The 71301-nt window shown below is 47.7% G+C and overlaps 1 protein-coding gene and 1 long non-coding RNA gene across 7 annotated transcripts; one reads left to right on the top strand and one right to left on the bottom strand.

Annotated features, from left to right (window-relative positions):
* The first annotated feature begins 30430 nt into the window (after positions 1-30430).
* RAB7B (RAB7B, member RAS oncogene family) lies at positions 30431-57136 on the top strand. Of its 6 annotated transcripts, none has more exons than XM_055581760.1 (6): positions 30431-30704; positions 39365-39433; positions 39932-40058; positions 40786-41001; positions 48591-48716; positions 51162-52172. In XM_055581760.1, exons 2-6 carry the CDS (start codon positions 39381-39383, stop codon positions 51282-51284), a joined length of 645 nt encoding a protein of 214 aa, XP_055437735.1. In that variant the 5' UTR covers positions 30431-30704; positions 39365-39380; the 3' UTR covers positions 51285-52172. The 6 variants fall into 6 exon arrangements, with proteins under 6 accessions (XP_055437735.1, XP_055437734.1, XP_055437736.1 ...); XM_055581759.1 differs by having other exon boundaries at positions 51159-52172; XM_055581761.1 differs by lacking the exon at positions 51162-52172 and adding an exon at positions 55160-57136 and having other exon boundaries at positions 30442-30704.
* LOC129652789 (uncharacterized) lies at positions 50242-53064 on the bottom strand. The gene is made up of 3 exons (XR_008714739.1): positions 52930-53064; positions 50569-50649; positions 50242-50359 (listed from the first exon to the last, which is right to left on the bottom strand). It is a non-coding gene; the product is annotated as an uncharacterized LOC129652789 (long non-coding RNA).
* Positions 57137-71301: the final 14165 nt, after the last annotated feature.

Raw genomic sequence — 71301 nt, 5'->3', positions numbered from 1 at the left:
TCGGGAAGGTCTCCTTGACCTCGAGAATGAGAAATACACGGCCTCTGCCTTTTATCTGTGCAGGGCTCAGCTCCTCTCTCACTCCTGCTGTTTGGGTGGATCTGTCCACAGGGGACAAACTCTGGCAGCTCAACCTGGGTCCCATCCATCTTCTGCGTCACCACCAACTTTCTGGTATATCCTTCCAGAGGTATTTTATGCATATATAAACAAATGGGACTATATGTACCTTCCCCTTTTTACTATATACCAATGGTAGTATACTGTTGGAGAAGGCGATGGCACCCCACTCCAGTACTCTTGCCTGGAAAATCCCATGGACGGAGGAGCCTGGTAGGCTGCAGTCCATGGGGTCACTAAGAGTCAGACACGAATGAGCGACTTCACTTTCACTTTTCACTTTCATGCATTGGAGAAGGAAATGGCAACCCACTCCAGTGTTCTTGCCTGGAGAATCCCAGGGACGGGGGAGCCTGATGGGCTGCCGTCTAGGGGGTCGCACAGAGTCGGACACGACTGAAGTGACTTAGCAGCAGTATACTGTGAGTACTGCTAAGGCATTTTTTTTTAACCCAAAAATATATACTAGAGATTTTCCGTTGGCGCTTTTTCATTGTTATTCTGGTTCCTCAGCATTCCATTGCATAGATATACCATAATTATTCACTCTCTTTTTGATGCCTGCTCCCAAGCCTTCCAATCACAAACAATACTCTATGGAAAAAAAATAAAAAACAAAAACCTTGAGCTAGCAGCACTGTGCCCAGAACTGAGTACCTCTCCGCTACACATTCCAGGCGCCCTCCTAGACGCTCCCTTTCCTCCGTCCCGTCGAGCTCAGTGTTGCAGCCTAGGAGTGCTGTCTCCACTCCTTCCCTAGCGCTCCAGCTCCCTCTGCCCCACCGTCATCTGGGCCAGCACAGTGGGAGTTAGGCACGGAAGACCCTCCACTCCTCGGCTTGCGCCTTGCCCTCTAGGGGAAGAGCTCTCTGAGGGCCCTGATTTCTTATCTCTGAAAGCAGGTCAGTAGGACTGGGTGTCCTGATTTTTGTGTGGATAAATCAACAGTGTTTGCCAAGACTTTCGTGATGGGGCTCCACTTGGAGGCTCTCAGATAAAAGAAGCTTGTTACACCTGAAAGGAAGATTAGACAAGCATCTTTTTTTATATATAAATTTATTTATTTTTGGCTGTGTTGGATTTTCGTTGCTGGGTGCAGGCTTTTCTCTAGTGGCAGTAAATGGGGGCTATTCTCTACTTGCAATGTTCGGGCTTCTCATTGAAGTGGCTTCTGTTTATTTTTATTTTTTCTTAATATGTATATTTTATTGAAGTACAGTTGACTTACAGCATTTCAGGTGCACAGCAAGGAGATTCAGTTATACGTATACACATATATTATTTTTGAAATTATTTTCCATTATAGGTTATTATGGGACTTCCCTATAGCTCAGACGGTAAAGAATCTGCCTGCAGTATAGGAGACCCAGGTTCAATCCCTGGGTCACGAAGATCCCCTGGAGAAGGAAATGGCAATCCTCTTCAGTATTATTGCCTGGAGAATCCCACGGACAGAAGAACCTGGCAGGCTCCAGTCTATGGGGTCACAAAGAGCCGGACACGACTAAGTGACTAACACACATAAGTTATTACAAGGTATTGACTGTAGTTCCCTGTGCTATACAGTAAAACTTGGTTTCTTGTTGCATATCTATTTTTTTAACTAGAAATCTAGCATTCTATTTAAAATAAGTAAAAAAAGTGGAATCAAAATGTCATAAATATTTTAGCTAGGCAAAAACTCTTTAAGTTTTCTAAAATATATACATTAAACACACTATTATACAAAAACTTTTCTGCTGTGCTTGATAAAGACTTGAGAAAGGACATTTAAAAAAGGGAAAGAAATTGGAAAACATAAACTAAATGAAATGGGGATACTAAATGTGAAATAAAATAAGTGAACCAAACTATATAAAAAAAGATCATCATATAATCCAGTTGTTTTTAGACATGGCTGCTCATTAGAAACACATTTGGAGATGTGGTGAAAAAAAGCAATACCTGGGTATTTGTATTTTTCAAAAAAGTCCAAGATAATTTTGATATGCATCTGAATTTTGAAAAGTGATTACAGGTTTTTCTATTAAATGTTAGCTTTAGTGACATAGAATTCTATCATTTTCTGTTGACCAATCACGATACAATGGTATTAACTGAATAAAAGTTACATAATCACGATAGTAAAAGATGTTTATCAGTTGATGGGGGATACGTGTACATCCATGGCTGATTCATGTCAATGTATGGCATAAACCACTACAATATTGTAAGGTAATCAGACTCCAATTAAAATAAATTAATTAATTTTTTAAAAAGAAAGAAAGATAATTATAATTGTAGGCCATTATGGAAAGATGATTAACCTAACAATATAAAATAATTACATACAACTTGGGGGGTGAAGTATAGTGGTGTGGTAAGTGGCAGTGCATACACACACATGTTTTCATCTACCCAGCCACTCTGTGTCTTTTGGCTGGTGCATTTAATCCACTTGCTGCTGCTGCTGCTGCTAAGTCGCTTCAGTCGTGTCCGATTCTCTGCGACCCCATAGAAGGCAGCCCATCAGGTTCCCCCGTCTCTGGGATTCTCCAGGCAAGAACACTGGAGTGGGTTGCCATTTCCTTCTCCAATGCATGAAAGTGAAAAGTGAAAGTGAAGTTGCTCAGTCGTATCCGACTCCCAGCAACCCCATGGACTGCAGCCCACCAGGCTCCTCCGTCCATGGCATTTTCCAGGCAAGAGTACTGGAGTAGGGTGCCATTGCCTTCTCCGCTAATCCACTTACATTTAGATAATTATTGATATATATGGAGAAGGCAATGGCAACCCACTCCAGTACTCTTGCCTGGAAAATCCCATGGATGGAGAAGCCCAGCGACTTCACTTTCACTTTTCACTTTCATGCATTGGAGAAGGAAATGGCAACCCTCTCCAGTGTTCTTGCCTGAAGAATCCCAGGGAAGGGAGAGCCTGGTGGGCTGCCATCTGTGGGGTCTCACAGAGTCGCACACGACTGAAGCGACTTAGCAGCATGATCCTATTACCATTTTCTTAATTGTTCTGAGTTTATTTTGTGTAGGTCTTTTCCTTCCCTTGTATTTCCTGTCTAGAGAAGTTCCTTTAGCATTTGTAAAGTTGGCCTGGTGGTGCTGAATCCTCTCAACTTTTGCTTGTCTGGAAAGCTTTTGATTCCTCCATCAAATCTGAAATAGAGTCTTTCTGGGTAGAATATTCTTGGTTGTAGGTTCTTCCCTTTCATCACTTTAAATGTATGATGCCTTTCCTTTCTGGCTTGAAGAGTCTCTGTTGAAAAATCAGCTGATAGCCCGATGGGAGTTCCCTTGTATGTTATTTGTCATTTTACCCTTGTTGCTTTTAATATTTTATCTTCGCCTTTCATTTTCATCAGTTTGATTACTATATGATTCAGTGTGTTCCTCCTTGGGTTTATCCTGCCTGGGACTCTCTGCTTCCCAGACTTAGTTGACCATTTTCTTTCCCATGTTTGGGAAGTTTTCAGCTATTATCCCTTCAAATATTTCCTCAGGTCCTTTCCCTCTCCTCTCCTTCTGAGACCCCTATAATGCAAATGTTGCTGCATTTGATGCTGTCCCAGAGGTCTCTTAGGCTGTTTTCATTTTTTTTTTCATTCTTTTTTCTATATTCTGTGCTATGGCAGTGATTTCCACCATTCCACCCTTCAGGTCACTTATCCTTTCTTCTACTTCAGTTATTCAGTTATTGATTCCTTCTAGTGTATTTTTCATCTCTGGCTGTTGGTCCTTTAGTTCTTGTAATTGTAATTGTAATTCTTTAGTTCTTGTAGTTCTTGTAATTCTTGTAAAATGTTCTTGGCAAGCGTTTCTTGCATCTTCTCCATTGTTTTCCCAAGCTCCTGGATCATTTTACTATAAATACTCTGAATTCTTTTTCTAGAAGATTGCCTGTCTCCACTTCATTTAGTTTTTTCTGGGGGTTCATCTTGTCGCTGCATCTGGGACATAACTCTCTGCTTTTTCATCCTCATTGAATTTCTGTAACGTGGTTTTTGGTTTGGCCACTGTGGGGTTGTGGTTCGTCTTGCTTCTTCTGTCTGTCCTCTGTTGGATGAAGCTAAGAGGCTTGTGTAAGCTTCCTAATGAGAGGGACTGGTTGGGGAAAACTGGGTCTTGCTCCAGTGGGCAGGACCTTGCTCAGTAGAGCTTTAATCTAACCATCTGCTGATGGGTGGGGTTGGGCTCCCTCCCTGTTAGTTGTTTGGCCTGAGGCGACCCAGCCCTGGGTCTTTAGGGCACTGTGGTAGGGTTAATGGCAACCTCTGAAAGGACTTAGGCCAAGAGGCACCTTCCAGACTGGTGCTGCCAGTTCCTCTGTCTCTGTGGTGAGCCCCTGCCAACCCTCACCTCCACGGGAAACCCTCTAACACTAGCGGGTAGGTCTGATTCAGTCTCCTGTGGGGCCACTGTTTCTTTTCCCTGGATCTTGGTATGTGCAAGGTTTGCTTGTGCCCGCCAAGACTGGAGTCTCTGTTTCCCCCAGCCCTGTGGAAGTCCTGTAATCAAATCCCACTGGCCTTCAAGGTCAGATCCCCAGGCTTGGAGGCATATTGTGAGGCTCAGAACCTTCACAACAATGGGAGAACTTCTTCAGTAATTTGTTCTCCAGCTTTTGGGTTGCCCACCCAGAGGGTATGGGATTTGATTTTATTATGATTGCAACCCTTCTACCATCTCATTGTGACTTCTACTCTGTCTTTGGACAAGAAAGTGAAAGTAAAAATTGCTCAGTTGTGTCCAACTCTTTGTGACCCCAGGGACTATACAGTCTGTGGAATTCTCCAGGCCAGAATACTGGAGTGGGAAGCCTTTCCCTTCTCCAGGGGATCTTCCCAACCCAGGGATTGAACCCAGGTCTCCTGCGCTGAAGGTGGACTCTTTACCAGCTGAGTCACGATCATGTATGTCTTTGGACACGGGCTATCCCTTTTTGGTGGACTCCAGTGTCCTCCTGTCGATGCTTGTTCAATAGCTAGTTTAGATTTTGGTGCTTTCGCAGGAGGAGAACAGTGCATGTTCTTCTACTCCATCTTCTTGAACCAGAAACCAAATTCTGCCTTTATTCTATTTAGCTACAGCCTAAGCCCTAGGCTGTTGAGAAAGGACAGTTGAGAAAATTGCAGGATGGGAACTGGTTCACAGGCTCTAGCAGTCCTGATAGAAAAAAATGAAAGCATTCAAGTAAGGAGTAGTGCTGAGGTGAGGGCCCTGTCACTAGGAAGATGAACATGAAGACCCAGGAAGATAACAAAGGAGGGCACAGATTTCATTGTTTACTGTGTGTTTTCACATTTTCACAAATGCTTTTATTTAATCTTCCTAACAACCCCATTTTCCCATTGTACAGATAAGGAAACTAAGGGTCAGGGAGCATTTTCATTTTCTAAACTTTAAATGGGCTTCCCAGTTGGCATTAGAGGTAAAGACCTGCCTGCCAGCGCAGGAGACATGAGAGACACATTTTCGATCCTTGCATCAGGAAGATGCCCTGGAGGAGGAAATGGCAAGCCACTCCAGTAGTCTTGCTTGGAGAATCCCATGAACAGAGGAGCCTGGAGGTCTACAGTCCATCGGGTCACAAAGAGTTGGATACAACTGAAGCAACTTAGCACAGCACAGACTGTAAATGGTTGATCCCCTGATCACATAGTAAAAACTAAGAACACGCAGAAACCTTGATAACACCCTTGAACAATTAAAATTGTGTGTGATCCCCACAATGAATTTGAGTCCATTAATATGTATAGCATTATGGTACATATATGCTCCAGACAGCAGCCTAGTGTTGTGGAAGATCACAGGCTCTATAGTGAGACTTCCCAGGTTCAAGCCTGGTTCCATCATTATCAGCTGTTTGGCCTTGGACAAATGCCTTTACTTCTTTGAGACTGGGGTTTTCCTGGTGGCTTAGAGGGTAAAGCATCTGCCTGCAAAGTGGGAGACCCGGGTTTGATCCAAGGCCCGGGTTGGGAAGATCCCCTGGAGAAGGAAATGGCAACCCACTCCAGTATTCTTGCCTGAAAAAATCCCATGGACCAAGGAGCCTGGCAGGCTACAGTCCATGGGGTAGAAAAGAGTTGGACACGACTGAGTGACTTCCCTCTTCACTTTCACTTTTTTTGAGACTATTTACCTCGTGGGGTTGTTGAAGGATTACATTAGTAAAGTCATTGAGAGAATAGCATTGAAACATGTATATTACCACATGTAAAGTGGATCACCAATCCAGGTTCGATGCATGAGACAGGGTGCTCAGGGCTGGTGCACTGGGATGACCCTGAGGGATGGGATGGGGAGGGAGGTGGGAGGAGGGGTTCAGGATGGGGAACACATGTACACCCATGGCTGAGTCATGTCAATGTATGGCAAAAACCACTGCAATATTGTAAAGTAATTAGCCTCCAATTAAAACAAAAAAATTTTTTCAATAAATAAAAAAATGAAGCACTTAGAGCAGTATGTGGCATTAAATGGGCACTCAGTCAGTGCTGGGTGCCTGTCCTGATTCATGTGGTTTAGCCAGAGTATCAGTACTGAGTGCTTACTCAGGGTCAAGCACTGGACTGAACGACACATAGACAGTCCTCATCCTGAGGATGGTCTCCTGGAATCCTCATATCATCCAAGGAATTCTTCCCTTTCTGTTTCAGAGGAAACTGAAACTCCAAAACAGCTCCACTGTCATGCAGTGTCACACAAATGGCAGCGCTGGAAGCCAAACGCTGTTTTATCTGCTTTAGAAATCTGGGCTCGGTGACAAGCACAGAAGCTGGTGGTGTTGACGTGTGTCCTGTTCTCTGGAAAATCTGAGACATGATCTGCTCTTCCTGCTTCAGGCACAGGGACCTGTGCACGTGCATCCGCACCCGCCTGCACACGCCTGCACATGCAGTATTCCAGTGAGAAGCTTCCCCAGCGCCTGTGCCCTTGGCTGACTCTTCACCCAACAATTTCTGGTCAGAAGGGCATTTTCCCAGAATAGAGTTGATAGTGATTTTTGAAATGACTTCAACTAATTGAATTCTTGACATGGTGAGATGTTAGTGACTTTGGATCCTTCTTATTTCCAGTTGTGCAAAAGCAGGAGGCTTTGCCAAATCAAAGCAGATCAAGCCATGGGGGAGAGTACCCATTCAGTGCCAGATGCTCTTCATAGCAGTAAACCAGTGGTCTGAATGCCTTAAAATTTTGGTTTTCATAATTCTGTGTCTGGGTTGGGGCAGGGGGCAGGTAAAAAGCAGAGGAATGCATGGGGGGATTTTTTGCACCTGTCAGAAATACAATAATGATTCTTCCTGAGAGGCCCCTTGAAGCAAAACAGAAAATATTTGCAAAAAGTAAACAGTGACAAGATTTCTCATCATATAGCTCCTTACCACCATACTCCACCTTGCACACACCCTTCACTCTTCTTACAATTAGAAGGCCTCAAAATTTCCACCATGTAGGAAATTAGTCTCTCTCCCTCTCTCTTTATCTCTTCCTCCTTCCCATCCTCTCTCTGTTTTTCTCTTCCAGGAAGAAATTCTTGAATGCAAAACCCTAGGGAGTATCTAATACAGACTGTCAACTTTAAAATCAGGAAAATCTGGATTTGAAACCTGGGTTTAAATGGCACATTATGCGTGACTTAAACCCTCTCTGCCTCAGTGATCTCATTTGTAAAATGGGCTTTAAAATAATACCTAATAAGCCTGTGAGTATTGAATGAGCTAAGGCTTGTAAAGTCCTTAGGGCAAAGCCGGACACATAACCTAAATGTTAACACCAAAATGTTCCTTGTTATTATCACCCAATCCATGAGCTTCATTTTATAAACAAGGAAACTGGATTTAGAGGAAAGTGATCTATCCAAAGTCATGTGTAGAGAGAGTGGCAGAGCCCAGTCTTGATCCAGGCACCCCATCCGGGCCCTCTTCCTGCTATACCACAGCAGTGCAGTAGGTTCACCTTCAGTCATCAACTTCAGGAACATGAGGTAGGGATGTCTTCCAGCTGGTCATGTCCGTGCTGAGCTGATGAACTAGGGCCAAAAGCATCCTGGGTTGCTCCTCGCGTGGTGGTCAGGAGCCAACTGAGCGGGAAGGGGAGGGTAGCTTATATCTTACAATGGCGCACAGTCTCTGGGGTTATCAAGCCCTGGTAAAGCCAATTTCCTCAGAGCCCTGAGCAACTGTCCTCCTATTATTAATTTACCGTCTGGAAGCTGAAGCTCCAGAAAGAAGTTGATTGGATAGAGTCACCACCACTCTCAGCTTTCAAATATTTTATTAACAGACAAAACCCCTGCCTCCAATCCCCATCCCCGAGGCCTGAGGGTTTTGCTCTCTGCCCTCTCCCAGTGCTGAGACCGCTGAGGTTGGATCACTGCCTATACTACAGCCTGGTTTTGCCCACATGGTACCATTTCACCCCAGTGCTCTGCCCTCTCCCTTTTTGTAAAGAGCACACACACAGATACATACACGCACTGCACGCACCTCACCCACATGCCCAAGGGCTTTTGTTCCCTAGGGAAAGTGTTCAGATCTTCCACAACAGTATTTGGTTCCAGCCTAGGAGGATCGGAAACCTGCAGCAGGGGCAGGAGTGTTTCCAGAGATAACAGAATCCCAGGTTCTGACAAACAGTCCCACGCTCCTACCTCTAATCTCTGCCACACCTTCCAAATCCACCAGAGCCTGGAGCTCCTCGCACACCACCCAGGATGAGTTTGATCTGGTCAGTGGCCAGATGGCCCATGGCTTCACAGACCAACAAATTTCTTCTCACATCTGAGCCTACCAAACCTGCCACTCGCAACAGAGTTAAGGGGACTTGGGAACTAATTGGCCTGGAAGATGGGAGGGGAGGAAGGGATCATGGTGATCATGATGACAATTCTGCAGCAGAAAGATCAGGCTTGGCTTCTAATCCTGGCCACCAAGTGAAGTGCGTGCCCTTAGGTCAGTCACTTGACCTCTCTGTGCCTTGGTGTTCTCACCTGCTACAGAAGTGGGCTTGCCTGGGGCGTCTGGAGGGAGCGTTTCAGGGCTAGGTATCTATAGTGACTGTCTTTAGTCCTGATGGCACGTATGGGTGATTAGGGGCAAACCACAGCAGATTCAGTGCTAAAACAAATTTTCCACATCCAGCCACTTCCAGCTCATGCTTTTTCCCTAATGTCAAAGGGAAGGACTCCTGGGAAGTTGGTAAAGGCCAAAGAGGCTTTGATCCCTTGAGGACAGGGGTCAAGGGTCCAGGCTGGTCCCCAAATCCCTTTCATGTCCTTTTTTTAAACATTTTTGGAGCCCAAGGCAGGGCCCAACTTGTCTCCAGGCTCCAAGTCCATCTGCCTCTCGGGCTTCAGAGATGGAAAGCAGAGCTCATAGCAGCACTGAAGAGACTTTCTAGATTTCTGGCTGATCAGGGCAGAGCTGACCTCGTTCCAGGCCCCCTGCTCCTACTCCAGAGCTAGGAAGTGCTGGCATGTGAGCCAGCGGCGGCTGCTGCGACCGACGGCGTGCCTTGAGCTGAGGGCCCCTCATTGTTGACTTAGAGGCAGTGAGAGAACGGGGTAGGTTCCTGTTCTCCTTCAACCTGGAGGACTGAACTCTCCCTTCTTTTCCCACTTGACCTCTGTCTTCCATTGCTGGCTGCCCAAACTGTAGACCTGAGGCTGTAGCACCAGGGCAGAAGCAACATCCCAGAGTCCTCTGTTAGTCAACACCTACAGCTGCATAGAGTCAAAAATCTGGAATGTAATCCATTCTACATACAGCTCCTAATGACTCTGTTCCCTTATAAAACCTTGACTGATACAGATAATGAAGGTATGACAAAAATATGTCAAAATTTGTGGATGCGCCTAATGCAGTCCTTCAAGAAACAACTATAGCCTGAAATGTGTGTATTAGAAAAGCTGAAAATCAATGATCTCAGCATCTATTTCAAGCAACAAATAATTAAGAAAACAAGAGAACAGATAAAGAAGAGCAAATCAAACCCAAAGAAAGTAGAAGGAAGAAAATAATAATAGGAAGAGTGGAGCATTCATAAAATAGAAAAGTCACACAATAGAGAAAAATCAGCAAAGCCAAGAATGAACTCTTTACAAAGATTAATCAAACTGGTAGTCAAAGTCAAAGTATTAGTTGCTCTGTCGTATCCAACTCTTTGTGACCCCACGGACTGTAGCCCACCAAACTCTTCTGTCCATGGGATTTCCCAGGCAAGAATATTGGAGTGGGTTGCCATTTCCTTCTACCGGGTATCTTCCCAACCCAGGGGTCAGCAAAACTGTTCAAGAAAGAAAAAAGAAAAGAAAACACACTACACAATATTAGACATAAAAAGTAATACATTACTAAAGACCCTACAAACATTAAAATGATAATAAGAAGATATCAAGAATAATTTTATTTCTACAAATTTGACAATTTTAAAAATTGGCAAATGCCTTGAAAAATAGAGCCTATCAAAACTGACACAAGAAAAAAATTAGAAAATATGAATACTGCAATAGCTATTTAAACATTGAATGAACACTGCAATATCTACCTAAACGTTGAGTCTACTATTTAAAATATTTCCACAAAGAAAACTCCAGGTCCAGGTAGCCTCACTGGTAAATTCCTTCAAACATTTAAGGAAGAAATAGCACCAGTCTTACACAAACTCTTCCAGACAATTGATAAATAAAGAACATTTCAAGCTCATTTTATGAGGCCAGCAAAGGACATCATAAGAAATGATAATTACAGATCAGTCTCTTTCTCACAAATATAGATGAAAAGTTTTAAACAAAATATTAGCAAACAGAAACTGTATTTGTTTGTCAAAAATTGCTGAACTGTACACTTAAAAGGGTGAATTTTAATGTGTATGCATCATTTCTCAATAAATCTGACTTCTAAGAAAGGAAAAAATGAATCAACTCACCTATTATCAAACTTTCAATAGATTGTAGATATATATAAATGTGAAAGTAAAACAATAAAGATTTCAGAAAAAAACAGGACAATGTTTTGATGACCCTAAGGTAGGCAAAAATTTCTGTAACAAGTTTTAAAAACTTCTAATTATTAATATAAGGGGGGAAATTGATAAATTTGACTACATTGAAATTCATATATTCTGTTCATGAAAAAAAAAAAAAACATTAAGAGAGTGAAAATACCAGCCACAGTCTGGGAGAAGATGTTTATAATCCATATATCCAACAAAGCACTTGATTCAGAATAAAGACCTCCTACTAATCAATAAGATTCTTGGAGATAACCCACTTCACAAGAGAGAATATCCAAATGTCTAATTTATTAGTTATCTGGAAACACAAACTACAACCTCAATGCCTCCCACTGCATTTCACTAAAAGACTGAAGGGGGAAAGACAGGCAATGTCCAGTATTGGTGAGGATATGGATCAACTGAACCTTTCAAAACATTGCAATTGGAAACATCAACTGATACAATCACTATGGAAAACTCTGTCATATTCACTCAAGCAAAACACTTGCAAACCCTATCATCTAGCAGTTTTACTTCTAGCCATATATCTAACAGTAATATGTACACAGGCATGCGTGCTCGGCTGCTCAGCCATGTCCCACTCTTTGCGACTCTGTAGCCTGCCAGACTCCTCTGTCCATGGGATTTTCCCAGCAAGAATACTGGAGTGGGTTGTCATTTCCTCCTCTAGGGGAATCTTCCAGACCCAGGGATCAAACTGGCATCTTCTGCACTGGCAGGCAGTTTCTTTACCACTAAGTCACCTGGGAAGCATGTTCACCAAAAGACAAGCAGCACTGTTAGCCCTAGTCAAATACAGGAAACACCTCCAATATCCGTTGATGGTAGAATGGATAAATAATGACAATACATTCATACCATGGAATACTAAAGACAACGAAAATTCAACAGCATGCAATAACACCATGTTGAGTAACAAAAGCTAGATACAAAAGAATTCATACCGTATGATTCCATTCATATGAAATTCAAAAATAGGCAAAGACAAGTATAAGCTGTTAGAAGCCAGGGGTTGATGGCTTCTAACAGCCAGTAATAACTGGTTGCTCTTAAGGAAAATCACAATTGAAGGGATGCGTGATGGGCCTTCTGGGGAGGGAGTTGTAATGTCTTATTTCTCAATTTAGGAGCTTGATTATGTGTGTGTATAGTTAATGAAAGTGTATATTTGTGATTTCTGTATTATACGTCAATAAAAAATGTTTACATAGAAAAGTGAATGGAAACACGGAGAAAACATTTAATCAAGGGAAGTTGAGTAGGGGAAGAATTCGCTTTAGCCACAGAGGGAGACTGCACTATTTACAAGAGATCCCCTGTATGATTCTCCTTCAGGCTTCACTATTACATAGGACTGGCTGCAGTCGGCCAGCAGTTTGAGAGAGTGTCATAGAGTAACCACGCATGCAGAGTCCGATGGGATTTGGGGCCTGGGATACCCCTGCTTGGCCACAGAAGGGGGGACCCTGGTGTTCAACATGGCAGCTGAGGAGCTGGTGAATCTATCCGTGTTCACTGTGTGCGTGAACAGGGAAGGCCTGTGAGGCTCACCAGATTAAGGTTACAACCACAGGGAAAACAGCATGTCTAGACTCAGCAGTCACAGCTCCTGGGTTAGAGCTCTGGCTTGGGCTAGTACCAGCTGTGTGATTTGGGGTGAAACATAGTCTCTCTGAGTATTGAGAAAATGGGGTTTGCCTCATAAAGTTGTTGAGGAAAAGACTTTGTAACCAGTACCACACTAGACTAATTGAAGAAATCCCTGGGATTAGACATTTATTTATGCAGTGAATAAATATTTATCAAGCCCCAGTTGTGTGCTGACCATGTTGCTAGGCACTGGGAACACAGTGAAACAAGAAAGACAGTCCCTGACCTCAAAAAGCTTAATTCCAATGGGAGAAGGTGGGGAAAAAATTCAAAAGCTAGCTGACAATAAAATAATGCACATTAATGGATGGAATAACAAAGAGTAATATACATACAATAGAATATTGGGCTTCCCTAGTGGCTCAGTGCTAAGGAATCCGCCTGCAATGCAAGGGACAAGGGAGTCGAGGGTTTGATTCCTGGGTCAGGAAGATCCCCTGGGAAAGGAAATGACAACCCACTCCAGTATTCTTGCCTGGAGCATCCCATGGCCAGGGGAGCCTGGTGGGCTACAGTCCATGGGGTTGCAAAGAGTCAAACATGAGTAAAGCAACTTAGCACACACAATAGAATATTATTCAACCCAAAAGAGGAAGAAAATTCTAACAGTATGAAACAAACTTCTCACCGAAAAAAAAAACAAAAAAACAAGGACTGTAGCGTTTCACTTATCACACCCCAAGTAGTGAAAGTAGAAATAGAAAGTAGAATGGTGGCCCCCAGAGACCAGGGAAGGGACAAGCGGGAAGTTATTGAATGGGTGTAGAGTTTCAGTTTTACAGGATGAAAAGCTTCTGGGGATTGGTTGCACAACCATGTGGTATGCTTAACACTATTGAACTATACTCTTAAAAATGGCTTGATTTTATATGTGCTTTGCCAATTTATACAATTTTTATTTTTTTATTTATTTTTTAATATTTTTATACAATTTTTAAATTGCATGTTGTAGCTGGAAAAGGTCATGAGACTCACCTGTCTCTGGGCACTCTTACCTGGGGTCCCAGGAAGGTCAGGGAGAGATTTCTTACCTCTGACTGCTTCCCACGGAGACTTGTCCTGAGCTTATCCTATTTCAGCAGAAACCCAGTTTCCCCCTCACCTCTCCCATTTGGAGAGCCTTGAAACTCCTTGCTGCTACTGCTAAGTCACTTCAGTTGTGTCTGACTCTGTGCGACCACACAGACGGGAGCCCACCAGGCTCCCCCGTCCCTGGGATTCTCCAGGCAAGAACACTGGAGTGGGTTGCCATTCCCTTCTCCAATGCATGAAAGTGAAAAGTGAAAGTGAAGTCGCTCAGTCGTGTCTGACCCTCAGTGACCCCATGAACTGCAGCCTTCCAGGCTCCTCCGTCCATGGGATTTTCCAAGCAAGAGTATTGGAGTGGGGTGCCATTGCCTTCTCCGTAAAACTCCTTACTCATTCCAATAAAACTCCTTACTCATTCCAATAATCACTGGAAGGACTGATGCTGAAGCTGAAATTCCAATACTTTGGCCACCTGATGCAAAGAGCTGACACATTGGAAAAGACCCTGATGCTGGGAAAGATTGAAGGCGGGAGGAGAAGGGGATGACAGAGGATGAGATGGTTGGATGGCATCACCGACTCAATGGACATGAGTTTGAGTAAACTCCGGGAGTTGGTGATGGACAGGGAGGCCTGGCGTGCTGCAGTCCATGGGGTTGCAAAGAATTGGACACGACTTAAGTGACTGAACTGAATTGAAAACTCCTTAAAACAGCTTCCTCTCCAGCCTGGCTGCAGTGGGGACCATTCCTGAGCAGAACTGGGAGTAAGAGGGCAAGTTGTCTGGACACCTCCACTTTCTCCTTTCAGAGCTTTCTGCTCCCTTTCAGCCTAGAATGAAGTAAACTGTGATGGAAAATAAAGACTTTGCAATCAGACTGACCTGGACTCAAAGCCCCCAGCTTACATTACTTCATCTCCCTGAGCCTCATTTTCCTCAAATGGATACTAGGTTGACATGAGAATTAATAAGATCAGGCAGAGAACATTCCTAGCATGGCGCCTTGCGTAAAGGCCATCAACAAATGTCAGTTCGTCCACTCTCGCACCTCTAAAACCACTTTCCTTAGTTTTCCACAAATGCCCATTTCCCCTGCCCCTTTACTGCTCTGCATATAGGGCCCCAAGTTTTGTATTTCACTGATCCTTTTCCTCCTGAAAACAAATCAGTTTTAGGTCCTATTTCCCCAGGATCCTGCTAGGTGGTAGAACATATTCTAAAAAATAAACACAATATTAATAAATATTCAAGCTCCAGTGAGTCATGTTGATTTCAAATAGCATTTTTGCCTAACACAGAGGAGTGGATAATGTGGAAATCCCAGGCACCACTACAAGAGTGGGGAAGATATTTGGAGCAAAGGGATATTGGGGGCACGCCACATGTCACATGGCGAATGTACATCCCAGGATGGTGCTGGCCTTGGTCCTACATGAGTTTGGCATGACCAGACCTGTGGTTTCCATTTTTCACCTCCCTACCCATCCATCGGAGAAGCAGGAGGATATTCACGAATCATTGAGCAGAGCTGTTTCTTTTTCTTTCCTTTTTTTTTTTCCTGTCAAAGGTTCAGGCTGATCAGCTTACAGCTGTCACTTGTAACTTGTCAACTTACAGCTGTCAGAAGCCCTCATCTCAGAGGGTAGGCTGACATTTCTGCCTGTCTCGGTACTTGCTGTGAGTGACCAAACCAAGAAGCAGAGGCCTGGCTGAGGCTCAGCTCTCAGGTTTTCCAGCGGCCCTTCCTTGACAATCTGCCCTTCTTTCCATGTGGTGACACGGAGGTGGTGCAGGGAGTGAGCTGATTTTCAGAGGCTATGACCATTCCTGTCTCTCTGGGGACCTAAGTTGGGTTCTAGTCACCAAGCAAGGGCTTCCTAGGTGGTTCAGTGGTAAAGAATCCACCTGCCAATGCAGGAGACTTGGGTTCGATCCCTGGGTCAGGAAGATACCCTGGAGAAGGAAATGGCAACCCACTCAAGTATTCTTGCCTGGGAAATCCCATGGACAGAGTTGCCTGGTGGGCTATAGCACATGGGGTTGCAAAGAGTCAGACACGACTTAGTGACTAAACGACAACACGACCAAGCAAGCCTCCTGGCAGATTGCAGTGGACACATAAGGATCCTCCACAGAGTGGTTACTAGGAGGGGAGAACACAGAGCAGGCAGAACTCAAATCTGATGAACGGAGTTGACTTGAATGAAACTACTGGTCACTGGGGAAGATTCCAGAAGCTGGTTGTGTGAGGCTAGAGGTAAGATGTGAGCAGAGGTGCAGGGCAGGACGGCAGGCACACGGCACCAACTCTCAGCTCCTTTCCTACACGTGAGGTACATCTTCAATTCAGCAGACAGTAAATACTAACACTCAGCCAACCACTCATTCAAAACAAATGAACATGTAGGACAGGGGCTAAGTGGCGTGGGGTGCAGAAATAAGCTGGACTCGGATTTTGTCTTCGTAAAGCACTGCAGAAGAGGAAACGTGTACAAACTACTACTGTGTAGAATGGAAGGTGGTCAGTGCTCCATAAGATGGGCCAGCAAAGCGACCCAAAGGAAAGGGCAAGTCTACTTCTCTCCGAAGAACTCCTCAAGGGCTTCATGGAGGCGGCAGCATTGACTGAACCTTCACACACACACACACACACTCAGAGGCATGGAACAATCGAGAGAAGTGGGGATAGAGTCCTGCCACACACCTGGCACTGTTCCAGACAATGCAGGAATTCAAAGAAACATAATTTAAGCTTCAATTCAGCTGGGGGTAAATTCCTGCAAGAGAACAGGCATGTGCTTGGCAGAGACACAAAAACCAAAAAGGCGCCAATGTTTACTGTCTACTGAGGGCTTTTCAAACCGAAAGGATTTATCCATCGTGGGTCATGACACCATTTTAGGGGGTCATGACCTACATTTTTTAATGAAACAGGTACCTTCATTGAAGTGAAGATATCAGAGTGAACCTCACATACTAAGCATGTTTCATGAAATTTTTGATGTGTGTGCATGTGTGTGTGTGTGTACTGGGTTGAGAAGTAAATGTATTTCCAGAATGCCATAGATCTTACCACCCACACAAAAAAGAAAAATTGAGAAACCCTCATGTAGTGAGAGAGACCAAAATGGAAATTATTTCTGTGCTTCAGTGGATTAGAGAACCAGCAGGGAGTGAGAGTTGCTGGGGGCCAGGCAAAGGCACCCCACTCCAGTACTCTTGCCTGGCAAATCCCATGGATGGAGGAGCCTGGTAGGCTGCGGTCCATGGGGTCTCTAAGAGTCGGACACGACTGAGCGACTTCACTTTCACTTTTCACTTTCATGCATTGGAAAAGGAAATGGCAACCCACTCCAGTGTTCTTGCCTGGAGAATCCCAGGGACGGGGGAGCCTAGTGGGCTGCTGTCTATGGGGTCGCACAGAGTCAAAAATGACTGAAGCAACTTAGCAGCAGCAGCAGGGAAGCTTAGGAGGAGACAAGAGAAGGGAGGGGAGGGAGTGGCTGATGATGCTTCCTTTGCCCTCAGAATCCAGGCGGAAGGTACCAAGATGTTTGGCTCCGTGGGCCACCAGGTCACTGTGGACCCAGGGACCTCTATCATCACAGGCCCCTCGGACAGCAGCAAGCAGCCGCACAGGCCACTGGGGCAGCGCCCAGCATGGAGAAGCGAGTGCCCGCCTGTGGCGGGGAGGGGCCGGCAGTAGGCGAGTCAGGATGGAGGCGCACCGGGGCGGGTCCTCAGTGCTGTGTTGTCGTAACACTGTAGAGTACGTCAACATCCGTGCCTTACCGGAAGTGCCTTACCGGAAGTCACCTTTACCATCCCCGGAGTCCCCTACACCCTCCAACCAACTGTCTACACCCTGCTGGTGAGACAGCTTCCTTATTCTACAAGTCACAGGCCGTCCTCACCCGCCTGCCACTTCCCCTTTTCAAACAGTCGCCTGCCCTCAGGATGCCCCCTCCCGTCAGACCCAGTTTCAGGCATTCCGTCTGCCAGGGGCCCAGCTGCCTGGGGTGGGAAGGCCGCGGGGCTGCCTCTAATTTGCTGTTCTGCTGTGAAGCGGCAGGCAACCTTGCACAAGACATTTAATGAGGTTTCCTGACACTGTCAGCGGGGAGTGTGGGGGCACTTTTCAACTGACAAAGTTTAATCCCTCAACCACCAAGACAGACCACGATCCTTTCATCCCATTTTACAGCTAAGGGAACGGAGACTCGGAGAGTGAAGTGATTCAAGATATGAGCTGCTGGGGTGGGGGTGGGGATGCAGAATAAGGTTATATCTCTTCTAACATTCAAGCTAACATTCTCTTCAAACAAGAAAATGCTTGTTCCAGGGGACTGGTAGATTTGGAGAGTGAGGTAGAAAGGGAACTGCCAGGCGTTTTGGAAATCGGTGATCCCGAGTTTTCAACACGGCATTTCTTTGGGGACACACTCTAATACACTGGCTTTGCCCAGGAGTTTCACGTGGCATCGGGGTGGCTGCACCAGGTTGGAAGCAGTAAGGCGTGAATGGAGGGCTTTGCCTACCCCCACACCTTGACCTCCATTAACCTCTTCTCAAAGCCACCAAGTACAAATAGGCAAAGCAAATGAAAATGAACGTTTTGCTTTAAAACACAGCTCCATGTCAAGCCCGCTAAACTCCTCCAACAAAGGAATTCTGCAGCTGTCACTGTGAACACCATGCTGAGGGCAAATTAGACATTTCACCGCACTCAGCTCATGGGCCGACCCTCCCCCTCCAGTGCCCCACACTCTCTCGTGGCCACCCCGTATGAGTCCCCGCTCATCCACACACCTTCCCTAGACCCTGATGGTGCCGTTGTCCTTTTATGCCAGCAGTTTCCAATCACAGCCACCTCAACCCGTCAAGGATGCCGTCATAAATCTGCATCTTTATCTCCTTCCTCTCACGAAGACTCTTGAAGCCCTCAGTGAATTTTCCCAAACCCTCACTGGCAACTTCAAATTTCAAATGGTTGTTGAAACGACAACTCCTACTTGTTAGACCTCAAGTTTTCACCAAGTCGAAAAAGCAGGTTCGGGGAGGTCATACTCTTCTCATGGAAAAATGGATGCCTACTTGCCTTAAAGCAAGAAGAAGCCACTCAAATGATTCTTCCCAGAAAATCAACAAGAGAATAGCAGTGGTGAGTGACTTACAGAGCAGTGCCTCTACTTTAACGAATTAAGTTGAGCTGTGCTGGAAACTAAAGAAACCAGAATTTAAGCCAAGATCTTCCAACGCAAACCTTTTGCTGTTCCAGCCATGCAACAAGGTTTGCGTTTTCCCAGTTGTAAAATGGGGGTGTACAACAGATGAACGATTATCAAAACTGTAGAACTTAGAAGCCGAGACCTACATATACGAAACTGTACAAACACGTCATTGAGTGAACATGGATAGGTATATGAAAAGGGGAGAAAAACTGATCTCGGGTTGCCCCAGCCTGCAGCAGAGGAAGTGAGGTTTTAGTTCCCAGCCGGAGCCTGTGGTCAGGCCAAGGCTGTGAGAGCACCGAGTCCTGGCCACTGATCACCAGGGACCAGTCGCCAGTGGCTCGGCCCTGGCTCATCAGCTGTGTAGGAGCGAATTTCCACATAGAGATGGGAAGCAGTGAAGCGAGTAAAATGTTTATTAGGAGGAAAAAAGGTATGTGCGGATAGACACATGCACGGGCTCAGAGAGAGTCAAACTCTCATGGCAGTTCGAATCACTTTTATGGGACATTTCTTCTGGGTTTCCTTTGGCCAATCATCCTGCTCTGCCTGGTTCTGAGTCCGTATTCAGTGTAGTTCAGGGTCCTCCCATGTGTGCACACATATCTCTTGGCCAAGATGGATTCTAGTAAAGAGCTCCATGGGTGGCTGATATCACTTACTGTGGGGTGGTGCCTCCTCCCTTTCTGACCTCCAGAGAGCTTTTCTGCCTGTATGTAGTCTGGGAGGTCTCCTTAACTTCAAGAATAAGGAATCTGGAGTCTTTTATCTCTTGTCTGGGCAGGGCCCAGCCTGTTTCTCCCTCTAGTTTGCAGTATCTGAGCACCAGGCAGAACCTGCTCAGCTTGGGGCTTATCCATCTCCCGCCTCAGAGCCCACCAGCCACAGCTGTGAAGCAGCTTTCCAGCACCATTCAGCGCAGCTGCCCACCACACAGCAGAGCCTCTAGTCAGCCCTACTTCCTCCTTTCCCTGGATTTGCATTCTTCCTGCCAACTCCAGAAGATCACGGCTGGAATGAAGTTTTGAGCCAGTGGCTTTTGAGATTCTGACATCCAGCCTCCAGCGGGGTCCTTCTGGACACTAGGCAATACCTTCATTAGCTGCTTTTCCTCTGTCTTTGGCCAAGGGAATACCCGTGTGGTGCTGGCCCCAGCAGCCCCCTAGCAGGGGCCGTGTGTCTGTGCCTACCCCCTTGGAAATTCAGCCGGGTATTCTCCACAGCTGTCAAAAAGTTATTCTTGATAGAATGCAGTTGTTCCAGAGCTGCAACCAAATTAGAGTGAAACAGCATGAGAGCATACACACAAACACACTTCGCACACACCCACATGCACACCAACTCCACCTCCATGATGGAAGAACTAACTGTATGCCCATACTTTTTATTGTTTTTTTGCTAATGGTGGACGTCTGGCCTGGGAAGCCTTCTTACCGGAGCTGCTGGATAGTAGAGTAACTCTGAGGTCCTAGGGGATGTGGGAACCACAACCACAATCCTAAGGGATATGGGAAACTTTTATGGCTTTACTGCTTTCTGTCTTACGATGGAAATCTCCAAACATGTGCCCAAGCAGAGATCACAATGCAGTAAATCCCTGTGCACCCCAGCTCAATTTTTACAACACAGCCACACACGGCCAGGCCTGTTTTACCTTGCACCACCAGCCACTCCCCTCTCCAGCCCCACATACCTGGATTATTTTGAAGCAAATTCTTAGCATTATATTGTAAATCATCATATCAAAAATTTATCCATAAACCTTTCTAATACAGGTATCCCCTGCTTTTCAAACGTTCACTTTATACCACTTAGATTTTATGAAAGACATACATTAGTATCTGGGCTTCCCAGGTGGTGCTAATGGTAAAGAACCTGCCTGCCAATGCAAGAGATGTAAGAGACGAGGGTTCAGTCCTTGGGTCAAGTAGATCCCCTGGAGCAGGGCATGGCAACCCACTCCAGTACTCTTGCCTGGAGAATCCCATCAACAGAGGAGCCTGGCAGACTACAGTCCATACAGTTGTAGAGTCGGACATGACCGAAGTAACTTAGCATGTAGGTACGCACACACCAAAAAAGTTCATGACTATACATATATGCACACACTTTTTTGGTTTTGTTCTTAGTCTTCTTTGCCTTTATATATATAATATATGTATAGTCTTTTTGCCTAGATATATATATATATACATATATTTAAAGAAATTATTGCTTTCAGAGTGAATTGAGAATAATCTGATCCAAATAAACCAAGAGCAGCGTAAGAAATTTCTTGCCTGGGAAATCCTGTGGACGGAGGAGCCTGGCGGGCTACAGTCCACGGGGTCACAAAGAGTCTGACACGACTGAGCGACTTCACTATAGGCTTCCCTGATAGCTCAGTTGGTAAAGAATCTGCCTGCAATGCAGGAGACCCAGTTCATTTCCTGGGTCAGGAAGATCTGCTGGATAAGGGATAGGCTACCCACTCCAGTATTCTTGAACTTCTCTTGTGGCTCAGCTGGTAAAGAATCCGCCTTCAATGTGGGAGATCTGGGTTCAATCCCTGGGTTGGGAAGATCCCCTGGAGAAGTGAAAGGTTACCCACTCCAGTATTCTGGCCTAGAGAATTCCATGGACTCTATAGTCCATGGGTTGCAAAGAGTGGGACACGACTGAGTGCCATTCACTTCACTTCACTGAGCGTAATAAAGGGGTTAACAACACAAGCTCTGTGGAGGTGGGGCCAACGTTTAGAAAACACCCCCACAGTGTTTCTCCTCGAGGATGATTTCTACGTGCAGCCGCCTGGTACCTGTGGTTACAGGAGCCTGAGTGGTAGAGCTGAGTGTGAAGGTGATGCTTCAGTCACGTCTTAGGAAGTGAAAGCGCACTCAGTCTCCAGGCTGCCCTCACCCGGTTCTGTTCTGAACACTCTGGGCCCTCAAAGCAGAAGTAACGCTTTCCATCAGTGTGGACTCGACTCCTGCTGCCTGTATAAACCTGCTTAGCCCGAATAGCTGCTTTGGGTTTTCCACAACTGACTTTGGTTCTTTGTGACCTTCATCTCTGAAATCCAGGACCCTGTTCCATGCCTGACACTAGGTCACCACCTCTCAGGGATGGGCCGAGAGCTCTGGCCAAGCTTCACCGTGCCCTGGGAAGGATGCTGCACTCATTTCCTAGGGCTGCCACAGCCAGGCACCACAGAGTGAGTGGCCTAAGTCACAGGTATCTATTGCCTCACAGTTCTGGAGGCTAGAAACCAAGACGGATGGTGTCAGCAAGGCCACACTCCTCCTTGGAATCACGGGGAAGAATCCTTGCTCACCTGAGCCAGCCTCTGGTGGCAGCTGGAGTCCTCGCCGTCCTGGGCTTGCAGCTGTGCCGTTCTGGGCTCTGCCTCCCTCATCCCCTGATGCTGTCCCCATGTGTGTCTGTGTCTCTTGCTTCTTATAAGGACACCGGCCATATCAGATGAAGGGCTCACCCCACTCTAGAATGACCTCACCTCAATTTTAATTGTACTTTTAATGACCCTATTTCCAAATAGGGTCATTCTGAGGCATAGGGCTTCAGACTCCAACCTATCTTTCAGGAGAACAAAATTCAAGCCAAAGCAAATGCTCTGATAACTAATTGCTCTTAGAAGGACCCCTAAAGTCCTTTCAGGGGTTTTGGTGTTTTGTTCTTCTTTTCTTTTCTTTTTCTTCTTTCCCTCACAAAAAAATCTATAAATCAGGCAGAGGAGGTTTTCTTACCTTGCTTTGTTAACGGGGAAATTGGAGTATAAAACAATGACACGATTTGTCAAAAATAGAGATAAAAATAGGATGCATGTCTCACAGCTCCTCACCCACGGCTTCTGATTCATATTCCTCCCCCGCTCAGGTAACTGGCAGTTCAGGGTATGTCAAAGGTAAAGATGAAAGGTTGATTCCAGCCAGTCTCCCTAACAATGTTTTCTTGTTAAAATAAAAATGTATAAGCTGCTGAAAGATTAGTGGTTGCTGACCCCCCCAAAGAATCCAAACACCTTCCTCCTGCCTGCTCCTACATGGAGATAAGATCCTGCCAAGAGGATTCCAGGGAACCCGCTATTGTTTGTAGGGGTACAGGAGGCATCACTTCCTTGAGGCATCGTCCTCCTGTTCTAAGTCCTATAGCCTCTCCTGGGGGGCCTGGGGTTCCCATCATCACCACCGACATGACAGGAAGAATACAGGCCTCAAGTCACCCCTGTCTGAGGCTCTCGCCTGGGAATGGGAATCTTGAGTGGACCCCACAGGGTGGAGGGGTGCCTAGCACTGAGTCGTGCGTGGCAGGCACACAGAGGCAGCTCCAGAGGCCTCAGCGATGAGGTCGTCAGGGCTTCTCTGCTTCTGTCCTTCCTGCTGTGTCTACTGTTCTCAGCTAAAGAGCTCTGGCATGTGCATATCACCGCAGAAGGGAGGCTGGGATGACTGCCCCGTGTGGACATCAGTGGCCTCAGAAGCACAGCTCTGTGACTTTGGCTAGGGAGCTCTTAAAAGAACTTGTGCTTATGAGACGAGGTGTGCAAGAACTCACCCAACGTCCACACAAACCTGGGGTGTGTGGAAGACATCAGGGTTTAGAGCCACAAGGCCAGGCCTCAGGGCCATAGTGTGTTCCAGTCCTCAGCTTCAGCATCTGCCCTCGTCTCTTCCACACTTGCTAGGTTATGACATAACACTAGCTTCTTTAACAGAGAACCCCACCTCCCGGCCAAATCGAGTGGCTTAACACAATCGAAGTGTATTCGTCATTCATGGAGAGGCCAGTTGAAAAGACAATGCTTCCAAACCCTGGACTCCATGTGGCTGTGGTTCCCTCACCCCCTTGGACCTCAGAGTCATTCTACTATCCTGTGGACAGGGAGAGTGCAGCAGCTCTGCTAGGAAGTCTTCCCAGGCCAGATCTGAAAGAGGTCCAGGTACCAGCGGGACACTTCTCTGGATTTATTTGACTTGAGGTCTACAGGAGCAGGCGCTCTGTCTTGTTCATCATTCTGTCCATCAGCTAAAATGTGGTCCACGGTCACACCTGTCTACAGGGGCTGGGAACGGGTGGCAAGTTGTGGCCTGGCGGTGTACGGGGGCTTGAATGAACACTGGTCGTCTCTGCCTTACCAGGCCTCTTGTGAGGGTCCCTTCTCTTTTCCTGCTTCTTAAATGTGAGTGTGTCTAGCGTCTGCCTCAGCCTCTTCTCTCTATCCCCTTCCCACCACTGTGGGATGGGGCGTCTCCGCTGGGTATGGCCTATGGAGACAGTTCCCGAGTTGACAGACAATCTCTAAACCTGTGACTTTTTCAAATTAGCTCCTGTATCTTTGTTTCTCATCCTGCACCAGTCTGGTCATACAAGTCTTTCATTTGCCCAGCAAATATTTATGGAGCCCTGCCTTAGTCCTGTTTCCCTAAGGGGAAATTTTTTCGAAATGCCTGAGTCAGAAGCTTATATTTAACTTTTTATTGGGAAGTTCAAGTCCAAGGAAGCAAGAAAGTGGAAAAGGGAAGTGAGAAAGACAGAGAAGGGGAATAGATACAAAGAGGTGAACTCAGAATGGACCATTGGCAGGATGATGTGAGGGCCATGAGTGAGTTAGAACTCCTATCTGCGGGCATCTTTCTTCTCCTGGATCTGTTGCTCAGAGCCTTTCTTGGGGGATTTGGCCCCGCATATCTGACTTGTAATCGCGGCCTCTCCAGGAAACTCCTGGGAGCCAGGGTTCCTGCCATCCCCCAGCTTGGGAGGAGGCCCAGCACCCTGTCCTTGGTCAGCACCCTGCCCGCAGGCCCCTTGACCCAGGTGGTCGTGTTCACAGGTCTGAGACCAGGGAACGGCAGGAGCCCTCCCCAGTACTGCTCTGGCCAGAAACAAGATGGGGAGCGGGGAGGAGGCAGGCTTAGCCCAGAGCGAGTGCTGGGCACTGTCCCTGCGGCCTAGGCACAGAAGCATGCACCAGACAGGTAGAGTCTGCCCTCACAGAGCCTAACTGGGGTCGGGAAGACGTCCCACTGACAGGAGCCCCGTACCCCCTGCCAATTGCGTTGTCTCCCCCCAGGGTGAGTGGCATCACACTCTGACCCCCCAGGCTGTGGCCTCGTCTACAGAGCCGGCCGCTCCCCCACCCCTCACATCCCCTCCAACCCCCGAGGTTCAGTCAGCAATCGTAAGCACCCTCCAAGTGCCCAAAGTGAGGGCAGGCAGCGTCCAGTTCCCCACCGAGTACGGGGCTTGCAGCCACACCCGGCCGATAGGGCTGCCACGACATCTGCCCACAAGATCGCTTCCGCCACTTGTTCCCTTCAGCCCTGGTCACTGCCTTTCATCAGGACTATTTCCGGAGCATCCCAACCATCTGACCGGGTCTCTCCTCCTCCCAGACACATTTCGGAAGCCCGGCTCTAACCACATTTGCCCCTGCTCCAGCTTCCCAGCAGCTCCTCACGGCTCACCTCAAAGCCAGGCTCTGGGCTCTCGGGCTCTGGAGGGCCTGGCCTCCGTCTCACCTCCTCCCTCCACTCCCGTGTCTTCTACCCTGGGCCAAACAGGGTCACCTCCATTTCCTCAGCTTCATAGTTTTATCCCCAAGATTCTTTCTTTGCTGTTCACCAGAGGTGCACAGTCCCCAGAAGGACTCCTTTTCAACAGGTGTTGACATTGTAGCCATGAGATATTAGACCCAGTGCCACAAAAATCCAGGTTGGTGTCTCAGTGCTGTGGGGTGCGCCTGTGAAACGCTCAGCCCTGACAGGTGCCTTTTTTGTGCCATCTCTCTTCTGCCAAGCAGATCAGCCTCTCCTCTTGAAACCAAGGGGGGCCCTGTGGGGCTCCCAGCACAGAGGCCCTTTCCCCCTCATTTCTTGTAGGCAAGACTCCAGCCTCCGTGACCTTTCCTGAGGTCCAAAGGGCAGATGTGAACAGTTGCTAATTAAGAGAGGAGCCACCAGGAACCACCTGAGGCAAAGATTAAAGGGCCCAGAGGATTAGGAGACTCTGCACACACCCTCTTCTCATCAGCAAGCCTACTCTTGGGAAGTATTGTTACAAAGCTTCTTATCGAGTCCTCTGGGGGGACACTTAGTTTTTCAAGGCAGGAGTCTACTGTGTCACCCTTTGCCTGGCAAGGGAATAAAGCTGTCCTTTGCTATTTCACCCGAAACTCTGACTCTGAGACTCCATTCAGCACCAGTGTGCAGAGAAGCTGAGCCTGCATCACTCTCCCTGCCACCCAGGGCCCACGCCGTCCCCCACCAAGACCACTTCTCATAGTGAACCTCACTCCCTGGCCACATACCACGCATCTGCACATGTTCCCAAGGCATGCATCTTCCCATGAAAATCCTTCCTCTCCACAAAGCTTTCCTGTTTGAGATCCTTTAAATCACAACCCTTTAGCTGTGTTTCTTATACCATTATTTGCACCATGTCTTATTCCCACTGATAAAATGCCAAGTATCCATTTTGTGTCCCCACAAAGGGTCTGACTGTTGAATGAATGCGTGCAAGAGAAAGAAAGGAAGGAAATTCAATGAACACATAGTCAGGGCGTCCCCCACAGAGCAGAGGCCGGATGCCATTTTCCAGTGGAGCCTGCGTCAGAGGGAGAGAGGGGAAGCTGCTGACTTTTGATCCATGTGGACAGAGGAAGCAGAGACTAGAGCCCAGAGGTGCTTGGTGACTTGGCTTCCCAAGGCGTTAAGGGCAGTTCTGCAATCATCTCCTGAAAATTTAAGTTTCAGTCTCACGTTCAAAATCAGCTGAGGACAGCCCACTTCCCCTGCTCACAAGTGCCCACAGCAGCTAGGGACCCGTGATCACTTCTACATGCTCTCTAAAGAGGCTCAAATGTACTTCTATAACTTGACAGATACCTGCCTGTCCCCTCCCCCAGCACACACATGTCATTTAAAACCGGGTCTCAGAAAAGGAGAAGAATGGGGGGCGGGGGATTCCAAAGGGCACCCATTTAAAAGCAAATCGGCTGTCAGAAACCAGTGGTTGTCCTGAGGGTGAACTGATACACCCTTTCAGTTCAAGTAGACCAAGAGGAATTTGCGCTGGAATTTTTCCAACTTTAATGTATGCTGTCCAATTATCACACTTCATGGAGATCACTGCACCCTCCCTCCAGGCATGTTTGCCAGTGAAACGAAGAAACGAGTTTCAACTAGAGCTTTTGTTCCATCAAACACTCCTTTCCAGGCCCTGTATCTGTCACTACATGTGGCCAGGTGTGGGTTCGAGGATATTAAGTCCATCCTTAAGAAATGTGTAGTCTAGTTGACCAAACAGACCTAGACAGTAAGCAGCGATGAAGCGGTATTGGAGACTCAGACTGGACAAAGGAAGAACTTTCTAACAATGAGGACTGTTAAACAAAGGATGGACTCATGAGGAGCGAAAAATCCCAGCTCAGGAGGAATGTGGGGATGGGGGGCAGGCACATCCCCAGTGTATAAACATATTATAAGTCTTAGAGGGGTTCCTTGGGATCTGGACTCACCTCATTTGCAAGTGGATCACAATAAACTGTGGAAAATTCTGAAAGAGATAGGAATACCAGACCACCTGATCTGCCTCTTCAGAAATTTGTATGCAGGTCAGGAAGCAACAGTTAGAACTGGACATGGAACAACAGACTGGTTCCAAATAGGAAAAGGAGTATGCCAAGGCTGTATATTGTCACCCTGCTTATTTAACTTATATGCAGAGTACATCATGAGAAACGCTGGACTGGAAGAAGCACAAGCTGGAATCAAGATTGCCGGGAGAAATATCAATAACCTCAGATATGCAGATGACACCACCCTTTTGGCAGAAAGTGAAGAAGAACTAAAGAGCCTCTTGATGAAAGTGAAACAGGAGAGTGAAAAAGTTGGCTTAAAACTGAACATTCAGAAAAAGAAGATCGTGGCATCTGGTCCCATCACTTCATGGCAAATAGATGGGGAAACAGTGGAAACAGTGTCAGACTTTATTTTTCTGTGCTCCAAAATCACTGCAGATGGTGACTGCAGCCATGAAATTAAAAGACGCTTACTCTTTGGAAGAAAAGTTATGACTAACCTAGATAGCATATTCAAAAGCAGAGACATTGCTTTGCCAACAAGGGCCGTCTAGTCAAGGCTATGGTTTTTCCTGTGGTCGTGTATGGATGTGAGAGTTCGACTGTGAAGAAAGCTGAGCGCCGAAGAATTGATGCCTTTGAACTGTGGTGTTGGAGAAGACTCTTGAGAGTCCCTTGGACTGCAAGGAGATCCAATCAGTCCTTTCTGAAGGACATCAGCCCTGGGATTTCTTTGGAAGGAATGATGCTAAAGCTGAAACTCCAGTACTTTGGCCACCTGATGCAAAGAGTTGACTCATTGGAAGACTCTGATGCTGGGAGGGATTGGGGGCAGGAGGAGAAGGGGATGACAGAGGATGAGATGGCTGGATGGCATCACTGACTCGATGGACGTGAGTCTGAGTGAACTCCGGGAGTTGGTGATGGACAGGAAGGCCTGGCGTGCTGCAATTCATGGGGTCGCAAACAGTCGGACACGACTGAGTGACTGAACTGAACTGAACTGAACTGAAACTCGCTTTATTCCCCTTTAATCTGCCAACCATAGTTACCCAAGGCATAGTTACAGGCAGCTCGAGTGAACCTCACACTAATGGTAGTGAGCAGGACCCTGTGGGACTCTAGGGTGATAGGGAATAAACAGACAAAGTAGGTGACTGAATAGTTAACCCCACTAGGGAGCTGTCAAAAAAAATATGGGAGACCCCTATTCGTTAATGATTACTCAAGACAGTAGGTTTGCTTAACCACAAAACCAAGCAGGCTTGCTTAGCAACAAAACCATGCAACAGAAGCACATGACACCCCACCAAACAATGAAACAATGGTGGCAAGAGACCATGCAGTGCCCAGTGAGCTCAGTGCGTTAATGATCCCTAGGACATGCTCTCTGCACACATGGAAAAACAGTAACTGTGGACCTCGCTTGACCCCATAGGGATGAGAAAACTCCCCTGCTCACCCTGGAGGAGGAGCTGGTGATGGAAACATGATGTCTACTCAGGAAAGACAAAGCAGTTCTTCTCCCGCTCCTACTTTTCCTTTGATTATAAAACTGTAGCCCACCAAGTTCTCGGGTGCGGCATTTCTCAGCTGCCACCTGTAAGCCTCAGCAGCATCCTATTCTAACAAACCACTTCTCTGCTGTCACTGAACTCTTCTCTGCACTGGGACATAAGGATTATGGCACAGGCTCCTCGGAGGCCCTGGAAATGACACCTAATGGCTTCAAGGGCACAGAATCTTTCTGTGTCCTTCATTTCTTTGATTATAGGAAAAGCCTTCATTCAGCCTCTGTGACCTACCCTGAGCGCCAGTGGGCAGTTTCAAGGAGTTGTTAGTTAGGGAAGGGAGGGGATGCAGGACAAGGGAGAAGCAATGCAGACCAGCCTTGGGGCAAAGTCCTGTTTCCCCATCAACAGATACACACAGCACTATCTTTAAGCTATTTTGCAGGTACTGAAACCCCCTCCAGGTGAGAGAAGTTAAGGATTATCAATGGTATGCCGCCCACAGGCATGCAGACCCCAGACCCGTTGGACCTGAAGGATGAGGGTACTGACTTCTACTTACCTCATCCAAGAATGTCCATGAGCTGATCACACCTTCTTTGAACAATTACTATAAAACCTCTCACCATCTTCTTAGGTTGGGACACCCAATTTTGAGGACATTAGCCCGCTGTGTCCCCCTTTACCTGGCCAAGTATTAAAGCTATCCTTTTCTGCTTCACCCCAAAGTCTGTCTCTGGGATTTGATTTGGCACTAGTGTACAGAGAAGTTGAGCTTCAGGGAACACTAACATTTTAACTCACTGTAGGTTCCTAAGAACTTCAGGTTGGGTCACACGCTCTTACCTGAGAAGCCTGGGGAGATGTCAGGACTTGCCTCCCATCTCACGAGTCTGGTTCTGTGTGTGTGTGTGTGTGTGTGTCGGGGGTGGGGGGTTGGTGGGGAGGGAGGTATTGATATGGTGTGCGTGTGCAGCGTAAGAGTGAGGGCAAGGTGTGAGGACCAGAACCTCTCCCTAGCAGGCTGACGGCAGGACACACATGAGTCTGATAATTCAACCAACAGAAGGGCAGCTTTACTGGCTGGCTTCCAGCAGCATTTGCAGAAGTTCCTAAAAACAGCCAGAGGTTTTTTATGGTAACAGACCCTCTGAGCCACAGACTCAGACCCTCACGCCTCTCCTGCCTCATCCCTGCTATCCGCCCCGCCCGCCCTGCCCTGCCCCAGGGCCCAGAGTCTCTGTAAACTCAGTTCTCAGCGGGCCCCAGATCCAGTCTGCTAGGAAGCCCAGCTTTCCATCCTCCCCACCCACTCCACCCACACAGCTGAGGTCACACCGGCCCAGCCTCTTTTGCAACTTTCCCAAGTTTGTGCATAAAGAGAGAGGAGGAAAACTCAGAAGGAAGAGACTTGGCCTCAACAAGTTTGCTCCCAAAGCCTTTTTCCTTTGATCTAGCTGAGACTGCTGTTCTAAGGGGAGCCCTCCAGACTCAGAGAGAACCCCCCACCTGCCATTGGAGGCTGAAGACTGTGGAAGCTTTTCCTGGTTTTTGTCTGTTCCAGCAACCCCAGAGGTATTTGGGTTTGTGGGTGTGGGGAGGAGTGGAGGAAAGGGAGGCTTCAAATCTGGCAGCTGTGGAGCGTAGATCCAGCCCAGAGACCCTTCCACACCTGAGCAGCTCCCAGGGGTGGCAGCAAGCCAAGGCAGAAAGGACTGCTTGCCCAGCCCAGGGAGCCTGCCTGGTCAGGGCTCTGCATGGCTGCAGGCAGGGGGCAGGGCGGTGCGGCTGGCCACACAGTCAGAGGAGGGCAGAGAGGGAGCCGGCGGGGTTGGGTCCTTCAGCACCCCATCACACTAACAGGGCACCTTCCACGATGGAACCCGGTCGACCCAAGGGTCTCATGGGGAAACAGGAAATTCCTGGAGTAGGAAAGCGTCCCTCTTGTTCTAAATCGTGAATATTCCTCGGCGTAGCTCTGCAGGCTCAGGGAGTCAACGAACAGAGTTGAATAGACTCAGAGCTTAGTCTCGGCTCACCTCAAGCTAGTTGTTCCCAACTCTGGAGCCCGCTGGGCTATGATGGCGTTTTGTTAACTGCAAAGTGTCGTATAATTGCCAGGCATCATTGTATATTAACAAAAATAATTGCTTTGGAGTGGCTGATCCATTCCCCATCACACAAGTGCCTCGGAGATAGTGATTGATCTATATCTTCGACCTCCATAGTACTGATGTGTGGTAGGCATGCAGTACATATCCTGATGGATGGATGGATAGATGACTATTTATTGAAGACTCAATATTCCTGGCATGGGTCAGCCTCTTTAGAGGGATTGAAGGGTATGAGGCATTGTCCTGCCCTCTAGGCACTGACAGTCTACTTGGGGAGATAAGACTAATACCCCCAAAGAACTTAAAGAACGGGAGTGCTGAGCCTCCTGAAACCAAGACTTCGGTACACTTCTCCAAGGGAGCAGGTCTAAACCTGCTAGGTTTGGGGTGGGTGAGGTGGACTTGCAAGCCTTCCTGAGAGGCAATGAAGACTTGTGCTCTCTTGATAGCCTCTTTTCAAAGACAAACTTGCTCCCAAGATTGTAAACCCCATTTATGTGTTAGGGTGGATACCTCTGTGATTTGCCAAGGTGTGGGAGCAGAGACGGGAGGCACTGCCATGGGGTGGGAGGAGGGGGCAGGCTTCGTTGGCTGCCGTATGCTCGTCTGCCCCTGCTCACTGCCTCTCATCCCTCCTCCCTGTCCGCAGCAGTGACCCCTCACCCAACACCAAGGAGGCAGAAGCTTGTGTCTGGGTCCTGGTTGGGGCCAGAAGGGCAGAGAGAGGAGGAAAGTGGGCAGGTGAAAGCAGAGCAGGTCCAAGAGTCCTTAGGAGACTGGCTTGAAAACACTTGCGTGGAGGGGGTGGGGTGCGTGGGGAGGTACCAGCACTGTCTTTCTTACTCTCCGGGCAATGAGTTATGCTGTAGCTTGAGCAGATGGGCAAGGTTAAGTCCTGCCAGGCAGGAGAATAGTTCCCGGCAGACTCTGTTCTGTGGGCCTGGGCTGGCTGAACAGGGGCCCTGCTTTCCAAATCTGCTTTTCTCTGTTATTTAACAGTGGAGGGTGATGACTCAGTCTGGCCTCCAGGAGGATGCACTGGTTTAAAGCATCTGAGTCAGCTGGGTTGGGAGGGAGGAATCTTAAAAGGACAGCCACTGCCAAAGCCCAGCCAAGGGTAGAACCCAGAGAATATGGGAAGAGCCTTTAGCACACGCTTCCCTGGTGAGCCCAGCCAGTGTCTACCCACAAGCCACCTTCTGTCACCACGGATGCAGTCTGGTCACACTCCTACTGCTAGTTATCCTGGGGCCAAGGACCAGGCTGTCTTATTTTTCAAGTAGAAGGACACACATTTACTATTAAACCACCCTACCAATGCATAAGCACAGAAACAAAGAGAAAAAACATTTTTTCCCCAGTAGAATGTGCCCAGCTGTCCAGATTAGCAGTGATTTATCCTATGTATACAATAAATGGCAGTGACCTTTATACTGGATCAACATGGGACCCTCTCACGTGGGATTCCTTACAGACCCAGCTGGGTTCTTCTCCAAGGTCTCTTCTTGGAGTTGTACCTGATCTTATTACCAGCTGTCATGTGAATCCATTGGGAGAATGGGGTATTTCTTCTGCTTTTGTTTCTTGGCCAGGAATTGCTTGATCCTGAAAGTCTTGTGAGAAGGCACGGTGAGGAACAGAGTCAACCACACACAGCGAGGGGTGGAGCAGGGGAGGGGGCGACACGCTGTTGTAAACAGCCCCCGCAGCAAATCCTTGCCGTTCAGGGGGGCGGGGGGTGGAGCTGCCTGGCAGCACACTTGGAGGGCACTTTAGGGGAAGGACCAGGTGGTGGTAGGCGAGGGAGCCCAGTAGAAGCTGAGGTGAGCTAGAATCTGGAGAAGAAAAGACTCAAGTAAAACTGCCACCCTATGAATCTCAGGAGGGCTGGCGTGGAGCAGAGGAGCTGGGCCTTCTTTCTGCGGCTTCTGGGGGAAATCCTCCTCTTGTGGAAGGAAGCTCTTTGGGGACACATCTGGCTCCATCTCTCCATGAATATGGGGAGGTGTGGGAGGTTGCACCAGGTGGACTCCGGGGTCCTTCTTCAGCGTACTGGAGCAGGATCCACACCGGTCGCTTGAAATCAGCCATGGTGGGAGTCTGCACCACAGAAAGCAGCGGGCACTGCGGATCCGGCCTGTGTCCCCCGCCACGCTTAGCCGTTTAACTGGGTCCTTTCAGTTTGCTGTAAGAACGTGACACACGGGCTACCCTGCAGAATCAGCCTCAGCCATGAAGGGTGTCCATTTTACCCACAAGGGAACAGACTCATCAAGATTAGGAAACTCTCCCGAGGCCACAAGCATACCGAGGTGGGATGAAAATCCTGACTCTGAAACTCATGATCATGCCATGGTCCCCAGAGGCCTCCCTCCTGCCCCAGACACAAATGTGACTATCCTGTCAGATGACTTTGGGCTGCCATCCATCCATCCACCTGCTCTTTTTAAAGGAATATTATCTTTATCGGATATTTTAGATTACAATAACTTAGACTAGTGTAACAAATTTTAACAGGATGTATATAAAATAAAACAATAGCTCCTAGCCTTTAATCTATCTTTCCCAACCTCCTGTTAATCATTCAGTATGTATCTATTCATAGCTTTCTGTGTGTTGCAAAGAAAGAAAGAGAGTGAAATAGCTCAGTTGTGTTCGACTCTTTGCATCCCCATGGACTGTAGCCTACCAGGCTTCTCTGTCCATGGAATTTTCCAGGCAAGAATACTGGAGTGGGTTGCCATTTCCTTCTTCAAGGGATCTTCCCGACCCGGGGATCAAACCCAGGTCTCCCACACTGTAGGCAGATGGTTTACCATCTGAAGCCCAAAACTGGACCCTGAGGGAAGTCCCCTCAAATGTCTTAAGAGCATGGTTGAGGGTAACACTGGAGCCATTATAATTCAGCATTTCTATGGAGAATTTCTCCAGACAAGAATACTGGAATGGGTTGCCATTTTCTTCTCCAGGAGATCTTCCCAACACAGGGATTGAACCTAGGTCTCCTGCATTGCACACAGATTCTTTACCGACTGAGCTATGAGGCAAGCCTCTGTGTACTGCAGGACAAGGCAGTTGTTGTTTTTTTTTTAAGGAGTGAATTAATAAAGTGTTTGTGTATTGCAGGACAAGCATAAATATAATATTAAACATATGATCACATACGTAGGGCTGTTGTTCGTTTTTATACAATTGGGATCATACTATACAAAATGTTCAGTGATTTTATTTTACTTGAATCATCATCCTTTTCCACTTCATTAATTGACTTCTTTGAAAACTGCCTAGTATTCCAGAGTATGAATGACCATAATCTATGCCACAGTCTCTTACTGATGGACATTTAGTTTACAGTGTTCTTCAGCAATTACCTTTACAAAAATGTGTATTTGAGCATATGTGTATTTCTGTTGTATTTCTGTTGGATACACTTCTAGAATTAGAATCTAGGGTATGTTCCTATTAAATGTTGTTACTTGTCATATTGTCCTTCAAAAAGATGCTGCCAATTCATAGTCTTTCAGCAATAAATGAGAGTTTTTCCCCACCCATTTGTCAACACTAATTTTTTTTTTTTACTGTTAGTTTTTTTTAATTTGTTTATTTTTTAATTGAAGGATAATTGCTTTACAGAATTTTGTTGTTTTCTGTCAAACCTCAACATGAATCAGACATAGATATACATATATCCCCTCCCTTTGAACCTCCCTCCCATCTCCCTCCCCACCCCACCTCTCTAGGTTGGTTCAGAGCCCCTTTTTGAGTTTCCCGAGCCATACAGAAAATTCCCATTGGCTATCTATTTTACTTATGGTAATGTGAATTTCCATGTTACTCTTCCCATACATCTTACCCTCTGCTCCCCTCTCCCCATGTTATTATCAATCTTTTTTATTATTTACTTAGTTAGCTATTTGGCTGTGCCAGGCGTTAGCTGAGGCACGCAGGATCTTCGCTGTGTGATGCAGGATCCTTCCCTGCAGCATCGGACTCTCCAGTTTTGGTGTGCAGGTTCAGTAGTTGTGGTATACAGGCTTAGCGGTTCCATGGTGTGTGGGATCTTAGTTCCCTGACCAGGAGTCGAACCCACATCCCCTGCATTGCAAGGCAGATTCTTAACCACTGGACCACCAGGGAAGTGCCTATTATCAATCTTCTTAATTTTTGCTGTTCTGGTGGGTGGAAAAAGTAGTATTTTTTAACATTGCATATCCCTAAAAAGTGAGTACCGCTCAAAACTTACTACTCATCATTTGTAAGATCTCTGCTGGTTACTTATTCTTGGCTCACTTTTATGTTCTGTGTTGTCTTTGATTATCATCTGTAGAGTTCTTTACACAGAGTGGACATTGATCTTCTGTTATCCACATACGCCTTCTACCTCCCCTGCCCTCAACCCCAGCTCTGCCGCACCATGTCAATCCCAAGCCATCCAGCCCCCAAGACTCTGACAGAGGCACCAAGAGGGTGTGTGATCCTCACTGCAGATTCACAGAAGGCAGTAGACAGGACTTAGCAGTTAAGAGTGTGTTCTCTGGAGCTAGGCCTGGATTCAAATCCCAGCAACTATTAACGTAGGCTCTGCCACTCACAGACGGCTTCTAGAGGTGAACTACATACCTGGCTTCTCTAAACACCTGCTTCTTCAGTGGTAAAACAGAGATAATAGTAGCATCAATCCCCCAGGCTATTTTTTGGGTATAAATAATAGCCATCAGATAGCTAACATTTCTTGAGCCCTTAATTTGTGTCATAAATGCATTATAATAATGTACTAATGTGTTATTAACCTCATGATGATATGCATATTATTTCCATATTCACATAGTGCTCTGCACAATACCAGGCAAGTAAACCTTAGCCTAGAGTGAGTGCTGACGGCTGTGTGGTGACATGTGTCACTCCTCTGCTTCAGGACGCTCACGGACCCCTGTGGTCAGTCTGCACGCGAGAGCTCCTGTCCAGCGGCCCATTCCCTCAGCTTCTGCTGTGCCTCTTACCATTTTGGCTGCCTTTCTCTCGGTCCCCTACAGCTCTACCAGGACTTGGTTGGGGTTTACCAGACCTGAGTCAAATACCCTAGATTCAGTGCACACGGATTCTACAGATTCGAACTCAGGAGGTCAGGGGGCAACACGCACAGAGCAGCCTCTCTGGCCTCCAGCTCACACATGAGCTCATCCATACACTGCGCGTGTGGCCTGAGATGAGTTATGAGTGACTTGGCTTCTCTGAGCCCCGTTGTACTCATTTTGAAGCTCAGGATTCTCCAAGTCCTACGGAGCAGCCCCTGTGGATGCTCAGCCAGGGCTGGCTCCCTTCCCACTCCCCTACCCCGCTGTTTTCTGACTCCCCAGGGCTCTGTACTGGCTTCTGGGGCAAAGTTAGCAGGTTACACCAAAGCCTTTAGGTAGGAACCCACCCTCTCTCCCTTTCCTGAGTGGTGACTGATGCTTAGAGACACGTGCCCTTAGGAGCTTCTGAGTCACTTATCCTGCAGCTGGCTTCCTGGTGGGCAGTGACCTCGTTACAACATACCAGCCCTGCTTAATAGCCTGACTTCTCTTCCTCTGCCTGTCTGAAGTGTGGGAAACGTATGACAAATGAGTAAGCATTTGACAAGATTCTTGGCCTGATAGTCATGACCCTTAACCTTGATTCCTTCTTAGGCTTTTCTCTCCCCGCACTCTCACCTCACCCTTCCTGAGGCAAACCATCCACGTCCTCCACTCACCTATCCCCCGAGCTTGATTATTTCATTCTCTCCTCTGAAATATTCCCCCAACCTCATGTGTCATTTCTGCAGGGCCCAGGTTTGCCGGCTACCACAAACACACACACACACACACAACCCCTCACAGCACTTTCTCCAGGCTTCGGTCAGTTTCCACGTTCTCTCTGCTGTAATCACTTATTTGCTTTGTCTTTTGCTCCTCCCAGTGTCCAGGGCAAGTCTCTCATGGCCCAGCGACTTACAACTCTAATAGATAAAGCATTTTTCAACTAGAAGGGGCCTTGGGTCACTGGGTCCCAGATGGCTCATTCTGTAGTCAGAAAGCCAAGACTCAAAGACAGGAAGTAACTGGCCCCAGCAGCAAAGTGAGAACTAGAACCAAACCCTCAGGACGTCCAAGGGAGAGCTTTTCCCAGTACCGGGGAAACTCAAGTTGATACCTCAACCAGGCAAAGTCGGAAGACCCAGGAGTTGGGAATAGTATATATGTGTGTGTACATAGGGGTAGAATGAAAGAGCAAATTAAGCACAATTCCCTGAAACAGTTTTGCTTTATCTTCTTAAAAATAATAATTATATATGCATAAATATATAATTTGTATGTATATATGTTTCACTTTTCACTTTCATGGCAACCCACTCCAGTGTTCTTGCCTGGAGAATCTCAGGGACGGGGGAGCCTGGTTGGCTGCCGTCTATGGGGTCGCACAGAGTCAGACACGGCTGAAGTGACTTAGCAGCAGCAGCAGCAGCAGCGTGTATAAACATGAGGCTTCCCAGGTGGCACTAGTGGTCAAGAGCCCATCTGTCAGTGCAGGACATGTAAGAGATGCAGGTTTAACCCCTGGATCTGAAAGATCCCCTCGAGGAGAATATGGCAACCCACTCCAGTTTTCTTGCCTGGAGAAGCCCACGGACAGAAGAGGCTGGCGGGCTACAGTCCATAGAGGCACAAAGAGTTGGACCCAAATGAAGTGGTTTAGCATGCACTCATATATATATATAAACATACATATAAGCATTTTCCTCTTACAGGAACAATACACGTTTGACATGTTTGCTGTAAAAAAAAAAAAAAAAAAAAAAAAAAATGGAACATACTAAAAATAGAGAACAAAATTAAAATCATGTCGTTTTCTACCACCCAGAATTAATCACTTACATTTTTTATATATTTCCTTCTAGAACTTTTTCCATGCAGGTAGGAATTCATTTCAGGCTTCCCTGGTAGCTCAGCTGGTAAAGAATCTGCCTGCAATGCAGGAGACCCCGGTTCGATTCCTGGGTTGGGAAGATCCCTTGGAGAAGGGATAAGCTACCCACTCTAGTATTCTTGGGCTTCCCTAACGACTCAGATGGTAAAGAATCCGCCTGCAATGCGGGTGACATGGGTTTGATCCCGGGGTTAGGAAGACCCCCTGGAGGATAGCATGGCAACCCACTCCAGTATTCTTCCCATGGACAGAGGAGCCTGGTGGGCTACGGTCCATGGGGTTCCAAAGAATCAGACATGACTGAGTGACTAAGCACACCACAGGAATTCATTTCAGTACTGGGGATGGGGATGGGGGTATGGTTTCTACAGTTCAGTGTCTTTTGTTTTTCATTTAGATCCCATGGCATAAGCATTTTCCCGCATTATTATAACACGCTCACAAACTCCATTGTAATGACTGCTTAAGAGTTCACTCTGTGCCATAATTTTTTTTAACCATTTCTTAACTGTTGGATGTTTATAAATGACACTGGGGAAGCACATTCTTGAACAAGATCCTTTGCCCGCATTTCAGATAATTTTTTTAGAACAAATTCCTAGAAGTGGAGGGTAGGGACATTTTTAAGGCTCTCCTTACTTGCTGCCAAGCAGCTTTCCAGAAACATGTACCAGTTACACCCCCACCAGCTGCATGAGAGAAGAGCCCTTTGATTCTGCCAAGGCAGCAGCACCTCGGGCTGGGGGAAGGCACCGCTGCACCAGAGGCCTCTCTGCATCCGAACAATGGGCCCCTTGTCCCGCCTCCATCTCCTCTTCCCGAACTGCCCTCCTTCCTGGCTCTGCGCTTGTCTGTCTGCAAGGCCTCTGTTCAGTCCAGTCCAGCCTTGGTGCTCCAGGCTGCTGCCTCCAAGAGCAGGGAGGGTAGAGCTAAGGGTGAGAGGAGAGCCTGTCCCGTGGGGGCACCATCCTTCCAGCCCCAGGGAGACCCCCAGGAGAAGTGAGGGCAGGGAGTGTGTCAGGGTTGCTCAGTCATCTGCCTCCTTCGCAGAACAAGCCCACCCAAGCTCCTGGTAGTGATCTGCACATGGAAGGGGAGAGGAGAGGCCAGCCCCAGTGACAAAGGCCACAGGGGCCTCTGGCCAGCTTGAGGACAACTTCTGTTTCCCTGCAGATTCTGAAGCCCCTCCATGAATCCTCGGAAGAAGGTGGACCTCAAGCTCATCATCATTGGAGCCCTGGGGTAAGCCAAGTTCAGCTCGGGGTCTGGGGTCTGGGAAGCAGCCCCTTCCAAGGACAGTGAGACATCCAGGATGTGCTGCCCACTTCCACGGGTCCCTTTCTGATTCAAGTGGCACCAGGGAGGGTGTTCCACCCCAAGGAAGGGAGCCAAGGTGGGAGAAACAGGCCGGGAGCCAGACTACCTGGTTTCTGACCCCAGCTCCGCGGCAACGCCACAGTAACTGGGTGTGTGACCTGGGCAAACCATTTAGCATGTCTGCCTTCCTCCATCTCGCCAAACACAGGAAAGACCTGACCATTTTGCTGGGAGGTACTCAGCTCTCTACAAACTTCTCTGCTCACTTTGGTCCCTATTTCTAGAGTCCATTCCCTAGTCCCTTGCTCCTCAAACTGCAAATGTTAGAAATTCAAAATCTCAGAGAGAAACGGTGGTGAGACGGACAAGATGCTGAGAATGGTGTGGGGGTGTGTGTTCACATGTCCTGGTTTTTCCTCTCAGTGTTGGAAAGACCTCCCTCCTCCACCGATATGTGCATAAGACATTTTACGAAGACTATCAGACCACGCTGGGCGCCAGCATCCTCTCCAAGATTATCATACTGGAGGACACAACTTTGAAGCTGCAGGTGAGCAGCCCTCCCATCCCCTCCTCAACATACGTGCCTGAAAGTCACCCCACAGTTCCCGGACAGGCACTCACACAGCAATGTGCGCCCAGAAATAGAATCGTCCAGAGCATAGGTCAGCAAACTTCAACTCACGGGCCAAATCTGGTCTTCCATCTGCTTTTGAAAATGAAGTTTTAACGGAGTACAGTCCTACCCATTTGTGACCTGGTGACCTTATGGCTGCTGTCACACTACATCAGCAGGATTGAGCAGCAGCAACAGACAGTGTCTGCAAAGCCTGTTATTCAGGAGTACTTTCACATCTGACCTGGGAGAAAATGAGGGCTCAGATGTGACAGTACTCTTAAAAGTGTTAGTTGCTCAGTCTTGTCTGACTCTTTGCAACCCCATGGACAGGAGCCCACCAGGCTCCTGTCCATTGGATTCTCCAGGCTGGAATACTAGAGTGGGTAGCCATTCCCTTCTCCAGGGGATCTTCCAGACCCAGGGATCAAACCTGGGTCTCCTGCATTACAGGTAGATTCTTTACTGTCTGAGCCATCAGGGAAGCTAAATATTAGTGCAGAGACTCTGTAGTGTACATGAATGACAGAGTCATGTCTGTGCATGAGAGGACCGCATGCGTCTTTACCCAGAAAGGAAGCTTTGACATGAGGTGGCCTGGTTGAACGTCCCTTCAGCCACTCATCACAGCCCCACGGGGCCACTGCTCTTTCCCTTCCAGATCTGGGACACAGGCGGCCAGGAGCGATTCCGCTCCATGGTGTCTACATTCTACAAAGGCTCTGATGGCTGTGTCCTGGCTTTTGATGTCACTGACCTGGAGTCCTTTGAAGCCCTGGAAACCTGGCGGGGTGATGTTCTGGCCAAAACGATTCCAATGGAGCAGTCCTACCCCATGGTGGTGCTGGGGAACAAGATCGATCTGGAAGACCGGCAGGTACCATCGGCTCATTCATCCATTTGCCAAACGTGTGAGGACCAGTTACATGCCAGGCGCTGAGCTAAGTCCCACACATACAGAGCTGAAGCAGGCATAGTCCTTCCCTTAAGAGTTTCAGAGTCTAGTAATGAATGCATTTTAAAGGTAATTATGATGCAATATGGTAAATCGTGAGCAATCATAGAGAACACCTTGGGGACCACAGGGAAAAGGCAACCATCTACTCAAATCCAGCGTATACAAAGGGCTTCCTAGAGGAAGTGGGTTCCAGGCTGAAGAAACAACATGAGCAAACATAAGAAATAGCATCAGCAAAGGTAAGAAATAGCATCATGATATGAGCTGAGAACCAAAGGCAATTCTGTCTAGAGACCGGGAATGGAAGAATGAAGGCCTAAGAAGTAGGCAGGTGGGATTTGAATTAATCTGTAGAATAGTATTTCTTTTTTTGGTAGAATATTAGTTCTACCCAAGGTCAGATATGGAGTCTGTAGTTATGCATCCTTGAATCTTCAAATATTCTGAGAAAGTAGTAATCTGTATTTTTATTAGCTTAAGCATATTCTGCATCATCTGGCTAACCGCTTAACAAATGATCTGCTTGCCCCATGACTGCAGTGACCACATCTATGTAGGTATTTACTTATTGCGGGCATTGAGTCAAGCTCTGTTCATCATTGCCTACTAATAAGAAAAGAGTAAAAGTAAGTTTATTTATAAAAGATGTTCTTGTGCCAAACAAAACCCAAAAGACACCACAAAGAGTGTTTGAACAAGCTGTCATAGTGTTTCAAATAGAGACAATAAATGGGGAACTGAGTCATCATATTTGAACCACATTTTCAAAGGGGTTCAAGTAAAAAGTGATAGGAGAACCGAGGCATCATTTGGAAGGATGAAGGGTGGATGGTGATTGAGGGTGCTTCCAGCTAAGCCATTGTCTCCATAAGGAAGAGCCTCCTGTTTAGAGAGAAAGATGAGTTTGGATTTGACACGCTGAGTTTGAGGAGCTTGTAAAACAACTGATTGGGGATGACCAGTAGGCTTTAGAACACATAAGAATGAAACTTCAAAGGAGAAGCCTGTGCTGGAAATAGAAATACAGAAGTCATCGATTCTCTGGTTACTACAGGTTGCAAATTTAATGTCAATTCTCTAATTACAAATCCTCAATCTCAAATAAGAGTCTAAGTCCTAAGTTCATTCACAGCCAAGCAGTCTCGAATTTCCGCACTGGGGCCAGCAGCAGGTGAGAACACGGTGGCCTAGGAGGCAGGTCCCATTGCCAGCTTTACGCATCCACATGTGCTCCCCTTCTCAGGATGGTTCTGGTTTCAGGCTCTGTTAGGAGTGAAGCGGAAAGAGGAGAAGTGGTCAGAAGGGCAGGGAAATCCTTATTTGACTGGTACTGTCTCGTGCGCTCCAGCAGATATGTCATGCTGTCTCTTGGTGGGTGACTCCTTTGGGTCCTAAGAAGCCTCCAGTGGAACATTTAAATGTACCTCCCATGGCAAAGGTCTTGCATATTCTTCCTCTGTCTCCTCAGCTCCTAATTTAGGAGTTTAAGAGCCATCCTCCATCCCAGTTCAGCTTCTCCGGCAGATGCTCTCCTGACGGGGTTTATAACAGCCACAGGCTGGCGAGCTCCCCTTCCCAGGGCGCACCGGTGCGTGCTGGCCGCACTGATAGCCCAGGGTAATTCATTCTCAGGGCACCGTCCTCTCTCTGCCCTGATGCCTTTCGCCTTAAACCCCACGGGTGCAGTTAGACACCTGTCCACTGTAGCCACCAACTGTCACGTGGCCTCCCTGAAGCCCTCTTTTGGTCAGAGTTGAAGCTTTATACGGTCTTCCTTTTGTGTGAGTGTTCCCCCAACACAGTTCTCTGCAAAAAATATCTTTTCTAAACCCTCCTTTTCAATCTTTTTCTATCCATGCCGGAGGGCTTGGAGTCATTCAGCAGATTCTTGCTCATCAACCTTTGGAAATGTGCACGGTCCCATGGGTGGGCTCTCTCCCAACCAACTTGATATCCAGCATCTATCAGATGGTAGTGTCTCTGCCACAACTTCCATTTTAGCATCTTGCTTCTGTAGGTCGTGGGATGGGAGGTCAGGGGTGTTCAAGACTGAGAGTCTGACTTTCCCTCAGTGAGATAAGAGGCAGCATCTTCTGTTGAGAGGGAGGAGGAAGGGAGGCAAGAAGGAGTCTTGAGAATCATGGTGAGGCTGCGCCAGGCACTCTGGAGAGAAACAGGTGAAGGAGCTGGCCAAGGACGAAGCCCGGGACTGATGGTGCAGCAAGGGCTCCGCTACGGGAGGAGACCAGGAGACCAGCTGAGTGGAGTCCAGGTTGTGGTTTTCTTCAACAGCAGTGCAGGGGGTGAAGGCCAGGGACCTGAGGGAAGGTTTTTCCAGACAAGAGCAGCTGAAGAACAGAGGACCCAAAGGAGTCACCCACCAAGAGACAGCGTGACATATCTGCTGGAGCGCACGAAACAGTACCAGTCAAATAAGGAGGGCGCCGAGACCCATGGAGGGAAGAGGAGAGACCAGGAGAGGCTGAAGAACCAGGGGGCTGTCAGAGGTTGAAGAGCAGGCAAAAGGAGGAAGGGAAAAAGACACCACGTGTAAAGGTTCATGGAGGCCCTGGGCTGGGCCTGGAGGGGCAGGCGGAATGGGGAGGAGGTGGAGATGGTGGGAGGGGAAGGAAGTGCGAGGCTCGGGGCTGCGTGGAAAGGAAGCTTCACCAGATCACAAGCATCCAAGGAATGAGGGTACCCGATGGGAGGTGTAAGTGATGACTCAGAGGGGTAGAGGCATCCAATCCCAGCCGCGGGGGCATGAGCTTTTTTTCTGCAGAGAGAGGAAGAATAAAAGTTTGAAAGAAGCAGTGAAGCCCAAGGCAAGCCCAACTCCATCTCTGGGATCTGTGCTGAACAGGGTGTGGAAAGAGCCCCCCCACTGGAGAAGGCGACAGGATTTGGAGGGGGGCAAGCCAGAGGAAGAGAGATGAGGAAGTGCTCACAGGCATGAAACGAGCACAGGGAAGTGCAGAGGAGGGGCTGGGAGTGGGGCACACAGAGGGACTTTGATCCAGAGTGAGGCTGGGAGGTGGTTGTCCTCCAAGGGCACAGACCGGGCAGAGGATGCTGCCAAGCCTGAGAGGTGAAGCCCGGGCTTGGAGCGCGGGCTGCAGATAGTCCTCACTCACACAGGGCTGAGTGGATAAGGACCCCGAAGGACCACCTTCTCTGAGCTCAGATTCATGTGTGTCTTTGGGCAGTTTCAGCTTCTTTATGAAATGGACACCAGACTCAGATTTCATGAGGTTATTTGAGGGTCATAGGCAATGATGCCTATAAAGCACATGGTAATCTTAATACATGAAAGAGATTGTTACCCACCTTCTTAATATCTCCAGTGTGGGGGCTGGAAATATAGGGAAGTTCTTCCTACTTAACAAAAAGAAAATGAGTATTTAAAACACATATGCTAGATGTGGCATGATGAAGTGTTAGTCGCTCAGTCGTGTCCAGCTCTTCGCGACCCCATGGACTGTATCCTGCCAATCCTCTGTCCATGGGATTCTCCAGGTGAGAATACTGGAGTGAGTTGAAATTCCTTTCTCCAGGGGATCTTCCCCACCCAGGGATTGAACCTGGGTCTCCTGCACTGCAGGCAGATTCTTTACTGACTGAGCTGGGGAAATGAGCATTGATGATGGTTGTACAAAGACGTGAATGTACTGATGCCACTGAACTGGATGCCTCAGTATAGTCCAAATGATACATTTTAGATTTATGTATAAATATACATTTTATATTTATATATACATATGAATATATAATATATAAAATTACATTAAATATATAATTATATAAAATATACTTATATAAAATTTACATTTTATATTTATATATTATATGTATGTTTATATTTTATATTTATGCATATTTTACCTCAATCAATCAATCAATATCTCACCAGGATAATTATAAAGAAATTGCTGACTTAGGTTTTTCTTAAAGTCTCTACCTGTTTTACAGAGGTAAAGGGGAAAAAAAATTGTTAAAAAAAACAGCTCTGCTAGCATCTATGCTATGAGGAATTTATTCACTAGGACGTAAATTCTTTGCTCTCAGGTAGGCAGTTTCTGATTTACTGCTGATCCATAACATTGGGATTATGTTTTCTGAAGATACTCTTTGTTATTTTTTATTGGTTTAAGATGTATCTGACCTATCTCAAGACACACAATGGATCATTTTAGATGCATATGAGATGGAAAAGCATCATAGATAAATGTCTGCAAGACGGACTAATTTTGTCAAACATTTGACTGCTGATGAAAAATAAAATGTTAATAGTATGTGCGCATGCTAAGTCACCTCAGTTATGTTCTACTCTTTGTGACCCTATGGACTGTAGCCCACCGGGCTCCTCTGTTCATGGGATTCTGCAGGCAAGAATACTAGAGTGGGTTACCATGCCCTCTTCAGGATCTTCAGACCCAGGGATCAAACCCACATCTCTCATGTTTCCTGTTTTGGCAGTTGGGTTCTTTACCACTAGCACCACCTGGGAAGCCCGTATATTGTTAAGGCCAGAGGAGCCTGGTGGGCTACAGCCCATAGGGCAGCAAAGAGTCAGACATGACTGAAGCAACTTAGCACACACACACATCAGCCAAAACAAAAATCAACAGAGTAACACTTCCAAAGTTTTTACCCTTCCCACATTTCCATGTACCACAACCTGAGTTTATGTCTACAGTCAGAGCCTAAGTGATATATAACTGTTATTTTATAAATAAAAGACAACAAGATTTTGAAAATCATGAAGCTGGTGCTAGAACTGGAAAGGAAAAGTGAAAAGTGCCATGTGGGTCGTTTTTTCCCGTGGCGACTTTGAGGTTGACTGGAAGACGTGAGGGGATTATAAAAAGAATGTTAATTCACAATACAATCTCAACTGATATTCTGGAGTATGTATTTAACCACTCCGTAAAAACCGGACAGAGAAGGAGCGGGGAGAAATGAGATAAACGTCTGTCACGCCAGGCAGCGGGCAGGGTCGGTCATTGTCCGCGGCAGAGAAGGGGCTGTGCCTGTGTATCACTGTACATGTGGGCTTATCTTCCTAGCTCTGTCTCTGGGTGAACTTGGGCACCAGTCTGGGCTTCTGCTTCTCACGCCATGAGATACGAAGAAGTTCCCTGCCTCCTGGAGAAGCAGAGGCACTTGAGCTCATTTCAGTTCACTTCCATGTTTACTGCAACCCCTAAGGACCAACAGTGTGCCCAGAAAGATGCTCGTCACTTGGTGGGGAGGGGCGGGGAGGGGGAGGGGGTAGGATATAAAAAAGGAGGGAACAACAAGAAGAGGAAGTCCAGTCCTTGACCTAAAGTCTTTTTAAGGACTATAAAAGATACAAAGCCCCTTGCACTCCTAAGATGCCATCAACATATGGCAACATGTTAATTTCTAAGGGTCGATTATGTGTGTGTTACTGGTGAGGACAACGATAATCAGCAACCTGGCCATCCTTGACGCTTCATCCACATAGCTCAGGATTTTGCCCGAACTGTGAGGCGTCTTGGTTGTTCACCTGGTCAGAGATGCTTATGCTCCAGGGGAGGGGGGGCGACCATCCTGGCCAGCTGGGGAGCCACTCGCACCAAGAGGTGGGCGGACCTTAGGACCAGAGGCCAAGACCAGTGCTGGGGCTGCTCCCTGCTCTGCTCCAGCGCAGCAGCTCCCAGGAGGCTGGGGAAGGAAGGGGATGTGGGGATGCCGTCCAGACGCCCCAGAGGGCAGGCCGCTCAGCTGACCCCAGTGCCTGGACCTGCGGCCAGAACAGCAAGGACCAAAGAGACAGGCAACAGTGGAGCTCCTTTAACCCCAGGAAGACAGACTTTCCAGAACCTGCAGGAGACAAAGGATAGTCTCAGATCTCCCCCTGGCTGCCCTGTGTTCAGGAAAAGGAGCTGAGTCATTCTTTGTTATGACAAAAACCTTGGCTCCCTTAAACAAAGTGAAATAATGGTTATAAAGGCACAGCAAATATCAACATATGGTCATTCCCTATTCCCCCAAATAACTGATTAAACTCAGGGGAGCCAATGGTCTTTGGAGGTAACCCACAGAGCTGCCAGAGCCTTCTCCAAGCCAACATCCTCAAACTGTGATTGGCATTTGCATTTGGGTAGAGGTGTATTCATTCAGCCTGTGGAGAGAGGCTTGTGGGGCCAGGCCAAGAGCTACAAAGTCCTGACTCGGAGCTCACGGCTCAGACAGTAAAGAATCTGCCTGCAATGCAGGAGATCTGCGTTCAATCCCTGGGTCAGGAAGATCCCCTGGAGGAGGAAATGGCAACCCACTCCAGTATTCTTGCCTGGAGAATGCCTTGGACAGAGGAGCCTGGCAGGCTACAGTCCATTGGGTTGCAAAGAGCTGGACATGACTGAGCGACTTCACTTTCACTTTCTTTGTTTCTTTCTGAGCTCAAGAAAGCTAGGGTCCAGTGGGAGACAACAGAAGCACAGTTCCTGCGCAGGGCCCGGCAGAGGGCAGTGCAGGTGGCGTGAGAGCGCGGGGCTGGGGCCGCCTCCGAGCTCTGCCTTTCTCAGCTGTGTGATCCGAGGCAAGCTGCTGAAACTCTGAGCCTCAGGGGTCTTACTTATAAGTGAGTGAAAGAAGCTCAGGCGTGTCCGACTCTTTGCAACCCCATGGACTATACAGTCCGTGGAATTCTCCAGGCAAGGATGTTGGAGGATAAGGCCTTTCCCTTCTCCAGGGGATCTTCCCAACCCAGCGATCGAACCCAGGTCTCTCACATTGCAGGCAGATTCTTTACCAGCTGAGCCACAAGGGAAGCCCAAGAATCTTTCCGACCCAGAGATTGAACTGGAGTCTCCTGCATTGCAGGCGGATTCTTTACCAACTGAGCTATCAGGGAAGCCCTCTTACCTATAAAGTGCAGCTAAAAAGACCCACTTCAGAAGGTTGTTAGAGGATTAAATGAGTTAGTATGATCAGACGTCTAATCCAGCATGTGGCCCAGAGTAGAAGCTTATCAGCTGCTCCCAGGACTTTCCCCTGGGAAAGAAAGGTTAGCAGGGACCTGGGTTTCTGCCCAGCAGCACGGGCCTAAAGAGCCAGCTCAGGAGAATGGGGTCCTCCCCCCAGGCCCTGGCTGGTGTCTGTTGCATCCACCTGCCTTTGCAGGCACTGAGGAAGGAGGTGGTGGCAAGAAGCCACTCCCAGTCCAGGCTGGGAAGATGCTGTAGTGAGGAGGGCTTTAGTTCTTCCAAGTCTGTGTTCAAATCCTGCTCTGTCCTACACATGCCAGTTTTCAGTCTTCCTCATGTGTGAAATGGAGCTAACAATAGCCACCTCATTGGCTTGTGTTAAAAAAAAATAGCACAGGTAAGCTTACAGCCACATGGAAGGTTCTCAGTATATGGGCATGGCGGTGGGGACGGTGGGGCTTGGATAGTGGTGGTGATCGTGGTGCGGACGTGATGACTGCAGGGACGATGGCGATGATGATACAGGAATGGTGGTCATTTCTTCCCCTCGTGCAGGTTCCACAAGAGGTAGCCCAAGGCTGGTGTAAAGAGAAGGACATTCCCTATTTTGAAGTCAGTGCCAAGAATGACATCAACGTGGTACAAGCCTTCGAGATGCTGGCCAGTCGGGCTCTGTCAAGGGTGAGTGGCACACTCCAGGGCTGCCCCCTAGGATGGGCGGGCTCAGAAGCATTTAGAAAAGTACACGGTGGGCACAGGGAGGGATGCGGCTGGGACAGGAGTGCTCATTATCTTGGTTAATTAGTTGCTGAATGAGCTCAACAGTACTCTAATTCTGGAACCACAGAATTCCAGAGGCATTAAGCTTCCTTAGCTTTATGGGGAGTTCATCATTGGTGGTCCCTCAATCTGACTGACTATCATTTGTGGAGTTTCCATAAAATACAGTCCTGTACCTCACCCCCGCAGATTTGAATTCAGTAAGAGTCTGAGAAGCAATGAGCTAGTTCAGTCCTCACTGATGGGAGAGCAGCCCCGTGGCGTTAAGTATTGGTCCAGGAGGAATAATCAAGCCTGGAGAATTTGCTGACATCCTCCAATCAAAACAATGGATAGATGTAGACCCCGTGGTGTGGTCTTGCAACAAGCAGGTCTTGAGTGCGTCATTTGCGCCGGGCCCCTCGCAGTGCCCCAGGGTCCCTCTCTCTCGTAAGAAGACAGGCCCACACAGGAGCGGCTGCAACACAGGCTTTGCACGGGGGGCAAGGACGGGTGAGGGGGACCCAGAGGAGGGGCTCACAGCCCGCACTGCAGAAGAGAGACAGGAGAGAGGACAGGAAGCTCAGGGCAGGCTGCCCAGCAGCATTAGCAGGGTTTCACTGCCATTCTGTGTGGAGTCTGGAAACTGTGAAGAGGGTCCATGAGAGACTGGCATTGGGAGGGGCTCAGCCCGTTTCACTGTTCTGCCACATCCAGCCAAGGTGAGCTTCTTAGAAGCAGGGAGAAGGGCATCACGGCAGTGATTTTTAATTTTTAATCTTTAAGGAAAAGCACACATGAGGACAGGCGATTGGAGGGTTGCCCTCTGCGGAGGAGCCCACTGCCTGGCACTGCCCACCATGGGGAGGGACAGCAGCCACCCCCAGAAGCTGCCCAAGGAAAGGGTTCAAGCTCGCCATCTTCATAGCCCATTGCCTTAACCTTAGGGTTTGTCCTCGTGGGCTATTCTTAATACATCCCCTCCAGGCCACCCGCGCTCACCGTCTCCTTTATGGGAAGCAGAGGCTATCTCCAGCATTTGGTCAAGTGCAGCTCCGTCACCCAGTCGGTAATACAGACATGCCTGCTCAGGCCACTCTCTGGAAGACGCGGGAAGCTGTTTGACCTTGTAGGGTGACGCGTGATCAACGATCCACCGCAAACACGGTGCTGTGATCACCGAATGCTTACTCTCGGGGAAGCTCCATCAGCTCTAGCAGCCCGTGTCTGTGTGGTTAGCGTCTGTCCTTTCTGGAGAAGGCATGTCCTTCGTTCCTGAAGCCATGCCCTTCCTGCTGTCACTGTCATGATGCAGCGGTGTTAGCAGATGGTAGCTTGTCTTGTTCTTGTTTTTGCTTTCTTCCCAATGGCCTTACTTGTCAAAAGAACGGATTGGCAACCCCGTGTCAGTCCCTCGTGATGATGGAGGAAATTTACGACGAGAAGTCTAGAGGTCACAGGTGTGACATCCACGGTCAGACTGAGCTTGGTTGGATCCTGGCCTTATGCTTTCAGGTGGACTCCTGGGCAAGACGTATGACTTCTCTGAGCCTCAGTTTCCTCATCTGTAAAATGGGAATAATTGCATCCCATAAAAATTATTGAGATGTCAGGCTAGGGCTGGAGATGTAGACCTCATGGCCCGTGGTCAGGTAGAGGATTAAGGCGTCCACAATGGATGGTCAGGGGGTGAGGAAAGTGCCATGGGGTGGGGGATGACCAAGGCATCAATGTGACTGAGAGGTGCTGGTGGCAAGGCCGGTAGGATGCTTACCCAGAGAAGGCGCCTGTCGGCTGGATGTTGAGGTGACAGCTTGCAGGTGGACGGCTAGGCCAGGGAGGGTGTGAGCAGCAGCTGCAGAGGGCAGAGAGAAGGGCGTGGCAGAGGCCCAGGTGTGAGTCCATGGGGCTCATGTGAGGGGCCACCACGGGCTCCATCTGTACGAGGGGGAAATGGGGCCTGGAGGGAGCCGGGGGTGCTGGGCCGAGGTGAGCAGCGAGGCTCTCAAGGTCAACAGCAGCAGACCATGGAGGCCTGCTGAGCCCCGACCAGACCTCAGGCTGCATACGATAGGCCCATCGTCTCTAGACCCGCTGCCAGACCCCTGGGCCACACAGGAGCCCTCCTGGGGCCTGGAAGCCAGCAGGGTGTGTCCCCCTGCAATGTCTCTGTTATGGAGAGATTTGGAGGAGAAACATTTTGCACTAAAGCAAACATGCATACTAGGACACAGAATGTAAAAACACATGTGGGCTTTTAAGGTGAAGCTGGAGTTTGCAAAACTATATTTTAAGGTCAAAGAAGAGTTTTCAAGGACATTTCCTCCAAGAACCTGTCTCTCCTTCTCATGTGCTCATTCACAGCAGCCCAGAATCCTTGGAGAGGAGGATGACGGAGGGACCCCAGCCTGGGGTGGGAAGAGCTGGGCTCTGAAGTCAGCGGATCTGGCTTTAAATCCTGCCTCTACCTCTTACTCACTGTGTCCTTGACAAGTCACGTGCCTCCTTAAGCCATCGCTTCCCTCCCTTTACAGTACAAGTAATGGTATCTTCCTCGTGGGGATGTTGCCAGGGCTAGATAAAATAATATGGCGGTACAGAGAAGGCTATAAATAAAAGGTAGCTGTTTCTATTCATTTATTTTGGCTGCACTGGGTCTTCGCTGGGGCACCTGGACTCAGTAGTTATAGCATGTGGGTTTCGCTGCCCCGAGGCATGTGACTCTGAGATCAAACCTGCATTCTTAATCACTAGACCACCAGAGAAGTCCCTAAAAGGTAGCTATTTTTAAATGAAAGTGCAGGGAAGTTTCATGCTGCAGGGAAGATGAGCTTGATGGGTGGTTCTGAAGGTACAGGCATGAGAGGACGGGGATGGCAAGGATGCGGCGGATTAAAGAGACTTTGGAGGGAGCACTGTTGACGGTTGACGATGATCAAATAGAGGAGAGAAGGAATCAGGAGCTGCTGAGGTTGATGGCGAGGTTTCTAGCTTGCCAAATGGAGGAATGATTGATTAGTGATGCTGTCGACCAAGATAGAAAAGAGAGGAGGGAAAGCAGAAGCCTCACAAGAGGAGGAACAATGTGGTCCACTGGGGCACACGGCATTTGAGCTTTTGGGCATTTGAGAATGTCTGAGTTCTGCAGTGAGCTCTGGATGGAAGGAGCAATTTACAGGTAGAATACAAGAAGAGGTGCTCAGTTTGCATTCTGAAAGGAGAGAAGGTAGGTAGTTACATTACTGTCCCCATCTGGCCACTTTGAAGGATCAGGTGTTTAGCTATTCATGGTTAAGAATGCCCTCACAGAATAGCATTGAAACATGTATATTACCATATGTGAAACAGATCGCCAGTCCAGGTTCAATGCATGAGACAGGGTGCTCAGGGCTGGTGCACTGGGATGACCCTGAGGGATGGGATGGGGAGGGAAGTGGGAGAGGGGTTCCGGATGGGGGACACACGTACACCCATGGCTGATTCATGTCAATGTATGGCAAAAACCACTACAATATTGTAAAGTAATTAGCCTCCAATTAAAATTAATTCTTTAATTTAAAAAAAAGAATGCCCTCATAATCAAAGAAGGGAAACCCACCTGCTTTGGGGGATTTGGGCTGACAGGATTTTGCTCTTACCAAGTTGGCAATACCACCCCTGATGGGCTGGTCAGGCCTGGCGTGGGCCGCAGTGTGGAGGCCCAGTTCCTTTTGGGTTAATTAGAGAAAGACATAATTACCATGTCTGGGAGAAGGCAGGCTGACTAACAGCTAAGCCTAGTGAAATTACAGGACTTTTATAAGGTCCTTGGGGTGCAGGATGTAAAGGCAGGGTCATGAGGTGACCAGGCTCAGAGAGACAGACTCACAGCCACATCCTCACCGAAATGATGTCTTAGGATTCCAGGTGTTATGTTACTCGGCATGCACACACTTGCCAAGAGGACTGCGGTCCGAATTTCACCGGGAGCCTAATTATGGCCTGCCGGTGACTTGGAAGCTCTGTAGGAAACCCGAGGATTGAGACGATGCCCTTTTCGAGTGAAATGATGTCATAAATGGAAAGAGCTCAGGGCTGATGTAGGATGTGACTATTACTGGGTGAAGAGAGCCGGCCTGAAGACCTCAGTCTTTACCTGTGTAACGGATGAGTAGGCTTCTCACATCCTCCGAAGCAGCATTCTGTTTGTTCCGCAAAGTGCAGAGCAGCTCAGAAAGTGCGCAGCTGCTCAGGCAGCTCAGACTCTCCTCCCACAGTCCGGCACTGAGGCTGAGGCCCAGGCTCTGCTCATGGTCTCAACCAGCCTGGATGTGAGGCTGGGGCACTCTCAGGGTGGTGAAACAGCAGGCCCAGCCTCCTGGCCCAACAAGAAATGTTCTGACTCCAGCCAAGGTATCTTTGTTGTTCCCAGTGAGAGGGGGACTGACAGAGTACCAAAATAAGAGGCTCCTTTCAAAAGCCTGTCTTTCTGGAAGCAGTGAATCGGTCAGCCTAAACAGTAATGCTCGGCTCCTCCTTGCCCTCCCTGAGAGGCTCAGAAGAGTCAGGCTTTTAACCACAGTCGGCTCAGTGGAGTGCGCATGCCCTGCAGAAGGGGCTGACTGCAGGACTCAGCGGTGTCCCGAGCCATGCAGAGCCCAGCCCGCACACCAGGCCTCGGCGGTGCTGGGAGAAGGAGCTTCTCTAGCCATTTTCTCTGCTTGGGCACCTCTGGGTAGGAGTCTGCTCTCTCGGGGTGAGGAGCTGGGGGAATCTGGGGTGTGCTGGGCTGGGTCTACAAGCAGTGGGCTAGGATCCTCCCCAGCAGAGGGGGATATGGGGCTGGCGTGGAGACATCCCTGGAGGGACAGGCTTTCATTGGGAGACACTGGCCCCCACTCCCCAAAACTAATACTTGCTCTTTATATGAGACAAGGCTTCCCAGGTGGCGCTAGTGCTAAAGAACCCACCTGCCAGTGCATGAGATGTAAGAGACGTGGGTTCCATCCCCGGGTGGGGAAGATTCTCTGGAGGAGGGCATGGCAACCCACTCCAGTATTCTTGCCCAGAGAATCCCATGGACAGAGGAGCCTAGAGGGCTACAGTCCACAGGGTCGCAAGAGGCGGACACAACTGAAGGGACTTAGCATGCACGCATGCATATATGACAAAGAAAATTCTAATTTCCCCAGAGAATTTGCTGAGGGCTACTCCAGGCCCATCATCCAGGCTGACTAAGGGTAGCTGTGCTCTGCTGGCTGGTAGAGCTGAGAGATGGGGGCTCTGCAAGAAGCAAACACATGAAGAAGGGCTGGGTCCCAGGCCCAGTGCCCTGAGTTCTGGGCTGTCAGGCTGAACTACTGCTCAGCCTGAGGGTGGCAGTGAGCAGCGGGGCATCAGAGGACCTTCTTGTGCATCTTGGGGGCCACCATCATGAGGGCAAAGCAGCCTCCTGGGATCCAGAGTCATGGGTACTAAGGATTTGGTTGACATTCCCCAGCTGGGACCCACAGAGGAAGTAAAGGAACAGACATCATTCTGGAAATCGTCCCCTCGGAGGGGCACTTGAGACAGACAGCCGCATGGAGGGGGCTGGTTCCCAGCTCAGGTCCACACCAGTATATCCACTGGTGTGGGTGGTGAGTGATCCACTCACCATCACACACACAACACCTGCCATGGGAGGAGTGTGAAGGCTGGGAGCTCAGAGACGGGGGAGCGTGAGCAGAGAAAGAGACAGGATCCGTCTAAGAAGAGGCCCATCTCCTGCGGAAGGACGGCCTGCCTGCCTCACCCCTGTGCCAAGAAGGGCGGCTCATGGCGAAGGGGTGGCCAGCCGGGTGGGCAGAGGCTTGTCAGGCTGACCGCAGGCTTTCTCTGGACCTTGCTGGGACAGGAGACTTTTGGAGGGTGGGCAGAGAAGCAAAAAGGCCCAGTAGAAACACTGAGTCTGTTTTTGGGAGGGCTCCCTGGACGTGGGAGGGACAGAGGATGGAGGGGAGGTTGGGAGCTGGACACAGAAAGCTGATGTGTGGGGACGTCCGCAGGGACGTCTTCTGCAGACACAAGCAGCGGTCTGTCACCTCTGTCACCTGAGGTCAGACGTCCCCCGGGTTGTCCTCTCTGGAGAATGGTGAGTGAGGGGACCCGGCTGGAGGTCAGGAGACCTGGGCCGCTCATGCAGCCGCCGGCCTGCTCTGGGCTCCAGGGAAGTAGCTGGAGAAGGAGGTGAGGCAGGAGCGGGCGGGGAAGACCTCCCCTGAGCCTCCCAGCTGCACAAGGCCAGCGAACAGAAAGCCCGACCACCAGCAGCCATTGAGAAATAGAGAGCAGGGGGAGCTCGGCCCGCTGGGAGGCGAACGCTGACGCCTCTTTTCCTTCCGCAGTATCGAAGCATCTTAGAGAGTTACCTCACAGACTCCATCAAGCTCTCACCGGAAGACCAGCCCAAGAGCAGATGCTGCTGACCCTCCGGACCCCGGCTCTGCGCGCCCAAGGACGGAGCGTGCGCCGAGCTGGCCCGCCGGCCGCCGGCGCTCAGACGGCAGCCAGGCTCCGAGGCCAGCCGCGGCCCTCGCCTCCGTGCGGGCTCCAGACCAGCCCCGCCTCAGGCTGAGCGCAGACAGTCAGGGCGGAACCCGGGACGTCCCAGCCGAGTCCCAGAGGAGTCACGGCCCCCTCGCTGGCCCCGGCTTTCCTGCCCTGCGCCCTCCCCGGACACCTCCTGCTCTGGAAGGTGCATCCCTGCATCCAGGCCGCTGTGTGTGGAGGCGATGGACCGGCCTTCCTCAGCGCGCCCACCGCACCCCACCCCCTTAGAGCCTCCGCACAGCTGTGGACCAGGGTCCCTGCAACCAGGGCTGGGGAGGAGGTCCCCCTCAACCCCTGGCAGCAGCTGTTCAGGCCTGGGACAGACTGTCTGTCTGTGCCCCCGGAGCACAGGACTGAGGGAGCACAGGAAGACCCCGCGGGACCGCGAGTGTCTCCTTGGCAGGCTGCGGCCTCAGCTGGTTCGTCTGTCACACGAGGGTAGCACGTGCCCTGCCCACATCCTGTGGCTCTTAAGGACCAGAAGCTCGGCTTCAATCCCAGGCACTCCTGTGGAGACACATTGGCCATTCCCTCAACAAGTCCTTTTGGGTATCTACTATGTATGATGCCTTGAGGTCCAGGGACGCGTGTAACAAAGACCTGCTCTCCTGGTCTGACGTTCTGGAGAAGGAGGGAGGCAGTAAACCCAGAATTTAACCAGATGTTTTCAATTAGCAGGTAAGCGCTTGAACCAAGCAAGGTAATGGGAGAGAGAAGGACGGAGGGTGGGGTTAGGTGCTGTTTCAGATGTTTCAGACAAAGTAGCCCAGGAGGTCTTCCCTGGGGAAGCGACATTGGCCCAAAGGCTGGAGAATGAGAAAACGGCTGCCATCTGAACTGGACGAAGAGCGTTCTGAGGACAAGTAGAAGCAAGGGCCAAGGCTCCAGGTCAAGGACAAGCTTGTTTTATTCCAGGGACAGTGAAAATACACTCATTAACCTGAGAACTCAAAGCTGCTATTCCAGAGACAAGGTGGACACCGCCCTCCCACCCCCAACCCCAGCCCCGGAAGACTTCTTGCCAGCTGGCCACCAGAGGGCAGCAGTGCGCCTCCCAGCAGAGCCGGAAAAGGCGGCTCCATGGACGCTGGGAGGGCCGCAGTTTTCCTCTGCTGAGATGCTCAGAGCTCGTTCTTTGGCTCCGGGCATTTTCAGTCCTTCGGGATTCGTGAGGCAGAAACATCCCAATTTCTTAATCCTACTGAGAGATGGGCAAAAACTGCTGCATCAGTGATTCAGGCAAGAAATCACCATCGGTGATAAATACTGGAAAGCCGGGGAGTCTGTTCCTGCAGATGCTACAGCCATAATCTTTTTTCTGCTGGTGACGAGCAGCATTTACAGAGCCCAACCTGAAGGGAGTTGGCGAGATGACCGACTGCCCCCCAGAGTTTCCGTGGCCACATCCATGCCCACCACAGAAGTCTCCTGTCTACACAGAAGTACCCTTCCCTGAATGTTAGCACAGGACTTCCAAGCATCACCTAACACTGAAGATTCGCCCAGAGGTAGAGGAAAGGGGAGGTGAGGGGTCAGTAAGAGTTTGGGGAACCCCTTCTCCCCACAGGAACAGGCGGCCCAGCGCACAGCTCTGTTTCTGCGTCCTTCGTGGGGGCGGCACTCTGCGTGTCATGCGGGCTCTCCTGGGGGGCAGTGGGACTGTGGGCTGGATGCGTGGTGCGTGGAATGTGTGCACAGCTCGTGCACTTCAATGGGTGTAGGGACCATTCTAAAAGTGCACAACAGATAATAAATGTCTTTCTTAATTTTAATCCTTTGTGGTATTTGGCTTTTAAAGTCTTTTTTTTTTTTTTTAATGTCTGCATAGTTCAAAATTCAAAAGATACTAAAAGGGAAGACAAAGACATCAAAAAGTAAAATAGGACCATAATGGTCAGTGCCCACTGCAAAATGAAAATGCCTCGTCCCTTGTCCAAAAATCATGACAAGTTCCAAGATGGTCATGCTGAGCTATTGAAACAAGCATGGGGTCCTTCTGAGCCCAGGTACCACCTGCCTAGGAAGTCATGACTGAGTAAGCATATTTTCTCAGGGCTCTCCAGAATGACAGACCCTTGCCAGGCCCACCTGAGCTGCTTGGAGATAAGAGGTTCTGTCTTTGCAAAAGTCACGTGGAGATCCAACCCCAGGCCCAAACCACACATTCCGAGTCTTGTCTGGAGTCAGGGGCCAGGACCGAATGTTCACGTGCAGGTAGAGAGTGGGGTCCGCGGCTCACAGCCTCGCTCCTGTCATGACTAAGGGACATGCTAGTGACCAGCCTCAAGATGGAACTGAGCTGAAACACTGTGGGCCGCTCCTCACCCCCAGCCCCACGCTTGAGTCAGGCTGGCCCTCAGTTCCCACCCCGCAGGGGCAGGTATTGGCAGAGAGAGGCAAGGTGTGGGGGCTCTAACTCCGGGCTCAGGAGAGCCCACTAGAGCCTGCGTGAGGGTGGGGCAGCAAGTCGCGGGGCCCTGCCCTCAGCAACCCTTCAGAGAGGGGACCCAGCCAGCAAGACTGGGTGACCAGGCCCTTCCTGGACCCATCACAGCCCTGCTTCGAGGGGCAGCTGCAGGCTGCTAGTGAATAATCGAGAGAATCCAGCCCAGGGCTCTGTGTGGCACACACCCATAACGTGAAAGTGAAAGTCACTCAGTCATGTCCCACTCTTAGCCACCCCATAGACTATACAGTCCATGGAATTCTCCAGGCCAGAATACTGGAGTGGGTAGCCTTTCCCTTCTCCAGGGGATCTTCCCAACCCAGGGATCCAACCCAGATCTGCATTGCAGGTGGATTCTTTACCAGCTGAGCCACAAGGGAAATTCAACAATACTGGAGTGGGTAGTCTATCCCTTCTCCAGAGGATCTTTCTGACCCAGGAATCGAACCGGGGTCTCCTGCTTTGCAGGCGGAGTCTTTACCAGCTGGGCCACAAGGGAAGCCTGCACATGCCCATGGGCCTTGGAAAAAAAAAATCTTATTGCCAAACAAACCTGGCTGGGCCCCACCACCCATGAGGATTGGGGGAAATGCTGTTTCTGTGTTTGCTCCTCCTCAGAGGCTCCCACTGCTCCCTCCACACCAGGGGCAGGTCCTGCTCTCAGGCACTAGCAGGCACCCACAATGTGGTCCTGTTCCCAGAAGCTCAGTCCAGGGGCAGCCACGCTGGCCGCAGCGACACCCAAGACCCACTGCCATGCTCAGCAGACCCAGCTGTGACAGTGGACCGGTGTGAGGCCAGACCTGCGGCGTGCACACCCGGAGGCTCCCCGCGAGGTGAAAGCTGGAAGCAGGGTCAGGCACGGCGGGAAGTTTAGTTCCATTAGAGGGCAGCGGCTTGCACCGCTGTACCAGGACCAGTGTGCGCCTGCATGTGTGTGTGTGTGTTGGGTGGAGGGGGTGGGGAGCAAGGGATTAGAAGATCAGACAGTGGATTTCCCTTGCTGAAGTACAGACAAAGTATAAGTAAGCTCGCAGACTTGGAGGAGAGCAAAAAACCATGTGAAGCGGTGTTGGCAGTGCAGGGACAGAAACGCTGCTGAGAGCCTTCCTCACACCAGTGAAGCCCCAGAACAGCCCATGGGGGGAGGCCTTGGCCTCACCTTTCAGAGGCGTCCCCTCCTCCCTTCACATCCCACCTCATCCTTCTCTTGGAATCATTCCCTTTTCCCCTCATCCTCTGCTCCAGCAGGTCCAGCCGACCGCATGCCTCTCCTGGACCACACTGCCCTCGCCTGGAGCCCGCCGCCTGCCCGCTGGCCCTTTCCTGGCCGCTCCATGCTGCAACCATTGCAGCAGCACTTGCCCTCTTGTCCCTCTGCTGGCTGCTCCTCACGGCAGCCATTGAGGCGGCATCCACAGGACAGTTCCTGGGATCTGCAAGGGGTGCCCCCACCAGCCAGGGCCTGCTCATCGGGGCTCAGCTCTGGCCACAGCCTCTCTCACAGCTGCAAACAATGGACCTTCTCTCAGTCCCCAGACATGCCTCTCACCTCCCTGCCACGTCTGGCATGGGGACCTCTGTTGGGAGCACTGGTTCCTCTCTGGCCCTTCACCATTCTAATTCCTCCTTAGCTACTAGTTATCAGCTAAATCATTATCTTCTTCAGTAAGGATTCCCTGATCCTGAGACCAAGTGAGGGGCCCCACTGTGTACATCCCCAAGCCCCCCGTGAACACAGTGCCAGAACTTCAGCTCCACTAGGATGGAAGTGCCACAGGGCAAGCATTTTCATTGGTTTTATTCACCATCTTCTCCCCCGTTCCCAGAGCAATGCCTGACAAGTGGTTGGGGCTGGAGAAATAGTTTTGGAAGGAACAGCTCCTCAAGTATTTTATCATAATTGTTTGTCCATTTGCCTAGACTGTAGTATCCCTGAAGGCAGGGCCTATTTTGATTAATCACTTTAACCCCAGCACTCAGCATGGAGACTGGTCCATAGTAGATAACAAATATTGTGAAATATAATAGAATACTACACAGGTTTTTTTTTAATGACAATTGAATGTTTTATGTAATGACCTGGAACAGATATCAGATGCACTGCTACATTAAAAAGCAATGCAGAATCATGGGAATAATATGCTATATCTTCTATAACAGGAGACTCAAATAAGACTTTATGTTCATTTTTGCTTGTACATAAAGAAAACTCTAGAAGAATGCATGAGAAGTGGATAAAAGTGATTACCTTTCAGAGAGGGACTGGGCAAACACAAGACAGGAGAGACAGCAGGACTCTTCTTTGTATAATTTTGCAATTCAAATTTTGAATTCTTTGAATGTATTATATAATCAATAATTTAAAAGAAGGAAAATGAGTATTGAAGAAAAAAAGAACAAACAGGGAGAGAAGCAAAACTCCAACCAGGATCTGCCTGCCTCCAATCAGTCACCTATGGCCTTGAATCCAAGGCTGACCAACGTAGATTCTGCCGCCAGAGTGTACACACTTAAGAAGCCCTCCCAGCCCACATGCTCCGGCCGAGATGCCGAGTCCTCTGGGATGTGGTGAGAGTCCCTCAGGTTCTCTTGGTTCTCCTGTGTCCTGGAGGAGGATCCTCTTTACTGGGATGTTAGCTAGTAACTGAGCAAGTGTTTCCAGTCTCAGAAACTCAGCTCTGGAGATAAACTATCAAGTCTGTGCACTGCTTTGTGAACTATCATGTAATGACTACACTCAGGAATTTCCCAAGGCTAATCTCAGGGCTTACCAGTTTGTCAACACCCTGGAACCCCCTTTCCTCACCAAAACATTGACCCCTGAAAAGATGCTTCTCTAGCTTATAAGCTTCAAAGTAAACTGATGCAATTATTTGGGGGCTACATTGAGTAAGGCACCACATACAGGCCCTCCAATCCTACAGTTCTGCCCCTGCACAGGCACAACCCTTCCTGGTGCACCAGAGGACATAATCAAGAATTTTCTCCCATAGCCAACATAATACTAGACAGTAAAAGTCTGAAAGCCTTCCCACTAAATTTTGGAACAAGACAAGGTTGCTCACTTTCACCACTTCTATTTGACATAGTATTGGAAGTCCTAGCCACAGTAATCAGACAAGAAAAAGAAATGAAAGGTATCCAAATCAGAAGGAAGAAGTAAAATTCTCATTATATGCAGATAACATGATATACTACATAAAAAACCCTAAAGACTCCACACCAAAACTATTAGAACTTATAAATGGGTTCAGCAGGGAGCAGAATATAAATTAATACATAGAAATCTGTGGCATTTCTTTATACTAACAATGAAATATCATAAAGTAAAAACAAAAATCCTGTTTAAATTTGCATCAAAAAAATAAAATTCCTAGGATTAAGTCTAACCAAGTGGTGAAAGACTTACACACTAAGAAATATAAAAATTAATAAAGGAAATCAAAGAAGACTCAAGGAAATGGGACATGAATATCCTGTGCTCTTGGGTTGGAAGAATCATTATAGTTAAAATGGTCATACTAACCAAAGCAATCTACAGATTTAAAGTGCTCCCTATCAAAGTAGCAATCGTATTTCCCCCAGAACTAGAACAAATAATCCTAAAATCTATATGGAACTGCAAAAGATCTAGAATTGCCAAAGAAATCCCAAAGAAAAAGAACAAAGCTAGAGGCATAACCCTCCCAGACTTCATACAATAGCTACAGTAATCAAAATAGTGTGGTATTGAACAAAAACAGACATACAGATCAATGGAGCAAAGTAGAGAGCCTAGAAATAAACCCACACACCTGGGTCAACTAATTTTTGGCAAAGGAGGCAAGACTATACAATGGAGAAAAGACAGTCTCTTCAACGAGTGGAAAGCTGGACAGCCACATGTAAATCAATGAAGTTAGAACACTCCTTCACACCATACATAAACAAAATGAAAAGGTTCCTACAGGATGGGAGAAAATATTTGCATAGGTAGCAACCAACAAGGGCTTTATTTCCAAAATATAGAAATAGCCTCATACAACTCAACAACAACAACAAAACAAACAACTCAATCAAAAAATGGGCAGAAGACCTAAATAGATATTTCTCCAAAAAGACATAACACAACAGATGGTCAACAGGCACATAAAATATCTTCAACATCACTACTTATTAAAGAAATACAAGTCAAAACTACAGCAAGGGATCCCCTCACTCCAGTCAGAATGGCCACCATCAAGAAGTCTACAAACCATACATGCTGAAGAGGGTGTAGAGAAAAGGGGACCCTCCTACGCTGTTTGTAGGCATGTAAGTTGGTGCAGCCATTATGGAGAACACTGTAAAGGATCCTTTAAAATATAGAAATAAAGTTACCATTGTTGTAGTTGTTCAGCCAAACCCCATGGATTGCAACATGCCAGGCCTCCCTGTCCCTCACCATCTCCTGGAGTTTGCCCAAGCTCATGTCCATTGCATTAGTGATGCCATCCAGCCATCTCATCCTCTAATGTCCTCTTCTTCTACCCTCAATCTTTCCCAGCATGAGGGACTTTTCCAGTGAGTCAGTTTTTCAAATCAGTTGACCAAAATACTGGAGTTGCAGCTTCAGCATCAGTTCTTCCAATGAATATCAGGGTTGATTTCCTTTAAGATTGACTGGTTTGATCTTCTTGCTGTCCTTGCCATCCAAGGGACTCAGGAGTTACCTGGGCATATGTTCAGAGAAGGCAATGGCAACCCACTCCAGTTCTCTTGCCTGGAAAATCCCATGGATGGAGGAGCCTGGTAGACTGCAGTCCATGGGGTCACTAAGAGTCGGGCACGACTAAGTGACTTCACTTTCACTTTTCACTTTCATGCATTGGAGAAGGAAATGGCAACCCACTCTAGTATTCTTGCCTGGAGAATCCCAGGGATGGAGGAGCCTAGTGGGCTGCCATCTATGGGGTTGTACAGAGTCGGACATGACTGAAGTGACTTAGCAGCAGTAGCAGCAGCAGCGTGTCTGGAGAAAACTATAACTCAAAAAGATACATGCTCCCCAATATTCATAACAGCACTATTTACAATAGACAAGACATAGAAGCAATCTAAGTGTCCATCAACAGATGAATGGATAAGGAGATATGGTGTATATATACATACATATATATATATATAAAATGGAAAATTCTCAGTCATTGAATAAGAATGAAATAAATGCCATTTGCAGCAACATGGATGGACCTAGAGGTTGTCATACCAAGTGAAGTAAGTCAGACAAAGACAAATATTATATGATATCACTTGTATGTGGAATCTAAAGAATAGTACAAAAGAACTTCATTACAAAACAGAAACAAATTCACCACAGACATAGAAAGCAAATTTATGGTTACCAAAGAGAGAAGAGGAGGGATGGGGAAAAATTAGGAATATGGGATTAACAGATACACATCACCATATACAAAATGGGGCTTCCCTAGTGGCTCAGATGGTAAAGAATCTGCCTACAATGTGGGAGACCTATGTTTGATCCCTGGATCAGGAAGATCCCCTGATAAACAATAAGAGTTTACTGTATAGCACAGGGAACTATATTCAGTATCTTGTAATAACCTATAATGCAAAAAGAATCTAAAAAAGAATATGTGTGTGTGTATATGTGTATGTATATATATATATATATATATATATATATATATAAAACCAAATCATTTTGCTGTACACCTGAGCCTAACACAATATTGTGAATCAACTAAACTTCAATTTTATTTCCATTTTAAAAAGGAATTTAAAAAAAATTTGCTTATTTCTTGTGGCACACAGGATCTTTGATGCTCGTTGTGGCATGCAGGATCTTTGTTTTTGGTTGCAGCATATGGGGTCTTTAGTTGTGGGATCTGGGGTCTTTACTTGTGGCATCTGGGATCTTTAGTTGAAGCCTGTGAACTCTTAGTTGCAGCATGTGGGATGTAGTTTCCTGACCAGGGATTGAACCCAGAACCCCTGCATTGGGAACATGGAAACTTAGCCACCAGACCACCAGGAAAGTCTCCCCTGAAAGAATTTTTTGTTGTATTGTTTGTAATAGCAAAAAAAAAATTTTTTTTTAAGAAACTGAAAATGATCTAGACATCTGCCAGGAAATCAGATAAATAAAACGTGGTATATTCAAACAGTGGCACGTCCCAGCACTGGAAATAAATAAAGCCACATACATCAACTGGGTGAAACTCAGAAGCTCTGGAAGATAGCAAGCCATAGAAGACATATGGTAAACCATTTATGTAAAGTTTAAAACTTAACAGCTTATCTTCATACATATTTATCATAAATGCATGTGGCAAAACAACAGAAAGCAATAAAAGGCAAGCAAACAAGGGAAACCTGGACCCCAAATTTAGACTGTGTTTACCTTTGACAGGGTCAAGGTCCGGGGAGGCAGAGCTGCAATAGGGGCCAGACACTCAAGGCACCAGGACAACGCTGGAAGACTTCTCTTTCTCCAGTTGGGTTGAGGCCACAGGCAGTCATGTTGTTATTCCACTTTGTATCTTCGGTGTATGCTACATATACTACATGTATTTTAACCACTCAGGGATTCAATTTTAAAAATTTTAGCCACAGACTGAGCCTTGGCATCAGGCCATTCTGGGTTTGAAGCCTGACTTTCTTTTCCATAGCTGTGTGAACTTGGACCTGTCCCCTGACCTCTCAGAGCGCCCATGGTCTCATCTGTACATAGGGATAATGATGTTTCCCTCTAAGGTTTATGTATGTGCTGTGCCTGCCTGCTTGTAGTAGATGCTCAACGCATGCTTCAGCCGTGTCCAACTCTTTGTGACCTCATGGACTGTAGCCTGCCAGGCTCTTCTATCCATGTGATTCCCTAGGCAAAAATACTAGAGTGGGTTGCAATGTCCTCCTCCAGGGGATCTTCCTGACCCAGGGATTGAACCCAAGTGTCCTTCGTCTCCTGCATTGCAAGCAGATTCTTTACCCAATGAGACACCTGGGAAGCCCATGATTACTGTGTCCCATAGTACGTTACGTATTCTCCATCATTTCTGTTCATTTGGTCCTTTCCTGTAATATTTTATTGACATGTCAGAAAATGAACATTAAATGATCACTTTAGTCCCTGAAATAATACATCTTAACATGTTTCTGTCTTTGGTGACCAGGGTGATCAGGAAGGAAAACTAGGAGAAAGAATGGTGATCCCTAGAACATGGGCTTTGTTGGGGTTTCTGCAGGAAAGGCAAGGCAGGGCTGAGTAAAAAGTTTAGGATTGGCTGGCTTAAGTAATTTCCACAGGCTTTGGGGCAACTGGCTCTTTACCTAGTCTTCTGGTTCCTGGCCCTGGGTTGATTTAGGACAGGAGAATCATTTACATGGTGTGTGAGAGTTGGAGGTGGCAGAGGCCTAGGTCTACACTGGAAAGGTGTGCTCCAGGCAGGCTACTTGCAGGGGAGACACAAACAACTCTAGCTCTGAGGTTGGCCCTGTGATTAGTTGCTGCCAAACTGACAGATACAGAATCTAAGAAAGCACAGTTAGAGAAGTAGAGAAGGACCACAGGTCAAAATGAAAGGAGTTTTCACAGGACGGCCCGCAACTAGGTTTGCTGTTCTTTATGGCATTACCCAAGAAAACAGATCTGAAATTTGGGGGGATCTCTAATATTATCTTGGTAGAGTTGTAAAGTGTATTAAAAGTGTGAGACCTATAATAAATCTTGGTTTATGTCTCAGGAGAAGGTGGTAGGCCCAGCAATAAATGGTGGTTATTCTTGGGTCAGGAAGAGTTTCAGGAGGATTGGCTTAAATCTCTTTGTGAATAAAGGTAATCAGATTCCTAACTAACTTACCTTTGTTAAGTTAGTTCAGTTCAGTCGCTCAGTCGTGTCCAACTCTTTGCGACCCCATGAATCGCAGCACGCCAGGCCTCCCTGTCCATCACCAACTCCTGGAGTTCACTCAGACTCACGTCCATCGAGTCAGCGATGCCATCCAGTCATCTCATCCTCTGTCGTCCCCTTCTCCTCTTGCCCCCAATCCCTCCAAGCATCAGAGTCTTTTCCAATGAGTCAACTCTTTGCATGAGGTGGCCAAATACTGCAGTTTCAGCTTTAGCATCATTCCTTCCAAAGAAATCCCAGGGCTGATCTCCTTCAGAATGGACTGGTTAGATCTCCTTGCAGTCCAAGGGACTCTCAAGAGTCTTCTCCAACACCACAGATCAAAAGCATCAATTCTTTGGTGCTCAGCTTTCTTCACAGTCCAACTCTCACATCCATACATGACCACAGGAAAAACCATAGCCTTGACTAGACGGACCTTTGTTGGCATAGTAATGTCTCTGCTTTTGAATATGCTATCTAGGTTGGTCATAACTTTCCTTCCAAGGAGTAAGCGTCTTTTAATTTCATGGCTGCAGTCACCGTCTGCAGTGATTTGGGAGCCCAAAAAATAAAGTCTGACACTGTTTCCACTGTTTCCCCATCTATTTCCCATGAAGTGATGGGACCAGATGCCATGATCTTCATTTTCTGCATGTTGAGCTTTAAGCCAACTTTTTCACTCTCCACTTTCACTTTCATCAAGAGGCTTTTGAGTTCCTCTTCACTTTCTGCCATAAGGGTGGTGTCATCTGCATATCTGAGGTTATTGATATTTCTCCAGGCAATCTTGATTCCAGCTTGTGCTTCTTCCAGCCCAGCATTTCTCATGATGTACTCTGCATATAAGTTAAATAAGCAGTTAAATAAACTTAACTTGTCAAGTTAAGGGTGCAATTAAATGAATGAATGAACTGAATGAATGAATGAGTGAGAGAACAAACAAAAGAAGCCATACATCCTGTTCACACCTCCTCATATCCTTCCCTCACTGACTTCTGGGACTCAAGCTGCCTGGTTAGCATTGTGGTCACTTGTAAAAGCAAAATCCAATTCGCACACCTATGCAGAGTGTCTGGAAGCAGGCGGCTGGCACGTTTAGCCCCAGGAAGACTCTGCCTGCACCCTCCAAACTGGAGGGACCAGGGAGAGGACCTCGTAGGCGGAACTCACTGCATCCTCCCTGCCACCATGCCCCAGCACGGTCCTAAGCCCATGGCCGCTGTTTTGGGAAGACAGGTCTTTGGTCAGCAAGGAGCTCCCCAGACATCTGTAGCCTTGGATCCATCACTCTTGAATTTCTGGGATATTTCCTTGCCCTTAAAATCTCAGAAACATCTGTTCTATATGCAATAACAGCCCATGATTGGAGAAAATTAAGTGCATTTCAAAACTCTGAAAATGGGAGAGAATGGTGTTTATAGGACTTCTGAGAATCTCTGCCAATCTCTGATTTTATTTTTTTCCTGTTTCAGGCTACATCTAGGGGAGAGAATTACCTGTGGAATCAGAGACAGGACCATAGATTTGAAGTCAGATGATTTTAACGAAGTTTTTGTGTGATATTAAGCTAGTATTCTTTCTAGTCTCAGTTTTCTCTTCTGTACAATGAGAACAATAATTGTTTCCTGGGGATTTCCTTGGCAGTCCAGTGGTTAGATTCTGTGCTTCCATAGCAGAGGGCACAGGTTCCACCAAAGGTTGGAGAACTAGGAGTCTGCATGCCATGAGGCACTGACAAAAAATAGTTATTATTATTATTTCTTGCTCATTTCATAGGGCAAGATAGAAAAATGATAGAAAGATAAAGTAAAATCATATATATTTTAGTCATTTGAAAACAATACAGCTCTGCATAACATGGTATAGGGTGAGAATGCTGAATTCAAAATATCTTGGTTGGTTGGTTGGTTGCTTATTTTTAACACAACACGTATTAATGCCACAGGTGTTAGTTTCTGCAAAAATCCCCTGGTCAATAATGTGTTAGATGATCAAACATATTGAGACTTAGTATGTATGAGGCACTGTTCTGAGCAGTTTATGAATGTTAACTCTTTTAGTCCTCACAACAGTCCTATGAACTAGATGTTATATTATCATCCACATTAGACATATGGGGAAACTGAGGCACAGTTCAGTTCAGTTCAGTCACTCAGTCGTGTCCAATTCTTTGCGACCCCATGGGCTGCAGCACGTCAGGCTTCCCTGTCCATCACCAACTTCCGGAGCTTGCTCAAACTCATGTCCATAAAGCCAATGATGCCATCCAACCGTCCCATCCTCTGTCGTCCCCTTCTCCTCCTGCCTTCAATCTTTCCCAGCATCAGGGTCTTTTCTAATGAGTCAGCTCTTCGCGTCAGGTCGCCAAAGTACTGAAGTTTCAGCTTCAGCCTCAGTCCTTCCAATGAATATTCAGGACTGATTTCCTTTAGGATTGACTGGTTTGATCTCCTTGCTGTCCAAGGGACTCTCAAGAGTCTTCTCCAACACCACAGTTCAAAAGCATCAGTTCTTCGGTGCTCAGCTTTCTTTATAGTCCAACTTTCACATCCATACATGACCACTGGAAAAATCACAGCTTTGACTAGATGGACCTTTGTCAGCAAAGTAATATCTCTGCTTTTTATGTGCTGTCTAGTGTGGTCATAGCTTTTCTCTCAAGAAGAAAACATCTTTTAATTTCATGGTTGCAGTCACCATCTACAGTGATATTGGAGACCAAAAAAATAAAGTCTGCCACTGTTTCTATTGTTTCCCCATCTATTTGCCATGAAGTGATGGGACTGGATGCCATGATCTTAGTTTTTGTAATGTTGAGTTTTAAGCCACCTTTTTCACTCTCCTCTTTCACCTTCATCAAGAGGCTTTTTAGTTCCTCTTCACTTTCTGCCATAAGGGTGGTGTCATCTGCATATCTGAGGTTATTGATATTTCTCCCAGCAATCTTGATTCCAGCTTGTGCATCATCCAGCCTGGCATTTCACATGATGTACTATTTAGCATATAAGCTAAATAAGCAGAGTGACAATATACAGCCTTGACATACTCCCAATTTGGAACCAGTCCATTGTTCCATGTCCAGTTCTAACTGTTGCTTCTTGAACTGCATGCAGATTTCTCAGGAGGCAGGTAAGGTGGTCTGGTATTCCCATCTCTTGAAGAATTTTCCACAGTTTGTTGTGATCCACATGGTCAAAGTCTTTGGCGTAATTAACAAAGCTGAAGTAGATGTTTTTCAATCATTCTCTTGCTTTTTTGATGATCCGACAGATGTTGACAATTTGATCTCTGGTTTCTCTGCCTTTTCTAAATCCAGCTTAAACATCTGGAATTTCACAGTTCACATACTACTGAACCCTAGCTTGCAGAATTTTGAGCATTACTTTTCTAGTGTGTGAGATGAATTCAATTGTGTGGTAGTTTGAACATTCTTTGTCATACCTTTCTTTGGGATTGGAATGAAAACTGACCATTTCCAGTCCTGTGGCCACTGCTGAGTTTTCCAAAGTTGCTGGCATATTGAGTGCAGCTCTTTGATAGCATCATCTTTTAGGATTTGAAATGGCTCAACTGGAATTCTATCACCTCCACTAGCTTTGTTCGTAGTAATGCTTCCTAAGGCCCACTTGGCTTTGCATTCCAGGATGTCTGGCTCTAAGTGAGTCATCACACCTTCGTGGTTATCTGGGTCATGAGGATCCTTTTTGTATCATTTTTCTATGTATTCTAGCCACCGCTTCCTAATATCTTCTGCTTCTGTTGAGTCCATACCATTTCTGTCCTTTATTGTGCCCATCTTTGCATGAAATATTCCCTTGGCATCTCCAATTTTCTTGAAGAGATCTCTAGTCCTTCCCATTCTATTGTTTTCCTCTGTGTCTTTGCACTGATTGCTGAGGAAGGCTTTCTTATCTCTCCTTGCTATTCTTTGGAATGCTGCATTCAAATGGGTATATCTTTCCTTTTCTCCTTTGCCTTTAGCTTCTCTTCTTTTTTCAGCTATTTGTAAGGCCTCCTCAGATAACAATTCTTCCTTTTTGCATTTCTTTTCCTTGGGGATGGTCTTGATCACTGCCTGCTCTACAATGTCACAAAGCTCTATCCGTACTTCTTTGGGCACTCTATCAAATCTAATCCCTGATTCTATTTGTCATTTTGATTTAGGTCATACCTGAATGGTCTAGTGGTTTTCCCTACTTTCTTCAATTTAAGTCTGAGTTTGGCAATAAAGAGTTCATGATCTGAGCCACAGTCAGGTCCCAGTCTTGTTTTTGCTGACTGTATAGCGCTTCTCCATCTTTGGCTGCAAAGAATATAATCAATTTGATTTCGGTATTGACCATCTGATGATGTCCATGTATAGAGAAGTCTCTCGTGTTGTTGGAAAATGCACTATGAATGCACTATGACCAGGGCATTCTCTTGGCAAAACTCTTGTTAGCCTTTGCCCTGCTTCATTTTGTACTCCAAGGCCAAACTTGCCTATTACTCCAAGGTATCTCTTGATGTCCTACTTTTGCATTCCAGTCCGCTGTGATGAAAAGGACTTTTTTTGGTGGGGGTCGGGGGTGGGGTGCTTAGTTCTAGAGGGTCTTGTAGCTCTTCATAGAACCGTTCAAACTCATCTTCAGCATTACTGGTTGGGGCATAGACATGGATTACTGTGATATTGAATGGCTTGTCTTGGCAATGAACAGAGATCATTCTCATTTTTGAGACTGCACCCAAGTACTGCATTTTGGACTCTTTTGTTGATTATGATGGCTACTCCATTTCTTCTAAGGGATTCTTGCCCACAGTAGTAGATATAATGGTCATCTGAATTATATTTGCCCATTCTAGTCCATTTTAGTTCACTGATTCCCAAAATGTTGATATTCACTCTTGCCATCTCCTGTTTGACCACTTCTAATTCACTTTGATTCATGGACCTAACATTCCAGGTTCCTATGCAATGTTATTCTTTACAGCATCAAACTTGACTTCCATCACCAGTCACAGCCACAACTGGGCACTATTTTTGCTTTGGCTCTGTCTCTTCATTTTTTCTGGAAGTTATTTCTCCATTCTTCTCCAGTAGCATATTGGGCACCTACTGACCTAGAGAGTTCATCTTTCAGTGTCCTATCTTTCTGCCTTTTCATGCTGTTCATGGGGTTCTCAAGGCAAGAATACCGAAGTGGTTTGCCATTCTCTTCTCCAGTGGACCACATTTTTTCAGAACTCTCCACCATGGCCCGTCCATCTTCGGTGGGCCTACAGTGCATGGTTCATAGTTTCTTTGAGTTATACAAGGCTGTGGTCCATGTGATCAGTTTGGTTAGTTTTCTGTTATTGTGGTTTTCAATTGAGGCACAGAGAGGTTAAATTACTTGTCCATTTTGTACACTAGTATGTGACAAAGCTGAAACCCAGACCCAGGCTCTCAAGCTCTAGAAGCTGAGCTGTTAGTCAGCTATTCTGCCCCTCCTTGAGAGATCTGAAGCCCACACCTGCCTTTCACTAATTCTGCTTTCTAATTTCCATTCATTGATTCCATTCATATTTACTGAGTGACTACTGTGTGTTGGGCACTGTTCTAGGGATGGAGCAGTGAACAAAACATACTGTTACGGAGT

Source organism: Bubalus kerabau, chromosome 5 (genome assembly GCF_029407905.1).
Source record: "Bubalus kerabau isolate K-KA32 ecotype Philippines breed swamp buffalo chromosome 5, PCC_UOA_SB_1v2, whole genome shotgun sequence".
NCBI classification, from domain to species: Eukaryota; Metazoa; Chordata; class Mammalia; order Artiodactyla; family Bovidae; genus Bubalus; species Bubalus kerabau.
Note: the sequence above shows the minus strand (reverse complement) of the source record. Positions and strands in the feature narration are given on the sequence as shown.

What these genes read in the sequence shown, in the direction of transcription:
- RAB7B (XM_055581759.1), top strand. Translation starts at nt 39,381, where the DNA reads ATGAATCCTCGGAAGAAGGTGGACCTCAAGCTCATCATCATTGGAGCC. An exon ending in ACACAACTTTGAAGCTGCAG is followed by an intron (nt 40,059 to 40,785) that starts GTGAGCAGCCCT and finishes TTTCCCTTCCAG; the next exon opens with ATCTGGGACACAGGCGGCCA. An exon ending in TCGATCTGGAAGACCGGCAG is followed by an intron (nt 41,002 to 48,590) that starts GTACCATCGGCT and finishes CCCCTCGTGCAG; the next exon opens with GTTCCACAAGAGGTAGCCCA.